At 36.3% G+C, this 72,089-nt stretch overlaps 3 protein-coding genes across 6 annotated transcripts; 1 reads left to right on the plus strand and 2 right to left on the minus strand.

Annotated features, from left to right (window-relative positions):
* The first annotated feature begins 28,248 nt into the window (after window positions 1-28,248).
* On the plus strand, window positions 28,249-31,419 carry LOC136202588 (eukaryotic translation initiation factor 5A). The gene is made up of 5 exons (XM_065993303.1): window positions 28,249-28,439; window positions 29,191-29,313; window positions 29,408-29,464; window positions 30,767-30,841; window positions 30,976-31,419. The coding sequence occupies exons 1-5, from the start codon at window positions 28,317-28,319 to the stop codon at window positions 31,078-31,080; spliced, it is 483 nt and encodes a 160-aa protein (XP_065849375.1). The 5' UTR covers window positions 28,249-28,316; the 3' UTR covers window positions 31,081-31,419.
* Window positions 31,420-32,716: 1,297 nt separating this feature from the next.
* LOC136202007 (probable purine permease 5) lies at window positions 32,717-35,213 on the minus strand. 3 transcript variants are annotated; one of them, XM_065992418.1, is made up of 3 exons: window positions 35,075-35,174; window positions 34,793-34,886; window positions 32,717-33,927 (listed from the first exon to the last, which is right to left on the minus strand). In XM_065992418.1, exon 3 carries the CDS (start codon window positions 33,872-33,874, stop codon window positions 32,810-32,812), a length of 1,065 nt encoding a protein of 354 aa, XP_065848490.1. In that variant the 5' UTR covers window positions 33,875-33,927; window positions 34,793-34,886; window positions 35,075-35,174; the 3' UTR covers window positions 32,717-32,809. The 3 variants fall into 3 exon arrangements, with proteins under 3 accessions (XP_065848490.1, XP_065848491.1, XP_065848489.1); XM_065992419.1 differs by lacking the exon at window positions 34,793-34,886 and having other exon boundaries at window positions 32,717-33,882; window positions 35,075-35,213; XM_065992417.1 differs by lacking the exon at window positions 34,793-34,886 and having other exon boundaries at window positions 35,075-35,210.
* A 30,537-nt stretch (window positions 35,214-65,750) lies between these two features.
* LOC136203330 (probable purine permease 5) lies at window positions 65,751-67,963 on the minus strand. Of its 2 annotated transcripts, XM_065994452.1 has the most exons (3): window positions 67,794-67,963; window positions 66,757-66,969; window positions 65,751-66,678 (listed from the first exon to the last, which is right to left on the minus strand). In XM_065994452.1, exons 2-3 carry the CDS (start codon window positions 66,956-66,958, stop codon window positions 65,816-65,818), a joined length of 1,065 nt encoding a protein of 354 aa, XP_065850524.1. In that variant the 5' UTR covers window positions 66,959-66,969; window positions 67,794-67,963; the 3' UTR covers window positions 65,751-65,815. The 2 variants fall into 2 exon arrangements, with proteins under 2 accessions (XP_065850524.1, XP_065850525.1); XM_065994453.1 differs by having other exon boundaries at window positions 65,751-66,537; window positions 66,757-67,963.
* Between the last annotated feature and the right edge of the window lie 4,126 nt (window positions 67,964-72,089).

Here is a 72,089-nt window from a genome sequence, read left to right on the forward strand (position 1 = left end):
AATGGCCAAGTCGGTAAAGTGGCAAGTCGTGAAGTTCCGGGATTGTTAACCCAAGGCGAGGGAAGAGCTAATCTAAGTGTTCTTGAGTTCACTATGAAGTGGGTTGACAAGTGTCGCCGGGATATTCCGTTTGATGTGGGCCATGGGCAAGTTAAGGTTGAGCATGATAGCCGAGTTAGTTGAGTGAGTGAAAGCGAAGGTCGGGCATATTCAATTCAAAGTCATGTTTGGGTTGTGAATAGTACTCACAGGATCGCTCCAATTTGGGTTGATATATGCCGCTGGTACATGCCATTAAAGGTCGGCTATGAGCGAGTGGAGGTTGAGTCTAGCATTCGGGTTGATGGCGTGAGGTATATTGAGGTCCGGGCATATTTGACTCAAGGTCATGTTGGGGTTTTGAAGAGTATTTGTGGGATTGATCCTAATTGGGTTGATACGTATCGTCGGGACATTCCATTCGAGGTAGGCCATGAGCGAAAGAAAATTGTGTTGATTCCTCAAGTTCGTGATGGGGAGATCAAGAGGATCCAAGGGTGGCACGTTCAATGAAGTGAGGGGCGTTGGAAGACCATCCAAGCATTTGTTGGGAAGTGGTTTGACAAGCTTCGCCAAGACATACCATTCGATGTTGGTAGAGATTGGAAGATGAGTACCACGGAAGATGCAAGCCGGGGTGAGGCACTAGTTGAGATATGGGGAAAAGCTCATGAGGAGAATAAGAATCTGGCAATATGTGGAGTGGGCTTCTTGAATTCATTTCGAACAACACCTTGGTTCGATTTGAGAGCTTGGGTCCGCTCAAAACAAACACGTCTCATCAATATGTAGCAAGTAACTTGGGGTCAAGTTCTTTTTAAGAGAGAGTGTATGATGTGAGGCATCTCCTTGGAGGATCGAGTCCGGACGAGGGAAGTCGGAGGAAGAATCAAGCACGAACAACAAGCGAGTAAAGAGGCCAAAATAGTGCCACACGGCAAGTCAGCAGCTAAGGCACGCTCCGTATGAAGGAAGGTTTGATCCGGAGAAAGACCAGCGGCCAATCCACGCTCCGCTTGGAATTAAAGCATGCTCCGCTTGGAAAATCCACGCTCCGTATGGATTCATTTTAAAGAACTTGCTCCTTACTCTAGCTTCCTCCTTATTTATAAATCTGCCACTCCCTATTTATAACCTATGCCACTCCCTATTTACAACCATGCCACCCCTTTACCTTTACCCCCAAATTACCCATATCTTTATCATTTTTAATTAATTATGTAATTGTCATTTATTGTAATTTGTCATAGGTTTTGAGGTGATATAAATTCATCTCTTTCTCTTTGTAATACTTAACTTTTTATCAATAAAAAATATATCTTCTTCTTCATTGAAACTTGTTAAGGTTTTTTACCTTCAACAATGGGGAATTCTTATTTCCTATGGATTTAGTTCATAAAATCGGGATTAACTCCTTCTAGTTTAACTAGAGAAGAAATATCTTTGTTAGTTTACGATTAAAACTAACACGTCCCGAAACCGATCTGTATCAGATCCCACCTATGCGCTCGAAATTGAGAATCCGCCCCGATTTTCTCGGATTAATCCATCTAGACATTTTTTTTATCCCTAGGCAATTTTTAGCCGCTTGGGCTCCCCCTAGGCCGTCTAGACGCCGTCTAAGTGATGATGAACAAAAGCATTATGTATTATTATTTTTTTTGGCTTTATTACAATTCACTTTTGAACATTGTAACATAGTTATTCATGAATTGTGTTTATTATTTTAAGATTTTTTGATTTAATTGTGTTATCTACTTATTTTTATGATATGATTAAGAATGTAAGAATATTGTTTTATAGCTTTTGGTGAATTTATATTACTTGTGAGCATTATATTTTATTTGTTTGAGTTATTTCAATGATATTATTGTTGAAATGATGTTTGCATATTTTTTTAATATGTAAGTTACAAATATGCGTGTTTATATATATTAAATAATTTATTATTATTATTTTTAGATAGTTATAATACATATTTCAATTCAATTTATATAGGAATTCATTTATTAACAAATAAAAAATATAAAAATACAAATCAGATTGATTAATCCTCGATTAATCATTGAGAGTTCTATCCGCCCGACTAGAACTTAACATTTTTTATAATCTTGTTGCCATTACTCTCAATTGTTTAGTTTTCTGAATTTTATACTTTCAAAATTTAGGCATTAAAATGAGGTGCCCGATCAACAACTCCTACTTTGATATTGATCATGTTTGGTAAAAAGAGGTTTGAGGCAAAATTAGATGTTTTGATCATTTTTAGAGGTTTTTACTAGTCAAACCTTTAAGGGAGTGTTTAGTTAGACTAATTTAGACTATGGAATGAGAATATGAATGAATTATTCCATTTACTAGTGTTTGGTTAAACAAATTTAACTTGAGAATGGGAATCTCAGTGCCCCAGTTATGGGAATCATTGTTTCCAATGTTATCAGAACCGGACCGGACATCAAACCGAATTGATCACTGGATCACGGGTCACTTGGTCAGACCGGATGGCTCGGATTGGTCAAACTGGATGACGTAATAAATAAATAAATAAATAATATTTATATATATTAAATATATATAATTAATTTAAAAATATTTTTATACATTATATATATCCAAAATAAATTATAAACAACTTTTGGTTTGTTATTTTTTGTTAATTTGAGTCTTAAATATATAACGAATAAATTAAATTCAGAATAAATTGAAATATATCAACGTATTCTATGCCATAAGATCTTTTTTAAAATATATTATAAACTCAAAACGGACAAATGATGAATGAGAAATTGATGCTCAAAGTGAACCACTTGAAATGGTTTGGAAGAATATAAAATGAAATTAAACACTTACATCCCACATAGAAAAGAAATGGGAAACTTAACTAGTTTATAAGCAAATATGTTTTACAAACCTTTAACCAATTACTAGGGAAAAGGCTCTCTCATACGCAGGGGGTGCAATCGATTGACCACTGGGTTAGGGGCGCACCCGCACGACGTGGGCGACGCGAATGCCGCACCAAAATAGGTTCCAAAATAGGTCTTAAAATTTCCAGTTCCAGCCCGCCCATTGTCTTATTTCCACCCCAAAATTCAAATTTCAGCCCGCCTTCAAATTTTTTCCTTTCATAGACCCGGGGTCACACGAGTTCCCGGGCCAACCGTCGGGTCCCGGTCCTACCCCGGGTCACTCCGGTTATTTCACCATTGAAATAACCGGACAGACTCGGACCAGCTTCATCGCCGGTTCCCGATCGGACCGGCCGGTCCAGTCCGAGCCTGATAACATTGATTATTTCCCCTTCTTTCCCACATTAATCAAATTCGATTCCTATTCCTATTCATTTATAAAAGAAGAAGAAATTCCGCTTGGTTTTCACATCAACCCACCCACGACTAACCATTCAAATTATGGTTATTATATATAAAAATGTTTTTTCCTCATTTTATCGTACAATTTTGGTTTTACACCCATTTAGGTCTTCAAATTAAAGCTTCAAAATCAATTAGGACTTTAAACTATCAAAATAGCAATCAGGTCCTTAAACTAAGTAAAAATCATCAATTGAGTCATCATCTTATCCTAAAATCAGAAAATGTGATTATTTGATATGGAGTGTAATAATCTCTATGTTGGTTTAAAATGAGTTTGGAGAAGAAGGTTGGAAACTGTTCAACCGAATGATTTTCGATGAGGCCTCAATTGATGATTTTTGTTTAGAATGAAGACTCAATTGATGATTTTTGGTTAGTTCAGGGACCTAATTGCTCATTTTGATAGTTTCAGGTCTTAATTGACTTTGAAGCTTTAATTTAGGGATCCAAATGGCTATTATGCCTACATTTTTTTTACAATAATAATAAAAAATTATCAATATGAAACCATAACATTTAATTTTAGAATAGTTTGAATTTTTAGTTATAATTATTATTTATAAATTGTTTTTAATAAATATTGTATTCATCCTGATTCCGATGATTAAAGAACCAAACGCTTCAAAGAGAATCAGATTCCGATTCCAAATTGAACCAAACATAATAAATAAATAGTCATTCTGATTCTGATTCCGCCACATTCTGATTCCGTTTCCGAAGTTTAAACCAAACATCCCCTAATAGTGGTTGTTGGCGGTATTTTTGAAATATCTCAATTTTCAACCTTGATACATTAGTGGATTAAAAATTGTAAAAATAAAATACAGGGCGTGTTAGAGAAGTTAATTCTCGAATGATAAAATGGTAATTTTAGAAATAAAAAAAAGATTTGCGCCTAAACTTGATTTCTAAACAAAAAGCGATTTGACGAGGGCTATAAGGATTAAAATAAAAACATCCCTCTTGGTTCCTAGTTTCGCTTGACAGGTGAAGCGGATAAACCTTTTTCTTACTAAAGGTTAATAAAATAAATTCAACAAGACAAATATGTTTTTTTTAATTTTTTTAATTTTTATTGATTTTTTTTTGTAATTCTTTTCAATTGTTTTTGGTTTACAAAGGTGGAAAAATAAAGCAGAAAATTACAACTTCGAAATGTAATTAAACGAATAAATTGTAAAAATAAAGCAATATGTACGAAGAAATTAATTGCGATAAATATGCAAAAATAAATTAATATTAATGAACTTGACGTCGTGGCCGAGAATTGATCGTTGTCATCGTTGGAGAGCATGTGAACGAAGACTTGAAGGTAGTTGGACTTTCTAATGATTATAGACGTAATAGGAGTGTAAGAGATAGTTGGGAGACTAAGGCATATATTTGCCCATTAATGGGAGTAAATCAGGGGCGGAGCCAGCCCGGAGGGGCCGAAGCCCCCACGGCCACCGGTTTCGCCCTTAAGTATTGTTAGTTTTATCTCGTGTAGCCCCCCTAATATTGATATATATTTAACCTATATAGTATTATTTCAATAGTTTAAAGTAGTTAAGTTGATTAAGAGTTTTGTTTTAAGGTGAAAGATTATGGGTTCAAACGATACCAAGCTCATTTTTTTGTTTTATTTGAACTTTATTTTTTCAATTAGACTCTTTATTGTTTTATTTGAACTTATTTTTATTATATCTATTTTTTAAGAATTTATTATCTATAAAAAAAATCAACTTCTTACTTTTGAGACTCAATTAACTTAATTTCTAAATTAAATTTTATGAAAAATATAAAAAAAATTATAGCTAAAAATAAAAAAAAATATGAAAATATTATAATTTTTAGTCAACGTACCAAAACGATAAAGTTTCAGTGTGCTGGAAGCCTAAAAAAATTGTCCAGCCCTAACGGGCTGGACTTCGAAAAATTACTCCCAATAGTCAAACTAAAATTAGCCCCTCCAACTGTCAATTCATGGCTCCGCCACTGGAGTAAATCAGTAGTTATGCTGAAAGAAAATGGAGTGCTAAGTAGGGACTTTCATATTCGATTTCAGAGGCTATAAAGGGTCGTTTTGAGTGAAAGGAAAGTAGTAATCTCAAAATTATATAGGAAGGACGAGATTAAAATTGAGTTTGAGGAAAATGGTTTATCATGGAGGTCATAATAAATTCGAGAAAAGAGTTGTTCACACTTGTTGGATGAGATTAAATTTGACCGAGATCAAATAAATACCAAAAGCTTGGTTCTGAGAGAATTAAATATTTAGAATTAATGAATAGCTTCTAAAGATGATATAGGAATGGTTTGTAATCAGAGAATGACTCAAAATTGGAGTTTGAAGGATCTCGGGTTTATCGAAAAAAGCTTGAAGCTATAACAGTGGTGGAAATTGATTTGGACTAAATTGGCTTAAATTGAGGGTTGAATAATGTTTATCTAAGCTAAATAAGACTTTGTAAATAATCGGATTAGAATTTGGTGAAACGGATGCAAGAATTGGACTAGCTGGAATCATTTTAAAAGTTGAATGATTGTAACAAAATTTCATCAGTAATGATTAAACTTACAATAACAACTCTTTTGTAGCAGGAAAAACAAGTGAAAATGGAAAATTTCAAGTGTGAAAATGAAGGATATAGAAGGTCGTTTGGAACAAAATAAGTATTGAGAGTCATAGTTTGGATATCAATGAAGAGATTGAAATTGATTTCATGAGGAACGGTGGCTCGTTGCGGCCGGAATAAATTTTAGAAAAGGGCTAATCAGAACAGTTGTTTGATGGAAAATATGATTTTGAGATCAATAATTGCCAAAAGCTTGATTCTGTGTGTTTTGATCAATTGGAATCAATGAATATATTGCAAATAGGATTTGGAAAAGGTTTGCAAACAGAAAACGTCACTAAAATGAGGTTTTGAGTGTTTCAATTTGTGAGTTGGAGATTAAAGCTAAGGAAGAAGATGACAATGACAGATTCTTGAATGAACATAATTAATCTAAAATTATGATTGAGATACATATATTAAGCTTAAACTAATAGACTTGAATGATTGGATAACAATTATATCAACTAGAATTGGAGACATAATTATTGGAATGTGTGAACTTAACTGAGCTTTTAAGCTGAATTTGAGAATTGGAATTGAATAATATGAACTTGAACCTAAAATTGAAGGTTGTAAGCACGAATTGGATGAGATAACCAATGATTTTGCTGGATTTATCTATTGATGGATTAATTATTTGATTGATTGATTTTTTTATTTGGTTGATGGTGATTTGAAAAGGAAGAAACTAGTCTTATTTATAGCCAAATTGAACACCCATTAGCCTTATTTGTCTCATGTTTTCCTCACCTTTAAGCAGATTTGGGATAAAAAACGAGAGCTTTGTTGAAAAGAATGGGTGTTCTAGAATCAACCGTAAATAATTTCCCAGTCACACACAAATCCTCACAAGAAAACACGATTTCAAGCAGAAGGAGGAGAAGGAGAAGAAGAAGGAGAAGGAGGAGAAGTTGTTTACTGAGGAAGATCATATTGTCTTCCTGTGGCTTCTTTTGAGTCAGTGGATATTCGAGCCAATGGGTTGTTCCCCGACGGCGGAAGTTCTTGAAATCGCTAAAGCTTTAGTGACGGGGCAGAAATTAGGATTAAGGACAAAGCTATTAGCAAACACATATCATCGCTTGCCGATCATAGTGAAGGAAAAACCATTCTCCAAGCCTAAAGGACGCTTATGGCTTCTTAAATTGTGGTTATTTGCTTACTTCCCTCACTTGGCAACCGAAGGACCACCTTTGGAGTCGGGTTTGATCGGGATCTATATGTGATACCAGTCTTCAATAATGAGTTTGAAGGAAGTGTTGACAAACTTCTGGATGATGGTTCCGACTTTTTTGCACAACTTCTTCATCTTCTTAGCTAAGGATGACTCGTGCTTGTCGAAGTGTGCTTGAACCTTTTTCCATCCTACTAGCAGGGAGGAACATTGATGGTGGAAAGCTTTTTTCTTGACTTGAAAGTTGCATCATAGGACTTCGAAAGCGTATGAGCTCAAGTGCGCTGACAGTTGGTTTTGTTTTATATGTTCTGTGCTTATGGGCTCGGTGACTCGGCTTATTTCAAGCCATTCTCGGACCTCTTCAATTTCCTACCATCAGGGAGCAACATGGAGCTGGTGAGGATGCTATCTCGGATGGTCTTATTGAAGCTAAGCATGGATTGGCAAATTTCCACGGCATCGTCTTCCTCGATCTAGATCAACCGAGTTTCAACGAGATAAGCAATGATTTTGTTGGATTTATCTATTGATAGATTGATTTTTTGGTTTATGATTTGGTTAATGGTGATTTGAAAAGGAAGAACCCAACTCTATTTATAGCCAAATCGAACACCCATTAGCCTCCTTTGTCTCTTAGTTTCACTCATCCTCAATCCCATTACCTCAATTGACTTCCCTTGGCAAATTTGGCATACAAAATGTGAGATTGTTGAAGAAAATGTCATAAAACTAGCCATAAAAATAGCAGCCACGAGTTTGCTGATGTGTTTTCTACTCAAACTTCAAAATTTCATATCTTCTTTAATACTCGTCTGTTTGGCTTAGTAAGTAGTCCCTAAACTTGTCCATCTCTCTAGTTTCAGAATTCCTTGAAATCATGCCACAATTTCGTCATTTGATACCCCAAAAAAATCGTCAAAGTTGGCTGCTCGGGTTTCCTTGAAAATAGCTTATTCTTTCCCACTTTTGTATTCTTTTTTTCTTTTACTCTCTTTTCTCTCTTTTCTCTTTTATTATTTTTTATTTCATCTCCATTTTATCAACTATAAAATAAAATTATAATATATGCTATTTATTTGCATAAAATGAAAAATAAAAATTACGCTCTACCAGTGGTGTTTGGTGAAAAGATGTTTCAAATAGTTTTCTGGGCTCAAACCTCTAATTGTGAAAAAAAGCTAATTTTATGAGCTTTTCCAATTAGCTTATTGCTATATCTATTTTTACCTCTAATTTTTACCCTTATCCAAACAAATGTTGTTTTGTTCCTTTTATATATATAAAAAAAAGGTAGCAACATGATAAACAGTTAGCCTAGCTACATTTTGTAGTAAATGTCAATTAATATATATAATTTTATTATTATATTTTTGGAAATTATTTATCTATCAAATAGTATATGGATTAAAATTAACAATTAAATTAATGAATATTATTAGAAACTTTGAAAAGAATTTAAAAATATTAAGTTTTTATTTTAATAAAATATTAAATTATAAATTAATTGGTATATATTAAAAAAATATATTATATAATATCTAAGCTGGAATCTACACATTGATTTTTTATTTTATTTCCGTGATTTCTTGGTGAGCCGTATGCATCAAAACGTGCATCTACGGTTTCTAAAGGATAGAATTTTATCCCAATCAACCACTACAAGAAAACAGCTTGTTAGCTACCGCAGCTTTGGTAGCTGATGCGGTAGCTAAAGACCTTTACCGACTGAATTTAGCTGGATACCGACCAAATTCAATCAGTCGGTAAAGGCGTAGTCGGTAGACAAATGCCGACCATTTTCTGAAAATAGTCGCAGAAAATAGCGACAAAATTTTTGGTCGCTAAGCAGTCGCAATAGTACCGACTACAATTTGCGACCAATTATAGTCGCTAATGAACAAAATGGACACGTAAGCAGTTTTTTTTACTGACGAATTTCTGACAGAATTCTATCGGTAATGGGCAAAATGGAAACCTAAACTGCTTGGTTTACCGACGAATATCTGACAGAGATTTTGTCGGTAATTTATTTATTTGTAATAAAATCTTTTATATATAATTGTAATTACAATTATAAATATATTTTAACCTCATAATTGATTAACCACAATCACAATATTCATGAAAACTAAAAGTATATATAGAAATAATTAATATTTGAAGTTTAAATATGTCAAAATACATATCATAGGTCACAAAATATCATAATCTAGGTTAACCTAATATGTTAGGTCAAAAATCTATATGATAAACTAAAAAGGTTAACCTGTAAAGTTGTGTCAAAATATATCTAAGAGTTAAATTAACCTAAGTTAGAGCTACGCTCTAACCTCTCTACAGTCACCTGAAGATGATTGATAGTATTTTGGAGTTTGCTAATAGATGGGACTATTTGTATCTTCAACTCCGTCAATCGCTCCTGAAGTCGTATCAGATCAGTTGAATTAGCACGTATGTGTATACCTTCTATCAATTGCTCTTGTCTTTCACTTACTTGTTGTAGACATGCTAATAAATTGGTTCTGTCTGCATTGAAGCCATCAAGATGTTCCTGTACGGTCTCAAGTGTGTTTCTTATCCCATGAATTTCAGTTGTACTAACACTTACATTAGATGGACCAGCAGAACTTGAAGATGATGCTCTTGAATTTCTGGGATACCGATCATCATAATATTGTGAAGCAGCTGAACCCAATCCATAAATTCCCCCATCCCTATTAATACCTCCAGCAACCTCATAGAATGCTTCAAGTTCATTAATGGTATTTTGAACTTGCTCGGCAGCTTGTTCAACTTCCTCAGCAGTATTCCGTTCAACTTGGGTAAGACTTTCATATTTATCCTATACAAGACATTTAAAGAAACAAATCACATAAACAATATATAGAGTTAAATATTATCATTATGAATACATTATTACTCTTACTTGGATTTCTTTACACCGATCATTCACGAATGTAATTCCATCATGTTCCATTATGTGGGAATGCAAAAAGAACTGATCTGGATTCAAGGGCTTACCGTACTTTTTAGCCTACATTACCAATCAACATAAGTAGTATGATATAGATCATTTAGATACATCTAAGTTGCATAAAACATACAAGTTAAAACATACAAAACTAGCAAATTAATCCAAATTAAAACATACAAAACTAGCAAAACATACAAGTATATGTAGTATAATTAGCTGCTTGTATATGGCAACTTCAATTAAGAGATGCATAAATAACAACTTTAGGTTTGGACACCAAAAAATGCTTTATAAGTTAGAAAATACACTGCTGCCCCAAATTCCATAGTTGTGAATTTATGTTTCAAGAGATAAAAGGGCTTGACCAACATCAAAACAATAGCATTCACTGCTGCCCCAAACAACATTAACTTTAAAATAGCACTTTTAATGTAATTCATCGCTGCTGCCCCAAATAGATAAACTAGCAAATGAGAAGAACTTGCAAATAGATACACTAGCAAATGGATAAACAATATACCAAACAGCAGCATTCACTGCTGCCCCAAACAGCAGCAAACAGATTTCATTAATTTAGTAAAGTGATATTTCAAACAGAGATCATACTTCAAACGTTCATGTAAGTAGCTACTTCAAACATTCATGTAAGCAACTAAAATACATTAGAATACTTACAAGTTTTTCCGCAGTTCTGTAATGAGATACTGAACCTCCCGTGTGAGTACCTGTCGCTTTTCCAGATTTTCCAGCCCTTGCCTTTTTTTATCTTTCACTTTTTTCCTTAAAGGCCATTGAATTCCAGACCCGCCACCAAGCCTCCAATGCCTGTTTAGTGCACCAGTCTGACATTTTTTTGCTTTTTCGGAGTTTGTGCATCGCATCCTTATATCTTTCTTGGAACTTATGAAGGAATGCTTGCTTCATTACATCATCAGAATACACCGAAGAGTCCCATACACAATCCTTCTGCATATATTCCATAATTTTTATGTTCAATGTGAAAATCAAATAAATAATAAAATGAGTATGTTGTTAATTTGATACTTATAATACCTTAACCTCCTCCCAAAATCTATCTCGAGTAGATTCTGGAAACATTTTGTACTCATTTGCTACCTCCTGTGGATATTGTTCGAAGATAGATGTAATTAATGATGAAAGGTGGGCATCAACAATCCTGCATCACATTAAACAAAATTGTCAAGTTAGAAATAAACTTATCTTAATGAACTAACATAATATCCAACAAAATAATATGTGGTTTTTTATCTACTTGTTCCGAGGTGAAAGAACCACAATGAATTTGTTGTTAGCATCTCTAGGAGCATCAGAAGTTGTTTTCCTTCGTGGTCCGGGGGGTCGACGTGATGTAGTTGAACTCGGAGTGGAACCTTCGCTAGTGGCAGAGCTCTCTGGGACAGCAGTTGATAATTATAAACAAAATATAAACTTTAGTTTACACATATTAAAATACAAATATATATATATATATATATATATATATAAGAAAAAGGCTAAAGATACATGATCCCGATGTAGAGGTACACGAATCCAACGGTCTTGACCGTGATGAACCGATAGGCGGAGGAGGTGGAATGGACGAATGTGAAGGAACAACAATATGAATTGTAGACAGATTTAGTGTCTGCGGCTGTGATGGATCGGATGGGAGTGTAATTGGGCCACGTAATGATGTTGGTGGAGTAGAAGGTTCTCGTGTAGAGGAAGATGTCTCTTGTCTAGTCGAAGGATCTGTCGACTCCGAAACAAGCGACTACAAGTAAAGAGGTATGCTGCTGCGGGAAAACCTCTTATTGGTTTTCGATATCCCTTTCCCTTTATCAATATGTCCATTACGACCTCTAGGTGAAACCATCCTGGCATGTACACTACAAAAAATTCCTAATATTGTGACTAATTTTATTGTGACGAAATTTATTTTGTCACAATAAATATGGTTATTGCGACGAAATAAAATATTTGTCACAATAGTACATTAAAAACAAAAGATTGTGATGAAATACTTATTATGACAAAATTTTGTCACAACATGTAGATATATATTGAGACGAAATAGATTTTTTACCATTGTTCGTAGCTATATATATACCAGAAACTTTTGGAGCAAAATTGCAAACATATGGAGACAAATATTTTGTCTCAAAAAAAAAAGTTTTCTTATGACCAATAGTTTTGTCAAAATAGCATAGTTCAACAAATTTTTGGTTTGTCACAATATTTGTAACTATGGAAGCAAATGGTGTTTGGTCATAATAGATATCAAAATTACAATTATGACGACAGTTTGTAATTACAAAAATTTTATTGTGACAAAATTTTATTTTGTTGTCATTTCTCATATTATAATTTGAAGGAACATTTTGATGCTAATACAAAGTTTAGGAGTTAATTTTTTTTTGAAGAAAGGAGTTAAATTTTTTGATAGCCATGTGTAAAATATTTATACACTCAAATGATTTATAGTAAATAATATATATTAATTAATATATGTTAGCCTTTGTTAATTTAAAAAAATCAAAAGAATAATTAAATTAATTATCAATTTATATAAATAATAATTTTTTATCTAATGAATACAGAGAATTTTTTTTTTTTAACTTTCCCCATATTCATTGTAGGTACAAAAAATTATTTCCATATTATAAAAAAAAATATTTCCGTAAATTAGTAATTAATTAAACTATTTTTCAATTTTTTAAAATTAGCATATTATTCTTAACTAAACTATTTCAGATCCGGTATATGAAATAATCCTAACTAAACCAAATAACCCTCACTCAACATCTAGGTTATTTCTACCACGTCTCTCTTTCACACCTCTTCGTTTTCCTGTTTCTGTTTTGTTAATTGCCTCTTCTCCAAATTCATGCTTTTGCCCTTCCATGTTCCATTTATTTGGCTTTGCTGTTTTTATTTTGTGAAACAGAGGATAAGATTAATTTGGACGATTTGCAGTCTCTAGTGGTATCTTGTGGTTGGCAACAAGGGTTGAATAGAGTTCCGAGCAGTAAGGTCGCGGTCGAACCTCCGACTTCAAGCACCACCGCCTCTTTTTCTGATTCAGAAAAGTCTCCAACATAGATCTCTCCAAATTTCTGATGCAGTATTCTCTTTCTATGGTTATTGCTCATGTATCTTCGGTTTTTTTGTAGAGATAAGTTCATATTGGGGTTTCTTTTTTCCTATTATTGAAGGGTTGTTTTTCCACATAATTAAACCCATGATTTTTTTTGTTTGTTTTAGATTTGCATATTTGGCTAACCTCTATTCAAGATCCTTGCTAGGGTCTGTCTAAAATGGCTTCCCTCTTCGAGGTAACCGATTCAGTTTTAAAAGGTAAATGATTTGGGAAAGTATCAATTTAGGCTCCACGTCCCAAATAGCACCAATATATGCTTAATGTTTAAAAAAGATATCAATTTAGGTCTCGAGAACGGATTGGACACGTCACTTAATGGAGTAATATCAATGATGTGTCTCGTTTCGTTATCGAGGCCTAAATTGATACTTTTTTTTATACGTTAAGCCTATATTGATACTATTTTGTACGTAGAGTCTAAATTAATACTGTCCCGAAAACTATAAGCCTATTTTCGTATCTTATCCCTTTTCCCTTTTTAACTTATTTGTAAGTTTAACTTTTTTTTGAAAGAGTTTTGTTTCCATCGGTATAATTCAATAAGTTGTATTTTTGTTTCTATAGGAGATTTTCTGAGATTTCAGTATAGAAATAAGTAAATTACAGAAGTCTAGTACTTCGAACGTTTATTCATCTTCTTAAATTTGCAATATGTAATTCCATAGTTAGTGAAGTGTGAAAGAAATTGCAAATTTCTCTAGTTAATTTGATTTCAAACACCTTGTATTCTATTTCTACATTCAAATGTTCTTGTTCATTTGTTCTGTCATAAGTTTGGCAATGGTACTGTATTCTTAAAGTGTTATGTTGCTTGGTTTACCTATTATATATCGCATATGGGTTGCTGACAACTAGTTAGAGAAGACCAAAACACTTTTTCTTGTGTCTTTTTAGTGTGGTTGTACTAAGAAATTCTTCTTGCTTACTTGGCAGATAAATTCTAATTTTCTGTTGATGTTTAGTTTGTGATGAGGCCAAACTTCTTCATCTCCTTTTTTGAAGATTTAAGGTAATTATCACTTTAATATTATTGTGTTGTGTAGAATTTAGTGTTTATTTTTTTATACTAATTTTTTCTTTTAATTTTTTAAATGCAGATAAGCTTTTTTTTCTTGTATGGATTTGGAGTTTGTTTTACAGTCTCGAAGTAGAAGATTCTTTTTAGATTTAATGTTGTTTGTAAATTCCTTGTGTTCTTTAATGTGATTAGATTAACAATTTAATTTTTACCACTCTTAGAATAATTTGCATTTTAGTGTGGATTGATGGAATATTAGACTGACATAATAATATTAGTTAATGATTTTTTTTTATCTTTATTCTTTCGGCACAATTAAGTTTTGATTCATGACAAATAGAATGCAACAATTCGTGTTGTCACAATTAAAAGCAATTTGTGATTAAACCAATTAATTTGTCGTGATTAATATAACCATTAGCAATGATATTCAATGGATTTATGACGATTTATTAGTCACAATAAATTAAATATATAGTGACGAATCAAGTTTGTCATAATATTATTTCACATTAAATTGATTGCAACAAATATTATTTGTCACATTAACTAATTCGTCACAACAAGTACTAATGTTTTGTCAAAATAACTTACATATCGAGACTAATATAAACTTGTAGCCACCAAATGTAATACATATTCCAACAAACTATTAGTCACAACATATATCTCAAAGGCGACTAATGAAATTTTGTCACAACATCATCTTAATAATGGAGACAAACCATAATTTCGTCACAATAAACTTATTGAGACGAGCTTATTGCAACGAAATTTATGACCAATTCTTTTGTCACTACATATATATTATGACGAAATATGAACATATTGTGACGAATTTTTTTGTAACAATAAAGTCTTTTTTTTGTAGTGGTAGAACACAATATACAGTAATCTTAGTAAGGCAAAATTGAAATTCAACAAACACCAAATATAGCAATGCATTTCATAAAAAGAATTAGATTATAAATCCTATTGAGGTAAATCATTAATCATAGTATGCAACAAATGATGGGAAAACATCTTCCTAGCTAGATAAAATTCAACAAATCTCAGCCACTAGTTAGATAAAATTACATATGAAATCAACAATAAAAACTTTAATTTGATTGAAAACTAATCACTATCATTGCCACTAAAATTGTTTTCATCACTAAGTTCAGCCTCAGTATCCGTTTCAAATGTAGCTTCTTCTTCTCCTTCCTCTTCACTTAGTCCTGTTGGAAACTCAAAATAAGGATCAGATTCATCGTTCAAAAGAATATCATCATCATTTGAAACTTCAACTTCAATTAATTGAGCTTCTTCTTCTTGAAATGCGTCATTGCTAGAGGCGACCTTATTCTCCGGGATGTCAAAGACCCCTTTAGCTTTAACACTACAAACGACAACCCAATCAGCCTTATCACGCTTCAAAGAAGGATACGGAGTGAAATATACTTGTGTAGCTTGGAATGACAAAATGAACGGCTCATATTTTTTAAAGTATCGCTTCGTATTTACTTCAACAATGTTGTACCGATCATGAACTCGAAAACCGACATTCGGTGTAGGATCATACCATTTGCATTTGAACAATACAGTTTTTTGAACCGACAAACCAAGGTAAGAAACTTGTATTATCTCATCTATGACTCCATAATATTCAAGACCATCTCCAAAGACACAAACTCCATTGTTAGAAGTTGTTCGATCACCACTATACGTTGTTGTGTGAAATCTATAACCATTCACAAAATAAATATTGAAGGACATCGTCATTCGGGACGGTTTAAAAGCCAAATTGGCAACACACTTGTTCTCAACGACATTACTTTGACACTGCCAAAACGAATGAAAATTGATATCAATAATAAGAACTTATTGAAGTATATACGAAAAAGGGGCAAGTTAACTTACACTTACAAATTCTGAAAACCAATTGGCAAATTTTTTTTCAATATCTGATTCAATGGTTGCATTATTTGCACCGGGGTGTAGACGTTGCAAATGATCCTTATATAACCTAGTATTATATTTAGCAATTGAAGGCATATATATGAATATTTACCAACAATGTTGAATTGTAACTTAAAAATGTAAGAAACTCAATCCACATATGGTCTAACTTCTGCAGAATTCAACAAGACATAAGAGTGAATTGCATCGTGCTCCTTTTCATCCAACCATCTTGTTTTATCAGGTCCAATGCAACGACCATTATAAGAGAATATCATCAAATTCGACTTATCAACAACACCATCATCGCCTCCATCATCATTGCGAGGGACTTTGCGATGGCGTGTGTAGACTTGTGGCTCAAAGTAGTACGAACAGAAGTTGGATGAGTCTTCTACTAGACAGAGGTTGGACAGGCAAAGGTTTGTTTCTCCTTATTATTCCTGTTTAAAGTTGTTCATCTTACTCTTAATGCATGCTACCTAGTGGACTTTCTGATCTGTCTATTTTCAGGCATTTACTGCAAATGAAAAAAGTGAGAGTTATATGGATATTAAATATCCATTGTTAAAGCTAAAGTGAGTGAGAATCTTTTAACGACTATGTGACGTCAATACTCAAATCTTTTAACAACTTTCACTTATTTTGGAATCAACTTCAAGACCTCTTACTAAACTGCAAATGCGATCAAGACCAACTTATCAAATTATTCTCATGCTAATATACTAAAGGCATAACACTCATTTTAGCCCCTAAACTGAAACTTCAAAATCAATTAGGACTTTCAACTATCAAAATCATCAATTAAGTCCCTGAACTAAACAAAAATCAACAATTGAATCCTTATGCTATCCTAAAATCAAGATGCATTCTTCCTATGGAAACATAAAAAATGCCAATTTAATTCTTGATGTAGAAGAAACAGAGTTGATGAAGGTAGAAATACATCAAATCGTTGAGCAGGGCTAATGTACTTGTGCGGGCAGTAATGAGTATGTGAATTGTTGGTGTGCCCTAGTTCATAGGCATTGGTTCTTATAAAATGTATTTGTGTCACATTAATAAAGGCATTAATCTAGTTCATTTATATCTTGTGCTATAATATGAATAGAGAATCCATTGATTGATAATCGTAAAACCATATCCCAAGTCTATTCTATCATGGGAATGATTAGCACCACAGACTTGTATATTCGATGACTGTATGGTAGTAATTGATACTAGCCATAGCACTTGATAAGTCAGTTGTGAATATGGGTACATGTTGTATACATGTGACTGGATCGATCCGCTCGAGAAAACTACATGGTGGTTGTGTCATTAGTTTTCTTAAGTAGGTCTCTAACTGTCTTCAGACTAGATTTCATTATAATATCAATGTGGGATCCGGTTCACTTTGAAATACGCCTAACAGGTCTGTAACAGGATGCCAAATATGAGTATGATTGGGTGAACAGGCGAACACATTAGTATTGATAGTGAAGTGATGGAATTACCACTCACATAACAGTGAGATGATATCACAGGCCGCTTGATAAGTGAGATTGATAAGTGTGTGGCCATACCCTGATAAGTAGTTTACTTATCTGATTCATTAATCTACTTAAGATCAAGAAATATCATAAACATCAGAGAGGATGACAGCCGCCATGCCTCTAGTTTATAATATCGATATCAAATGGTAAAAGACATTAAGAGATAACTACAGGGTCTCTACATCTTTAGACTGCTGAAACTCTGTCTTAATTAGGGGCAGTAATGGTTTTCTAGAACCCACTTACTGTCTGTGAGCCATAAGCCCACTGCTAGCTAAGGACAGACCCATAGGATCGTGCACATCGAACATCTGAGTTAGAACTTATAGAACGGTACATTGGAGAGATAGAATTTATTAATTGATTGACAATAAAATGTCAAGGTAATTAATTAGTGGTTGATTAATTGATTAATTGATACTTTGTATCAATGTAATTAATTAATGGTTTTAGGAGTTGAGTATTTAATTGATTAATTAATTTGCGGAATGTAATTAATTAATTTGTAAATTAATAATATTGCATTCGGTGAATAATTAATTAAACTAATACGTTAATTTATTAATTAGTGTTGTTTGTTTAATTGGGGTAATTAAATTTAATCTAATCATAATTAATTGCATAGAATAAATATTATAGGTATTTATTTATGTAATTAGATTAGGATTGGATTAGTTTTATAATTAACCAATTAACCCTAAACCAATTAGGTTTAAGAATACACTATATATATAAATTAAAACACTCTAAACCTAATTAGCCCTAATATACTAATTCGGCCACCACCAAGATTGAGAAAGAAAATCAAATTGATTTTCGGCAGCACCACTATGATTCATATAGTGGGATTTTGGTAAAATTACACAATCTCTCCAGTTGTTCTTCCGTTCTTCGGCTAGCACCGGTTCTGGCTCGATAGCTGTTCGTGCACCTGACTACGGAGATCTTACTACTTTATGGATTCTTCAGCCGTCTCTAGAAGAGACAATCCGGATAAGTTTTTACCCTTAAACGGATTCAAAAGGTTTTATTCAATCAATGGTTAACGGACAAAGATCAAACTCAAAGGGATTAGAAATAAATTTTAAACCGCAATTCTGCTGCACTACAGTTGATTAACTGGCTATAATTCCTAACAGTGGTATCAGAGCCAGGTTTAGTCCGTTTTGATTGATTGAAAAATAATAAGATTTGGTTTTGATTATTTTTCCAAATCAAGTTTTGAAATTTCCTATTAATTCCTCGTATAGAATTGTTCTAGGAAGTTTTTTAATTTTATTTCTGTCTGTATTTTTATTTTGTTATGAGATTATTATTTTTAAATAATAAATTAATTAAAATACAGCAGCCATTTTAAAAAAAACAGAAAAAATAGTCCGGGTTCGCGAAACGGTAATCACGGGACTGCTGTCCGCGGACAGCAGCCCCGCGGCTGCTGTCTGGCAGACAGCGGCTGCTATCTGGCAGACAGCGGCACTGCTGCTGTCCACGGACAGCAGCCCCGACTGCCGTCCGTGAACGCGAAATCATCGAATTTAGTTTTAAATTTGGTGTTTGGGACATATTTAATCTTTTAAATTTTTCTCGGGTAATTTTAATTAAATCTGGGCCCTAATACCGTTTAATTTATTAAACGTGCTTTGAATAAAAATTAATTGGTATTAAAATGTTTTTGATTGGCATGCATATTTAATTTTTAATCGAATTGATTATTTGTATAAAATTGAATATGGTTAATTTGTGAAATTGGCCCAATAGACCGTGACACCGGTTTAAATTGGGAGGGCTAAATTTTAGATATGTGACGACCCTAAAAATTAAGTGGGAGCGAAATTGTAATTTTGCATACAAATGGATGTTAACCGTTTGGGCCTTTATGGGCCTTAGTCACATATGGTAAAATTGGCGATTTCACCCTAAGTAACCCGGCTTAACTTTATTAGATGATTTTGGAATGCCATGATCATACATTATATTTATATGTCTTACCGTGTAGCAATGTGTTATAGAGTTCTATGGGCCCTAAATTAAAGTCGGTTTGTAATTTAATTTATTTTGGGAAATATGGCATGCGTGCCATTCTTTCATTAATGTAATTTTAGAATAGGTTCTATTCATAAAATTGTAATTGGTCGTGAAGAGGCCCAGATGGTCCAAGCCCATGGTGGGAGCCCAAGGAGACTTGAAGCAAGCCCATGAAGATTAGATAGTTTATCTAGTTTCACTAGGATGTATTATAAGGCCCATGGAGTCTCTATGTTTATTTTATTATACAATTGCTTAGTATAACATGAAATATAAGTAGCAACGATCACCAGATCATCACCCGTGATAATTATATGTTAAAGTCGTATCACTTAATTAATCTGGATAATGAAATATTGAGTCGCTTAAAAGTGCTTTCCAGATTCACACCTCTTCCTCCCAGGTAGTGCTACAGTGTATGATGTGCCCTAGCAGGTATGCTGTAGTAATTAGTGGGCCGTCGAGGGTTAGGATACTTCGGTATGGCTAACACGTGTATGGTGGTTGGACTCAACGTGGGTAGCATTAGCTCAGAGCGGGCCCTAAGCACAGATGGGCTAAGTGTCACAAAGCCCATCAAACCAAGAGTCCTTGCGGAGGATTGGATAGTTTATCCTACCAAATCGTCAATGGTCGACGGCAGAGCCCTAGCTCGGTCGATTATTGATGGATTGTGGATCTTGGTCAAGACAGCCAAATAAATATCACCAATAACGAATTAAAATGGATTATTAATTTGATCTTTGGCTTAAGCCCTTTATTCTAACTCTAATGTAATTTTTCCACGTAGATTAAACTCCACATTAGAATTACGTGAAAAGAAAATTAAATGGCTGCAACAAGCAACAACTCACTTAGACCACTCCTGGAAAAGGAAAAGCTTCCAGGGACTAATTTCCTTGACTGGTCCAGGAACTTGCAAATAGTTCTTAGACACGAGTCGAAGGAATATGTGCTGACTGCTGCCTTACCAGCAGCTCGTCCTAGAGGTCGGGGCGTAACCGCTGATCAAATGGCGGAGTACGACCGACATGTTAAGGATGACAGAGATGTGTGCATTATGCTGGGTACCATGGTTCCTGATCTTCAGAAACTGTTCATGGAGCAGCACGCCTTTGAGATCATGGATCAACTCAAAAGGATGTTCCAAGATCAAGCTTGTCAGGAAATATACTTGACAACAAAGGCGCTATGAAGCACTACGATGCAAGCCGGGACTTCTGTTAGCACACATGTGCTAAAGTTGAAGGGTTTTATTGACACATTGTCAAGGCTTGGCTCACCAGTGCCTGCACAACTAGCAGCCGACATCATTCTTGGATCACTTCCGGCATCCTACAATCAGTTTATCATGCACTACCATATGCAGGGCGTTGATAAGTCTGTAGTAGAATTGCATGGCATGTTGAAACTTGCTGAGCAATCCTGCAAGAGGACTCTAGAAGTGTCGCTGGTTAACAAAGGGAACGTACCTAAGGGAAAGGCCAAGTCCAAGTCCAAAGCGAAGGCCCAAAAGGCCAAGCCCAAGGCTAGGAAGGCAGCATCTTCTAAAGGTATGTTGGCCTCAGCAGATGATATCTGCCATGAGTGTAATGAGAAGGGACACTGGAAAAATGCGTGTCCAAAGCTATTGGAGAAACAGAAGGACGAAGCTTCTGGTTCAGGTATTTATGTTGTTGAATTTAATCTGGCTATTTCTACATCTTGGGTTGTAAACACTAGATGTGGTACTCACATTTGCCCAAATGTGTAGGGACAAACAAATAGGAGATTGTTGGCATCTGGTGAAGTGGATCTTCGAGTCGACAATGGCGCTCATCTAGAGGCCTTAAAGATCGAAGATTATTCTTAGAGATACCTAGTGGATTAGTTTTAGAAATTAGAAATTGATATATTGTACCTGCAATGCACAGGAATATTATTTCAGTTTCTATGTTGGATATTTATGGTTTTAATTTTTAATATTGGACGTGGTATGATTTCTATACAATCGTGGCAATATTGTTTATAGAACCGCATTTCTAGAAAATGGTTTGTATATCCTTGATCTAAAACGTAGTGAATCAATCTATAACATAAAAGCTAAAAGGATTAAGACTAATCCTACATATATCTGGCAATGTCGTCTTAGCCACATAAATGAGAAACGCATAACTAGGCTTCACTCTAGTGGAGCACTAGGGTCATTTGACATGCAGTCTTATGACACGTGTGAATCTTGTTTAAGTGGGAAGATGACAAAGGCGCCTTTCACCAAAACTGGTGTAAGGGCCACGGAGCTGTTGGAGCTGATACACTCAGATGTATGCGGTCCAATGAGCACCAGTGCTAGATCTGGTTTTCTGTACTTTGTTACCTTCACAGATGACTATAGCCGGTATGGGTATGTGTATCTGATGAAGCATAAATCTGAAACTCTTCTGAGATTCAAAGATTTCAAATGAAGTAGAAAATCAACTCGGCAAGAAAGTAAAAGCGCTCCGGTCTGATAGAGGGGGCGAATACTTGAGCCAAGAGTTTGTCTCATTCTTGAGAGAGTGTGGGATCATTTCCCAACTCACTCCTCTTGGTACACCCCAATGGAATGGAGTGTCAAAAGGAGGAATATGACCCTGCTCGACATGGTCCGCTCAATGATGAGTCAAGCTTCTCTCCCTATCTCTTTTTGGGGATTTGCTTTGGAAACTGCTACTCATATAATTAACAATACATCGAGCAAGACAGTTGAAGGAACACCATATGAATTATGGACGGGCCGAAAGCCTAACGTTTCCTTCATGAAGATTTGGGGCTTTGATGCACATGTCAAGAAATTGATAAGTGGCAAACTAGAGTCCAGATCTGTTAAATACCAGTTCGTGGGTTACCCTAAGGAAACTAAGGGTTATTATTTCTACAACCCAGCTGAGAATAAAACATTCGTGGCTAGGTTTGCGCTCTTTTTGGAAAAGGAATTCCTTTCGAAAGTAGACAGTGGGAGTGATATTGATCTCGTCGAGATTCAAGACTCACAAACTCCTGCAGCTTATGCTGAGGATGCTTTTGGAACCGATGTAGATCCTCAAAACATTGAGGAGGCTAAACCGGTTATACAGGTGGTGCTTCAAGTAGATTCGTACAGAATTCTGATGAACCCTGTGTGTATATGAAATTCAGTGGGAGCATATCCACTTTCCTAATATTGTATGTCGATGACATACTGCTCATTGGAGGCAATATATTAACACTGCAAGATCAAGCAGTGGTTGAGTAAATGCTTCACAATGAAAGACTTAGGAGAAGCCGATCAAGATCTACAAGGATAGATCCAACCGACTTCTAGGCTTGAGTCAGGCATCGTACATAGACAAGAATCCATCATGTACTCTATGTTATGTACAAGGCCAGATGTTGTGTGTTGCATGAAAACATGACTAGTCGGTGCCAGTCAGATCCCGATAAGGAACACTAGAAGATAGTCAAGGTAATCCTGAAGTACCTCAACCGTACCAAGGATGTTTTTCTTAGTATTTGATGGGTAGGAGGAATGGCAATATGGGGTTACACTGACCGATGTTTTAAGGATGATAACCAGTCACATACTGGGTATGGATTTCTCCTGAATGGCGATGCCATTAGTTGGAGATCCTTAAAGTAGCCAACCATTGCCAATTCTATGACGGAAGCTAAGTACATCGTTGCATGCGATGATGCAGAGGAAGAAGTTTGGATTAAGAAGTTCATAACTTATTTAGGAGTAGGTCAAACTCTCCTAAGATCGGTTGATGTTTTCTGTGACAATAATGGGGTCATAGCACAAGCACTGGATCCCATGTCACACAAGAGATCCAAACGCGTACTTAGATAGTAACACCTTACCCGGTGACATTACATTATAGAGGGTTGACACTGAGAACAATGTCGCTGATCAGTTTACCAAGGCAATTGGTAGTACTAGATCTATAGTGTTTAGGGCAATACCCGCTTGGAACTAGTTCAAGTGGGAGACTGTTGGTGTGCCCTAGTTCATAGGCATTGGTTCTTATAAAATGTATTTGTGTCACATTAATAAAGGCGTTAATCTAGTTCATTTATATTTTGTGTTATAATATGAATAGAGAATCCATTGATTGATAATCGTAAAACCATATCCCAAGTCTATTCTATCATGGGAATGATTAGCACCACAGACTTGTATATTCGACGACTGTATGGTAGTAATTGATACTAGCCATAGCACTTGATAAGTCAGTTGTGAATATGGGTACATGTTGTATACATGTGACTGGATCGATCCGCTCGAGAAAACTACATGGTGGTTGTGTCATTAGTTTTCTTAAGTAGGTCTCTAACTGTCTTCAGACTAGATTTCATTATAATATCAATGTGGGATCCGGTTCACTTTGACATACGCCTAACAGGTCTGTAACAGGATGCCAAATATGGGTATGATTGGGTGAACAGATGAACACATTAGTATTGATAGTGAAGTGATGGAATTGCCACTCACATAACAGTGCGATGATATCACAGGCCACTTGATAAGTGAGATTGATAAGTGTGTGGCCACACCCTGATAAGTAGTTTACTTATCTGATTCATTAATCTACTTAAGATCAAGAAATATCATAAACATCAGAGAGGATGATAGCCGCCATGCCTCTAGTTTATAATATCGATATCAAATGGTAAAAGACGTTAAGAGATAACTACAGGGTCTCTGCATCTTTAGACTGCTGAAACTCTGTCTTAGTTAGGGGCAGTAATGGTTTGCTAGAACCCACTTACTGTCTGTGAGCCATAAGCCCACTGCTAGCTAAGGACAGACCCATAGGATCGTGCACATCGAACATCTGAGTTAGAACTTATAGAACGGTACATTGGAGAGATAGAATTTATTAATTGATTGACAATAAAATGTCAATGTAATTAATTAGTGGTTGATTAATTGATTAATTGATACTTTGTATCAATGTAATTAATTAATGGTTTTAGGAGTTGAGTATTTAATTGATTAATTAATTTGCGGAATGTAATTAATTAATTTGTAAATTAATAATATTGCATTCGGTGAATAATTAATTAAACTAATACGTTAATTTATTAATTAGTGTTGTTTGTTTAATTGGGGTAATTAAATTTAATCTAATCATAATTAATTGCATAGAATAAATATTATAGGTATTTATTTATGTAATTAGATTAGGATTGGATTAGTTTTGTAATTAACCAATTAACCCTAAACCAATGTTTAAGAATACAATATATATATAAATTAAAACACTCTAAACCTAATTAGCCCTAATATACTAATTCGGCCACCACCAAGATTGAGAAAGAAAATCAAATTGATTTTCGGCAGCACCACTATGATTCATATAGTGGGATTTTGGTAAAATTACACAATCTCTCCAGTTGTTCTTCCGTTCTTCGGCTAGCACCGATTCTGGCTCGATAGCTGTTCGTGCACCTGACTACGGAGATCTTACTACTTTGTGGATTCTTCAGCCGTCTCTAGAAGAGACAATCCGGGTAAGTTTTTACCCTTAAACGGATCCAAAAGGTTTTATTCAATCAATGGTTAACGGACAAAGATCAAACTCAAAGGGATTGAAAATAAATTTTAAACCGCAATTCCGCTGCGCTACAGTTGATTAACTGGCTATAATTCCTAACAGTGGTATCAGAGCTAGGTTTAGTCCGTTTTGATTGATTGAAAATTAATAAGATTTGGTTTTGATTATTTTTCCAAATCAAGTTTTGAAATTTCCTATTAATTCCTCGTATAGAATTGTTCTAGGAAGTTTTTTAATTTTATTTATGTCTGTATTTTTGTTTCGTTATGAGATTATCAAAAATATCAGCAAAACCTAGGGACCAGCCCCCAAAACACAAGTGCAAACACAGAAATTAATTTACTAAACAAGAGCAAACACATAAATTATAAAAACTACACATCCTACAGTTCACATATAAACACTTATCTGTCAAATTATTTACTGAGGATGAAAAATACCTTAAGAGAGTGAGCTTACCTCCAACTATTCCTTGCAAAACAACCTTACATTCCTTGCCTTGTGTTCTCAAGTTTCAAGTCTTCTATTTCCCTTCATCCAAGTAGAGATATCTCCAAGAAAATAAAAATAAATTAGTATTTAATATGATTCATTGCAAAAGCTTAAGCCAGAAAGAACAATTACAAACCTTCAACAAGTTATCGCAGAAGGAGAAAATAGCAAAAAGAGGATGAGCTAAGCAATCCAGTCCTCCATCTGCTTGCTGAAAGACGATTGGAGAATGAAGCTTAGTGAAAGACGATTTTATGCCCAGTTGAGGTAGGCCGACGAAGACGAAAACGAAAACGCAGAGAGAAGAGAGAGGTTTAGGGTTTTTGTTCTTTTTTTAATTTCTAATCGCACAGAGAAAGAGAGAAGAGAGAGGTTTAGGGTTTTGTTTGCTTTTAATTTAATATAATTTCTATTTTCTTTTAATTTTTTTTTTATATCAAGCGACTAAGGTAGTAGCTGAACAATACGTACAGTCGGTACAATGGGCGCCAATTTTGCCGCCCACTGTACCGACTAGGAAAAACAATTGGTGACTAATGTAGTCGCTGTTTTAGCGACCACTTTTGGTGTGGTCGCTAAAAACAGTAGCTAACAAGGAATTTTCTTGTAGTGAACAGAGTTTATTGAGAAATATTTTTTTTAGTTCAAGGTATTAGTAAAAAAACCTAAGAACAAATTTATTGTTTAAATATATTTTTATATATTATAAAAACCTAAGTTATAACGCATGTATATGATTTTTTTAGAAAGTGATTAAGAATATAAATTATTAAAAAAAAGAAAATAGTAGCTATAAAATATCAATGTTTTTGTTTATTATTTTATATAAACAACTAATTTTGATCAAACATAATTATACAAACTGCTAATCAAATCAATTAATAAAAAATAATAATTTAATATAATTAACTAATAACTAAACTCTATTTGTTAAAAGGCTGTTTGTCTGAAGAGCCAGAATCTCATCAAAGCTATTTTGAGGCTTCGTCCTGCCTTTGAGTATCTTAATTTCTCCCATATTTTTAGGGAGCAAAACCGCGTGGCGGATCGCTTAGCAGCTGCTGGGCATGGGAGAATGTTAGGTGTTTCTACCCTATCTGTTCCTCCTTCTTTTCTTTTGTCTTCTCTCCTAGAGAATAGGATTGGAGTCAGCCTTCCTAGACTGATCCCGGTGTAGGTTTTTTGTTGGTTTTGTTTTTTCCTTTCCTTTCTTACCAAAAAAAAAACTCTATTTGTTAAACATAATCATTATTTTGTCTTTGGGCATCAAAGTTTGTGGAACCACTACTCTACACATTTAATTGTATCATACACATATTAGAAAACTACAACCGTTCTCTGCGCTCTGTCAACAAAATTTCTCAAACTGCTCATTTTCCTTCTCTTCAATTTTCATTAATTCTTTACTAATTTCATCAATTAATCTTGCTATTGATTGGATTTTTCTTCTTTTTCGAGTTGCAGTATTCTATTTGAAGAGGAAAAAGAAAGACTGTCTTCCTTTTTCCTCCTTGCACCATTGCGTTGTTTTATTTTTCTTCTTCTTTGTTCAATAAATTATAGTTGGATTGCATATATTTCACCAAATCTCTTGTTCCGTTTGAATTGCATCTGTTGTTTATTATCTTTTTATTTTTAACTTTTTCTATTTTAGCAAGAGCAGAAATGGTAGATCTTATACGTATATTACTTCATCTATGTGATTGCAAAAGAAATGATTCAGATCCGAAGATTCAGAAGAGTTTAAATGCTGAAGATGAAATTACAGGTGTTTCTCTGCAAATTTGGAGTTTGAAAAAATATATATTTCATCTATTGCTTATTTTATCTTTACCTTTAATGGGTCCTTTTTTTACCTTTATGAATTTTATATCATGCATAGTTTTTACTTATGTAAAAAGTTTTTTTTTTTCCGAAAAGTACTTATGTAAAATTTTATTCTTTACTTTTTTGTTGTATTTGATGTTTTCTTATATATACACTTAAAAAAAATATATATCATATACATTAAAAGCCAAATTGGGCTTTTTATGTCTATTGTTTATCCATATTGTTTTGATTTATCATTTCACTTCAAAGAGATATTTATTGAAGTCAAATATATTATTTTAATTATCAAAAGTTCTACGAATATTTTAATTCCAGAATTTTGTAAACTTTTCTTTGTTTTTTGATTCTTAATGAATTTTATTTTATTGAAAAAAGCCTCTTGTTTTTGTGGTTATATATATATTATATTATATTATATAGAGTAAGAATATTCTAAGACTGTAGATAAGAAATTGAACGGCCAGGATGGAAAATATGATTAACCAGAGTTAAAAGAGGATAATTCTCTGCCCTTCTGATTTTTTCAATAAAGAGGAGTGAGCATCTCTTAGCTTAGCAACCCTGCTCCTTTTCTTAGAAGAGAAAGGAAACCCCAAAAAATGTCAGACGAGGAACATCACTTTGAATCCAAGGCCGATGCTGGAGCTTCTAAGACCTATCCTCAACAAGCTGGTACTATCCGCAAAAATGGCTATATAGTTATCAAGAATCGTCCCTGCAAGGTTCTTTTCCTTCTTCTTATATTTTATTTCTGATTCTCTGGATTTGCAGATAAGTTTTTCTTAGTTTCGTCAGATCTGTCATGCGTTTATTCCGATCTCTCTTTTTGTTCAATTTACTTTTCCAGTCTTTTGATCCCTTTTATAGAATCGTTATCTTTTTTGGTGTATGTCTGAGAGAAGCTTTGTAGTTGAAATTGATGATATATGCGCCTCCGATTATTGCTCTGTTATGAGAATATATCAATCGGGAGGTTTAGGCCATGCTTGTTATCGAGTCTATTTGTGATTTAGGGTTTCTGTAAACAGAAAAAAAAACATCAAAGTATGAGTAAAATTAAATGACTTCTGGTGGATTTTTGCTAGTTATGAAACATATTTCTGTTTTAAGTTCATTAAATAACCAATCTAGATGCAATAAATTATTGAAAATAAAAACTCACAGAGACCATACTAACTGGGTGTCCCTAGTATCTTCCGCTTTTTGGGTCTTTTCTAAAAGGTAAAACTTTTTGATCTCGTATTTTATACGAACATTTATTGTAGTTATAGATCTGAATGTAAAACGTATGAATCTTACCTGAAAGCATATAGTTAAAAGTTTTAAGCTTTTTCATAGCATGGAATGTGGCAGGTTATAGAAGGCTTCTTATTTGTTTGCTGTGATGCTGTAGCAGTCAGTATTCAATCTTAAATTAGTGTTTGCAAATCATAGCCCACTTATTTGCGTTTATTTTCCTTTCCTTGCAAACAGGTTGTAGAGGTTTCAACCTCAAAGACAGGGAAACATGGACATGCTAAGTGCCACTTTGTGGCAATTGATATATTCAATGGGAAAAAACTTGAAGATATTGTTCCTTCATCCCACAACTGTGATGTAATGCTATTCCCTTTTGATTTAGTCTCTCCTGGTATATATGTTCCCCCGATAAATTAATTGGCCTTCCATTAACTCACTTTCATTTTTGCAGGTTCCTCATGTTAATCGTACTGATTATCAACTGATCGACATCTCTGAGGATGGCTTTGTAAGTTTGTTTAACTGCATAGTTTCTAATGCCTATTTGGGTGAATGTTTTATGTGTTTTCAAAGGTGCCCCTCAGGGGTTAGCACCTCTTTGTGTGTGAGCAGGGCGATGGGCTTGTGCCTTTGTGTGCCCTGGCTAGCCTTGAGTGGGGCATGCCTAGGCACAATTGTAGGGGTTTTTGGCTTCTACTTACAGCCATAGGAATTCTTTAATGATGAAGAGCTCAAATTAAATTAGAAAAGGAAAAGAAAGGAAAGAGATGAGCTGCGATTCTGAAGGACAGAAAACACAAAAGACTAAAGAGTTTAGTCTTGCTTGAGGAAAAGTAGTGCTTATTAGACTATAAGTTATTAACTCAGTCTTTAGTTGAAGTTGAACTTTGGTCTTTAGATTTAAATTTTATTATGAATTATAGTCATGTCTTAGAGGGTGAGCCTTGGTGCAACGGTAAAACGTTGTTGCCGTGTGACCAGAGGTCACGGGTTCGAGTCTTAGGAGCGGCCTCTTGCCAATTTAATTGGCAAAGGAAGGCTTGCCCCCAATACACCCTTGTGGTGGGACCCCTCCCCGGACCCTCGCTCAGCGGGGACGCGTAATGCGACCGGGCCGCCCTTTTTTTTTTTTTTTTTATAGTCATGTCTTAGTAGTTAATTAGAATTTATTATCTCATGCATTTTATGATTAAGATTGTTGTTATTTGACTATTTGTGTCATTTTAGAAATGTCAAAGTGTTGTTATTGATAATTTTCTATGTTATTTTGGTTTGGTGCACCTTTGTGCCTTGTGTTGCTGAGGCGCGCACGTGCCTTGTGCCTAGGCTCTAGGACCCCCTTGTGCCTAGGCTACACAACCCCCTTGCGCCTTAGTGCATGGCAAGATGATTAATTAAATTCATTAACACTGCATATATACCCATGTCATTTTCATTGCTTTCCTACTATTTGTTTCTCCCCAAAGAGTTCCTTTTCAACCATCTGAATCTTTGTTGGAGTGCTTTTTACAATTAAAACTCTCTTATGATAAGTTATGCTCCTTGAATGAAAAGCAGGGGCTTAAAATTTGAAGAGATGAGGAGTTTGTACTAAAGTTTCTGTCTGTCTTGCTAATTTATCAGAAGCTGGAAAGTTAAATAGTTAAGCAGTAGAACTCTTATTCCCATTAGGAAAGGGGTCTATCTTAATGTTCGAAAGAGTTCACCCAAAGCGTGTTTGATAAAATCTTTTAGTTTTAAGTTTAGTAGTTGCTGTTTTCAGCCTTGCTCTTATAAAATGGTTAACCAAATGTGATATAATATTTTGAAGGTGAGTCTTTTGACTGAAAATGGAAACACCAAGGATGATCTGAGGCTTCCCACCGATGACAGTCTGCTCAGCCAGGTAGAACAAGCGTTTTACATATACTTGCTTAGTCGTGCGTGTGTTCACATGATTTTTTTTTTCTCAAATTCCATATGAATCAGATGCGTTTTTGTTATCGAAAAACTGAACTTTTTGTTACCATGTTTGGTTAGATTAAAGATGGGTTTGGTGAAGGGAAGGACCTTGTGGTGACTGTGATGTCCTCCATGGGAGAGGAACAGATCTGTGCCCTCAAGGATATTGGCCCTAAGAACTAAAAAGGAAGCTATAATATTTAGCTATAGCTGATGGGCAAGATATGCTAACAAGGAAGGAAGGAAGGTTATAAAAAATACAAAGCAGCATATGTACAACAAAACTTCTACTTAAGATGTGTTTGTTATTTTTGTGGCTATGTAATTGTGACCCATAAAGCAGCTTGTAATGCAACAGGTTGGAAGGGGGACAGGTCCTCATCTTATTATGTTTTATGTTTTGGTAGGATGGATTTTTTATATAAATGTTCCTATCTTTTCTGCTACTTTGAGAGGAATAACCTTACTCAGAAATATGTTTTTCTCCTATTTCTGGTGAAAAAAAGCATGATCTTCAACTTTTATTGATTAAGCTCTTATTCTTTTAATTCTACACACTTTGAGCTTGAAATCAATTATAATTGCCCACCTGAGTGTTACTCGTTTTTTGTCTTATAGTGCCAGTCAGTTTATCCAGTTTTGTTATTAACGTATAAACTACATGATAAAGAGTTGTTTTCGAACTTTTTAATCGAGTTTTATGTTTATAAATAACTTTTATTGTGATCAAGGTTTAATGTCTTATAAATTATAAGAATTTAACTAATAAAAATATATATTTTTATTATTGTACTGAGTTGAATTCGGATATCTGTAAGAGATTAATATAAGATCTATAATTGAGTTTTAACTATTAGTTTGAGCTGTTGGTTAAAACGGTTTCATGAGCTGTTCCTGACAATTTCACTAATTGGTGAGATTAAAAACATATGGCAGGATGAGTCTGGTTTGTGCATGCTCCACGTTTAAGAGGGCATTTGTGTATGAGGTGTGTTAGAGTTTAATATAATATATATGATTAGTTTTTAACTATCAGTTTGCCCTGTTGGTTTTTTTTTTTTTTAACGAAAAAAATCAATAATTTTATTGAAATAAAACAAAGTTTAATAATTTTGTTGAAATGGACCTTGATTTTAGTGATCAGCGCTATAATTTGCCCTATTAGTAATGGCATGAGTGGTTCTATATAGCCCTATTAGTAATGGCATGAGTGGTTCTATATTAATTAATGCTCATCGGGTAAGAGCTAATGACTTCAATTTGAGTTTATGTTTTTCTTAACTTGTTTTTTTGTATTAATTAACAGTTTTGATATATGCAGCATTAAAGGCTGCATATAAATATTAAATATATAGAATAGGCATTTAAAATTTGATGTTTCAATGCATATTGTTTTTATAATATTTGTCATTTTTGTTGTTTTCACTAGGATTAAGTAGCAATTAATTTGTTTTAAATTTGGAATTCAAAATTATTTAATGTATAAACTTAAATCTCATTGATTCTATACAATGAATTTAATATATTTTCTAAATTTCAAGACACTTTTACAATCCTAAGTTTGAAAAAAAAATATTGAAAGTCTAAAAACCATAAATAATGGAATTTAGATTATGGTTAAAAGTGTCTGATATTATTGACGAATGGAGTAACATGTTGCTATTAATTCCATGTTTACACATCAGAGTACTCTTTCATTTACAAAATATAAAAGCAGGCAGACGCATATTTGAACACAATTTACAATCACTAATTTTAATTTTGATAGCAACAATTTGAGTTTACGAAGGTTGATTCTTAAGTATATGGAATTCAGTAATAATTAAAACAAAACCACTTATATATCTTTAAATTACATGTATATAATTATCATCTTTTTGTTATAAAACAAAATCTAGACAAGAGGAAATGGCTATGGTGAGGAATTTTTAGTAGAAGAATAACTTCCATAAATGTAAGAACAAAATCCCCAAAATGTTATGACTAAAGATAGAATCTTAAAACCACTCATGGGATCATGCAACAATATAACTGCAGCAATTCCAGTTAACGGCACTCTCACTGCATTTAGCACACCAGCCATTACAGTAGATGCCAGAAAAAGTATTGCAGTTCCTCCTAAAATCCCCAACTGAAACGTAATTCCCGCCCACAGGAGCACTTGTATATAAGAATCCGGTCCGCCTTTGAATGTTTTAGCTTCTGTTTTCATTCCTTGAAAGTCATTATTCACAATGAGACCAATGCTGGTCATTACAAAAGCAAACAATGATACCATAACCTGCTGCTCCAACACTACATGGAACGACCTTTTCCCCAATAACTTGATGAAAACCAGCTCCGAGAGAGCGAATATCAGCCCGTGAAGAGCTGATCCCAGGATATCCATAGCAAAACCCATGATATATTGACCATTAGTGACATTGCTGTATCTATCAGAATCTGAATCTAATGCAAGTATGGTCACTGCAGTAGTAATGATCACTATACCATTTATCATTGCAACATTAATCTTGTTGTTTACGATGAAATAGCCGCACAGGCTGGAGAAAATGAGCGACGACGAAGCTAGAAGAGCTGAAGTTGATGCTGGAAGGTACGCGTAGGCATATGCGTACATCAGGTTGTCAGCGGCAGATAAGAAACCGAGTACCATATAAGAAAGAATGAGTTTTAGAGTAAGAGGAGTGGGAAAAGTGTGCAAAGAGAAGTAAGTTGGAACTAGAATTATAGCAGTTAGAGGCCATCCAGCCACTGCTACCCAAGAAATAATCCATTTGCTTGTACCACCATTTGCGTAATATAGGCGCGACAGAAGACTCGAAGCGGGGAATGCCACGAGCATTGCTGCAGTGCTAACAAGTAGAAGAATCCAATAGGAAAATGGCTTTCTTTTGTATGCTTCAACCATCTGAGACTTCGTGTTAGACATTTTTTCCCATAATGAAATTGAAGGTTTTGCTGATTCCTCATCCATTTTGTCCTCTGATAGTTTATCAGATCAGATTAAAAAGTTACATTCATCACATTCTGCAGAAATATTAGGAGTTAATAGATATAAATTGACCAAAATTTAAGCTGTAATGCTTTGTGGATTCACAAATAAGCCTTCAAAGGTAGTAAAACAATATCTTCTTGGTGAAATTCAACTGAATTGCTTCAATTCATTCATTCCAAAAGCATGGAAGATGAACAAACGAAGTCCATACATTGAATTTGGGTGGAAATTTAAGACAGATTAGATATAGATCTAAATAAGGTTGATGAACAAAGATGATAATACAATAAGGAAAGTTCAATGGCAAAAAGTTCAAGTTTACTCTGACATACGAAATGATACAATTTTAGGATAATATTACCAAACAAGATCAAGTTTGAAAATATGAACCTACTAATTTGACAGTTATTCGACTACCACATTGGATCTTTCAAACAAGCTTATCAATAACTAAAATAGTTTCGTGTATTTTGGTAGGTTGTATATAACTGTTTTAATAACATATAGTAATAATTTTGACAATTTTTCATGAGTAACTTATATCTAGCAGACTTAAATATAGTGATTTTGGCAAGTGGTTTATATCTATATTATAGTAACATAATAACTATTTTACACATAATTAATGTTTCAAAAATCAGATGTGACAATTTAATAAAAGTATTCTAGTCTGTTTAAATTTTCTATTAGAAGGGAGTAAAATTGATATGGTTTGAGGTTACACATAAAATAACACCGTTCAGTACATTAGAGATTAGATATGTATTTCTCCAAAAACGACCTTGAATACCATGTAGATTTTGTCCATTTTGAACTGAGACTCATTCCTTAGGACATATAACTTTAAAAAGCTAGCACATGTATTGAAAATACACTCTACCAATATAACCCACTCACTGGAGTCCGTTCATTTCTACCCGATTGTCATCTTATATTATAGAGCCACCCCTTAATCTTCCACCCAGGTGTCTGAGTTGTTAGAGTCACAATTCTTAATATTTGCAGTCAAAACACAAATATAAAAGCCAGGTCAGTTCATAATCGTAAAATTTCATAAAATAGAGAGAAACAACAAACATTGAACATATACCATAACTGGAAAAGAAAAGAAATTAGTTGTAGAAAGAGCCAGCCAGATCAATTTTAGTACTGAAAAAAGGGGTAAAAGAGAGCATATACCTTTTTGCAGAGACAGAGGTAGGTGAGGGTATGGAGTTGCCCCTAAAATAAAGCAGAAATGACGTTCATGCCTTTCATAAGCTCACTAACTTAACTTTCAGTTGTGGCCAACCAAAGCGTTTATGTGGAGCTTTTGTACTCTCTCTCTCTGCCATATGTTGATTTTCTTATTAAAATAACAACCAAATTTTAATTTTATCCGAAAAGTCAACATTGTTTTTCATATCGGACATCACCGTTGTAGCACTTTTCAAAACGGATCCATCATATTATTATTTACAACATTGACTCAAATAGTGTTTTTCTCTACAACTATTTCATTCTCATTCACCAAGAATCCACGGAGACCATTTTAGCCCGTCCGCTTTATAAAGTTTAGGAGGATTTTTTCTAAACTGGATCCGCAAAGTCTTTTTAGCCTTTAGCATGTTAAAATTTCATCATTTATATGCCACAAGCTAAAAAATTTAAAAAGTACATAGTGATATCATTCGAATAATTTAGGATACACGTATCCTCATTTTAGGCCGCCTGGAACACCTAGAATAAGGAAGACAGTCAGATCAAACTAAACATGAATAAGTACTTCTCAACTCACATCAGACACTCTAAATTCTCTTCGGATCAGAACTCCCGATTCACGTATAGAATTAAGGCATCCCAATTTGGGTATATTACCACCTTCCTAAAATATGTCCATCGTTCAGGAGGTGACATCTGTCCTCTTAAGGATCTAAGGCACAAACCTTATGTCGACTACCAGATTTGCCCCTCACATCCTATACATAGAACACGACTTCATAGTCAAGGTACATATACACATATATATTAATATTTACTCTTAATTGTTTAGTGCCTCATCTTATACTCTAGTAACGTAGACATCAAAGTAGGATCACCGGTCAACGGCCTCATCTTATACTCTAGTAACGTAGACATCAAAGTAGGATCACCGGTCAACGGCCTCACCTTGATCCTTTTTCTATCTTGCTTCAGACATCGAATAAGTTCTCACTGATGTCGGAGTATCATCACACAGATTCTATTGTATCTAATTGGTGCAGTGAGCGTGCACTGAAACAAATAAGTGATCATGGATCATCAAGAAAAATTAGCCAACTTATCGTTCTCACAACATGTCCAAGAGCCCAAAACACTAGTCGATGCTAGTGAAAATCCATTGGGTCTCCTCCAAACCTTCCTTGACCTCGATAAATGCATCAAAGATTTCTTGAGCCCTCGAGCCTTCTAGCAGTGAATTGATGGACCATATAAACAAACAACTTCTTTAGAACGTCAACATTGTGAAACAAGCCACTAATGAGAATGCAACATCAATAGCCGAATTACAAAAAAAATTGGACAATGCTGAAAAAACTATTAAATTGGCCAAAAGATAAGACTCTATCAGCTATTCTACTCGGTAGCACACTGTCTGTAGATGTCCCCGAATGAGGAACATGTCCTTATAATACTAGCGGGAAGATATGTAGAGGAGGGCTACAGGAAGGCAGTGAACCCCTCGTAGAGGCTGGAACGATCGCTCTCCTGATCGCTCTCTTCCTCATACAATGAAAGTAGTTGGAAAGATTCATACAAGGAAGATCACTCCCCCAATGCATCATATGGAAAGGTGCTGCTAGGTCTAACTCCCCCATATACCAAAGGAGACAGGGAAAAAAGTCTGACTCAGACCATCACAATACAAATAAACGTGTGGATGTGCCAAAATCCCTAACATGCACGGATAAAACCTGAAGGTATCTAAATGGATAAGAGTCCCCACATGGCAAGAATAAAGACCTAAAGAGCTTTGCAGAATCCAAATCCCAAAAAAGCCATTAGCAGGGAAGAAAAGAAAATGTACCAAGATCTCATAAAGATTGATGGACGAAATACCAAGGCACATTCTTTATATCGAAGATGACTATAAGCCAGAGAAGAAGGGATCAAAGGTGGAGCTTATCCGTAGGCAGCTGAGAACTACGATGGCAAACATAGGCATAGACACTCGAATTCCAAAGGTGACGGATACTAGATCCCTACTTTGTGCACGCATCTTGCGGGATCCAATGCTCAAAGGTTTAAATATCGCTTCTTGGAGAAATATAGCGGAGATGGAGATCCAACACCCATGTCAATAACTTCAGAAGGTAACTGGAGACTACTACCACCATCGATGTTGTTATGTGCTGTCTTTTTCCAACCACTTTGAAGGAAGTAATATCCTACTAGTGTAAGCAGCTTCCTATCGAATCCATACAGACCTTCAATCAGATAGCGGCTTAACACTTTATATCACCTTCATCCCTGAAAGCAAAACCATAACAAAATCTCAAATACGTGGTCTAAGAGCCTGGAGAAACCCTTCGAGATTGGGTGGAGCTGTTCAAAACGTCACAATTCAAATTGGAAACCTCAACATCAATATTGTTGTCTACGCTACAACAATGAATTTTCTAAGCCAAGCTCTGTCCCAAATATTAACCACACGACAGCCCGAAATATTCCCAGACATAATGCAACAAGCTAGAGATTTCATTATTAGGATAGCCACAAACTTAACCCCTTTCTAAAAAGCACAAGTGCAAAGAACCATCTGGATCCGGATAACAATTCAAAGAAGCACCGTAGGGGAAATAGAGAAATAGATCACAAGAGGCAAAAGTAGCAACCAGAGTAGAATTTTCATGCCTCTCAATTCCCCTAAGAAGGAGTCTTATGCTGGATAGAAAAGAACAAGCAACACATTGACTACCCCCAAACCCGAAGAAATTAGGCGTTGTAGCAATGAGGCTTATCGCGACTTCCACAAAAGTGAGGGTCATGATACCAAAGATTCCAAACAATTGGTAACCATTCTAGATAAAATGGCTGGGAGGGGAATATTAGATGCTTCTTAAAGAAATCGTCAAAAGCACTGACTACAAAATGAAAGAAATCACCAGCTATAGAGCATTCCCCCTAATGAGCCATTAATGTTATTATAGGAGGACCACCGGGAGATCTTATAGAAAATAGGAAAAGGGCCTATGAAGATAGCCAGCGGCTTCATGATTTGAACTGTAAGTTTTTGTTTAGTAGTTTGGAAAACACGCCCAAATAAGCTCATGTGGATGCCCTAGTGGTTGATATGATCATCGAGAACTCCACCATCCAAAGGTATTCAGTGATACGAGAAGCTCCATAAGTATTATCACTTAGAAGGTGCACGAAGCTCAAACGAAGAACTCAGATATAATGGTTCCAACCATATCTCCTCTAGTTGGAATAAGTGGCCACACAGTCCCCTTGCTAGGCAACATGAGGTTGAAGGTAGAAATTGGCGATGGACACCTAAAGTGGAGAGCTAAGGTAGAGTTCCTTATAGTCGATATCGTATTGTCATACAACGCCATCATGGAGGCCTCTACTATCGGAGTTAGCAAGAGCCCTATCTATTTACCACTTGGCATGGCAGATACGTACATAGGGAGTGAGCAGAACCCGTAGGAAAAATTTAAATAGTTTGGTTGGACGAAGGAAAACAAGCCAAAGTCACAATAGATCTCCCATCGACACTAAAGGAAAAAGTGGTAGAACCCCTAAAGAGGAACATTTCAACTTTTGCATTGTGCCCAAAGGATGACACAAGAATATCACTGGAGATCATAACACATACTCTAGATGTGTATCCCGATATAGAATAAGTAAGACAAAAAAGAAATGATGGACCCAAAATGAAAAAGGCCAGTAAAGTGGAGGTTGATAAGCTAATCAAATGTGGTCATAATGAAGTAGTACACTACATCTCGTGTCTATCAAACTTGGCATTGGATAAAAATTCCAATGAGAAAAGACGATTATGTGTTGACTTCACTAAGCTTAATAAGGCTTGCCCAAAGGATTCCTATCGATTACCTTGCATTGACATGTGCGGTAGATTCTATGGCCAGTTATCTATTTATTGCATGTTACATGCATCGGTCGGATACCATCAGATCCCGATGACCAAGGTGGATAAGGAAAATACTAGCTTTATCACTCATGAAAGAACATGTGGTTATAAGGTCACACCCTTTGATCTAAAGAATGTAGGTGCAACTTACCAACAACATGTAAACAAGATACTAAAGGATCTCACTAGGGACAAAATGGAAATCTATGTAAATGGCATGATTAGTAAAATCATTGAAGAGCATGCATCAAACTTGAAAACGGTCTTCCATATGTTAAAAGAATATGAGTTCAACTTCAATCATGAAAAGTGTGCCTTTGGTGTGAGCTCCGGAAAGTTCATAGGGTTCATGATCATGTAGAGGGGGATAAGGGCAATCCACTAAACATTTAGGTATTATAGACATGGCTTTACCTAAAAGGATAAACGATGTACAAAAGCTCAATGGTAAAAGCAATGCTCTAGATCGCTTTATCTTTTGCTAAGCCAAGCAGTGTATGCCCTTCTACAAAAGTTTGAAAGGAGCCAAAGACTTAAACTAGATGGTCGAGTGTTAAACGTTCTTCGAAGGCTGAAAGAGTTCTTAACTTCACCTCCACAGTTGTGTCGGCCACTTCTGAGGGAAACAATCTATCATACGAATAATATCAGGATACACGTGTCCTCATCTTGAACCAGTAGGGACGCCCAAAACAAGGAAGATCGTTAGATCAAACTAAATATGAATAAATATCTCTTAGGACACACAGACCAATAGGATACACTCCGAATCCTTTTTAGATCATGACCATTAATTCACGCGTTAAGGAATCCAAATTTAGGTATATTACCACCTGCCTAAATACGTCCACCATTCAGGAGCTAGCATTTGTACTCCTAAGGATCTAAAGAAAAAACCTTATGTCGACTACCATATTTGCCCATGAAATTTATAAATAGAACACGACTTTATAGTTAAGGTACATATACACATCATTGAAATTCACTATTAATTATTTAGTGCTCTCATCCTATACTCTACTAACTTAAGTATTAGAGTGAGATCGCCAGTCAACGACTTTATTTTGATCATTTTTCTGTCTTACTTCAAGCATCGAAGAGATTCTCACTGACACTATCATATATCGTATCACCTAGCCTAAAATGAGTAGACATCCTTAATTTTTGATAAGTTTATAGCTAATTTCTTAAAAATTATATATACATATATTTTATCTTTTTATTTTGGGTAATTAATTTATTAGTCCCTATATTTTGACGAAATACATTGTTTAGTCCCTATATTTTCAAAAACACATGATAAAGTCCCTAACTTTTTTCTCGATGAACTGTTTAGTCCCTAACGTTTTTCTCAGTGAACTGTTTCGTCCCTGCCGTTAGACTCTCATGAAGATTTTGTTAGTCAATTTGGAGTTGTGTTATTCTTTTCCTTTATTTTCCCTTCCTTTAAACTCTAATGTATCTGAAATCAACTTTGAATGTTCTTCTTCTTGATTTTCTTCTTAATCGTTCAAATTCGTAAGCATTTGATGTGTTCTTTTTCTTGTTCTCCATACAAATGGCTTCTTTTTCTAAATTGGATTTCCTCTTCTAAAGTTTGAAGGTAAATAGTAAAGAATAATTTAGTCATTTCCGAAGTCATAAACGTTAAAAAAATCTAACAAACAGACGTAAGGACTAAACAGTTCACTGAGAAAAAAGGTTAGGGACCTTACCATGTGTTTTTGAAAATACAGGGACTAAACAGTGTGTTTTGTCAAAATATAGGGACTAATAAATTAATTACCCTTTTATTTTTAGTTATAAACTTCTTATAATACTCATAAATTAAAATTTAATTAAATAATTAAGTTTTTTAGTCTCAAAATTTAAAAATTGTTTTAGAAGAAAACTGAGTTCAAAATGGTTAATAAGATAAAAAAAAGTCAACGATTGATGTTATTGGTAGATATATATTGAGTTGGTTTATTGGTTGAATATTCATCGGTTCTGCAATTGATGTCATTATGACATGTCTATTTTTGTTGCATGGATTTTACTTCATTTCTCATAACCAATATCCTTAAACTATTATAGGACTACCTTATTGATATTCTCTAGTTGTGACATGTATTCATTGGATTCTTGGAATATATATGCTTTGGATGCTAGGTAAAAGCTAATGTGTAACATAATGCAAACTTGATTTTAGTGTTACATAATAGTTTCACATGTAAAACTCAATTGAAACTTGTCAAACCTAATGTGAAACTTTATATAAACTTGGTTTAAATCTTATAAAAATAGTTTTACATCAGTTTCACATTAGGTTCGGAAAAAATAGAGTTGTATGAAACTCGTGTGAAACTTAATTTTAACCTATTAAAACTAATGCAAAACTTGATGCACACTTGGTTTTAATGTTGTAGAATAGTTTCACATGATGAAAACTTATTTTATTGTTGGAATATGTTGAGTCTTAAGTAACAAATTGATGAAAACTTTATGATATAAAATCTAACTATCATTTATTGTTAATTTTACTTGTTTGATTGTTGTTATGTTTCTCAATTATGTCTTTTGGAACATATGTAATGCACGATTATAATCTATTAAAATGTTGTTTCTTACCTTTAGTTGGAAGTAAACTTTAACATTCATGTCATTGTTTATTGATATTGGCGGTTGTTCTTCATGCACTCATAATTACTTTTTTTTTTTATCTATTTGTATAATATCTTTGATTTTTGATGAGAGGTAGTCAAATATATATCTTCTTGGAATAATGATTTGCTTATTTTTAGATGATGAATATGTTATCTTGACTGCATGTATCTTTGTTATATATGTATTATAGTTGCAATTTCTTCCATAGATACGTTTTACTTCTTTATTGATTAATGCTTATTTTGTGATGGTTGCATTTTGTTTGAAGTTGAAGTTTCTAAAATAGTGTTGAAAATTCTTGATTTTGTTTGAACTAGATGGAGTATTACAGATTTGAGATCAGATTATAGATACCAATTGTGAATTATTATCGTTTGTTGTATATAGTGGCGTAAAAATGGTAGTTGCAATTATACGGGAGCATATTTTGAGAGTTGGCAGCGAGAAATAATTCTTGTATGGAAGGGATTTGATTATGATTTGCTTCTGTAATGCATTATATAGTATTTGATATAAAATGTGTGTTTATCATCATTTTATAAATAAGATACTACTTTTTCAGTAGGAAGGTAAAGTTGCATAACTTAAAGCAGCAAACACGAAAACTGGAGGCATATGAACAATACATGCAGGCTGCGCGGCCGGCCTCAACCTTTCTTCCTCTTTCCCCTCTCTTCTCCTCACCTTTTTCTTTCTTTTTTGTCTCATTCGATCTGTCGTCTCTTCCCTAACTTAGATCTAATCCATTTTCACTGACACCATAACCCTCAGTCCTCTATCTTCCTCGATTGTGATTGCTTTGATTTTCCTTCCTCGATAACATCAAACTTCGGTTTGTTGCTATCTACTTTGAAGTTGTCTTACTTCTTCATTCTCCCACGGATTTGGTTTGCTTATTTTCTTCTTTGTTTATTAATTTTATTTTAGAAGGAGTTCATATATTTTACCATATTTTTTTTTGTTTACATGGAAGGCACTAGGCCCAGAGAGAAAAAGGGGAGGGGAAGAAAGCAGAAAAATAAAACTTAGCAATGAACAGTTCTACTAATAGCCGAACTCTGGCAATTTGCATAGAGTGTTTCCTGGAGGCCTGCAAGGGGTAAATGAAACTCTTGAAAACCCATGTCACAAGAACCTACGAAGTTCGCCAACCAGTCAGCTGCACAGTTACTTTCCCTGTATATATGCTTGAGCGTTAATGTCCAGTTTCTATCTCTAAATTCTCCACATCGCTCAATTATCCATGAATAAGGGTTTTGACGATCCGCCACTTCCGTTAACAGCTTCAAAACCATATTCGAATCAACTTCTACAATGACTTTCTGAAACCCTTTATCCCAAGCTAGTCTAAACCCATTGAAAAGACCCCATAGTTCAGCCAGTGTGACAATACACCATCTAATTTTAACCCCAAATCCCCCAATCCATGCTCCATTCGAACAACGAAGTAACCCCCCAGCAAAAGCTAACCCCGGGTTTCCTTTAGAGGCTCCGTCCGTATTCACTTTGACCCATACTTCCTCAGGTGACTACCATGGAACCCAAATACGATGAGTACTGATCATATTTGACCTCGCCATCATCTGTTGCACACGAAAAATTCTTTACATAGACCAAGAACTAGCGCAATATCAATACCTTGGCCACCATCCCTGCCAAAAACCCACTCATTTCTGCGTTTCCAATGTATCCAAAGCGCATACGAAAAGACAATTGACCATGGTATATGATGAAACAGCCGTTCACAATTAATATTGCAAAAAATCCAATCATTCAAATTACCTCTGAAGAAGACCGTTCTCAAGTTCCATGGTATAATTTGTTAGTCCCTTATAACGTAACAAGTTAGTTCCAAGGGGGGGGGGGATAGGAACTATTTAAAATTTTGTACGTTGAGGCTGACTTCTTTTTCTTTGAAAAAGGTTTACACAGCGTGCTGAGTGAACTTAAGACACCAGCTTAGTCAACTGGTGACTAAGTTAGCTTCTTTCCTTGAGTCAGGAGATAGCACTTGAGTCTATTCCTGAACTCAGATACTCAATGCACACAACTCAGCGTGACCTCTTTACTTAGTCAGTTTTTAAGCAAGCAATATATATATCTGTTGGCCCAAAATAAATAAATTTTATTTTCATGTATATAGAAAGCTTATATTTGATTTTAGGGTATAGTTTCCATTTTTCTAGAAAAAAATAAAATAAATATATATATGTAAACTCACCTCCAGCCAATGAGGGCGTCAATCAAACACGCGGGGCGTGTATTCCTATACGCGGGCCGTATACCACCCATTCGGAGAAGTTCCACTTCAGAGGCTCAAGTACGCGGGGTGTAAAGCTAAACACGTCATGCGTAAAGCGCATCAACAAGGCGTTCCAAGTTCAGGAGCACAAACACGCGGGGCGTCCTTCTCTTACGCAGCGCGTACTTTCCTACGCGGGACGTAACACCAGAGGCGCCACGCGCAGATACCATCAACGAAACGCACAAGCTTCAGGACCTCCAATACGCAGGGCGTAACCAAGGATACGCGGGGCGTATCGTCTCTTCCGGCAACAGTTGGAAGCAGTCAATGGAAGTTGATGGTAGTTAGTGGAAGTTGAGGTAGTGGGGTGATGTGGCATGGAGGTAGTTGAGTTAGTTGGTGAATAATTACCAAAATGCCACTTAATAATTACCAAAATGCCACTTCAAAATACTATAAATAGACCCCCTCCCCTTCATAAAAAAACACTCAACTTAACACAACAAAACCCCTTCCTAAGGTCCCTTCCAATGCTCTCTAGTTTCTAGTTTTAAGTTCTTAGTTCTTCAAAGTTCTACTTTTCGTTCTTCGTTTTTCTTAGCTTCGATCCCTTTTTTAGCTCTCTTTAGCTCCAATTCAAGTTCCAATAGCCTCTTTCCAAGTTTTTCTAATTCAATTTAGCATTCCAAGCCTTTAATTTGCTCAATTCCTAGCTAAAACTCTGTTTTCAAATTAATTTTCCAGATTCGTCCAACTACTTTCAAAGCCCGATTTCGTACGTTTAAAGTCATTTTTTGCTTTCAATCCCTTCAACAAAGTTGTTACTGACGTTCTGAATTTCAATCTAGTGTATTTATTTGCCCAATTCCGTGCCCAGAAACCGTAGTTACAAGCCGATATTTACAGCCCAAATTCTTTTAGACATTCTGTTTCCAGAATTTTCCAGATTCGTCCAGTTATTTTCAACTTCCAATTTCGTCTACTTAGCATCCGTTTTAGCCTTCGATCCCTTATAGAAGTTTGTTCCTGACATTCCGAAATTAAATTTAGCCTATTTACTCGTCCAATTCCGTGTTCTTAAACGCCCAAACGAGCCTCCCAAAGTTGAAGATTAAATCTGTCCCATTTGCCTACCAACGTTTAGTCATTGCACAAAGCACATACCGTACGGGCCCGGACGATTGCAGCTCTCCAAGGACCTCGCACCTACACCAAAATTCAACTTCAATCCGAGATAGCTATTGTGTCTCCGAGTTTGTTGTTGAATTCCAATTTATTTTAATTGCATTTCAATTCTTTGTATTGATTTGTCTCTTCCCAATTCAATTGATTATCTATATGTTTAGTATAGACATATTTCAATTGTAATTCATTTTCAATTTCATGCTTGTTGAACATATTCATATCAATAAAACACCAATTTTTCCAAAATCTCGTGTCAATGTCGCACTTTAATTTCCTTTATTTTTCTGTCTTCAATTTATACGCTTAGCTTAAATAAAAACAATTTATCTCGCAAAGTTTCTATACGGCGTGAGAGACCCAAGAGGGACTTTTTCAATCCTTGCGTCCCTCCCAAATCGCTTCGATTAGATTTCAAGTTTTGGCGCGCATTTCCATAAACTTAACCATTTTAATTGAGAAGTAATCTTCGCTGGCACGCCCGCACCCTAACCACACGTGACAAGGTTGAAATTAGCATATTTCGAAAATATCGCTAATAATTTTTGGCACGCCCAGTGGGACCTTTTGTTTTTTTAGGCTACCAAAAATTGCATATAGAACCTAAAACTTTCTTTTTTTTTACACAATTTATTATCTTTTGGACCTCGTATTGCACTTTTCTCGCCCCACTTTACCATACCAAAATTTATTAGCTAACGCTAACAATTTTTGGCACGCCCAGTGGGACCTTTGCTTTTTTTTAGCTTAGCCAAAAATTTTAAAAGCCTGTTTCTTTTCGTACCACGTATATATTTTTATTCAGTTCTTAAACCAATTGTTTTTTATGCTATGTTATTATTCCATTAATAAGTATTCATTTATTTTCTTGTCATTTCTTGTTTAAACTCGATCATTAACTTAATTTCATCATTTTCACCCATAAATACTCATGGAGAATGCCTCCAAGGAAGAACACCGGGAAGGATCCAATTCCATCCGACCCAGAAGAAAGTCAGAATCAGACCCGAGATCAGAACAATGAGCCCGGCATGCCTGAAGGCTTTGTAGCCGAGACCGTGAGCAATAGCGGAAGTGCAAACCAACAACCACCTCAAGGCCCACCCATATTCGACATAACACCACTGTTAGCGAGTATGGAGAAGCAAATCAGCCAATTCCTACATGGATTTTCACAAACCATGAAAGAGAATCATGAGGTTATATGCAACGCAATGCAAGCAATCAATGAGACCCTGTTCAAAACTAGCAATGAGGCGGTAAACAATTCCAACAAGGTTCCGGCTCTCGAGGAGAGGATTGTCGATTTAACCGGAGAAATCGACAAAATCCCGGAAAAATGTGTCGAGCTGTTCTCACAAAAGTCAACATCTCAAAGACCAGCGGACAATGGAAAGGGAACACCGATCTCAGGTGCCGGCGAAAGGTACATCCCGCCACTAGCCCGAGAAGAGAGTCTCAGGTTCAATGAGCGCGGCGATAGGATTAGCCCAGAACCCGTTCAGGTCCCACCACCTCAACAACATTTTAGGTCTCATATCGGGCCTAGTAACCATGCCGAATACTATGAGGAAAACCATACTCGTAATATGGGGGGCAATGGGAGAGGAACCAGCTTTCACCCACAACAGACGATGCACACACGCATGGAGCGCGCCAACAACTTGGGAGAGGCCCAACGCATAAGAAACATCGTCCAAGAGATTTATGGGCCAGCCGTAAGAGAGGTGTACCGACCCGAGTTCCAAAACCGTATCCATGGCAGTACGATCAACTATATCCCTTACCTCACAACTTTAGAGTCCCTGATTTCACCTTGTTTTCAGGAGAGGAAGGGCAATCCACCATAGAGCATGTGGCACGCTTCACCTTTCAATGCAGTGGTTTGAGCATGGCTATGAACTTCGACATGTTGCGCTTACGCTTATTCCCAGGATCATTAACAGGACCAGCATTCTCTTGGTACACCACTTTACCATCTGGGTCCATTCATGGATGGGAACAAATGGAAAGGCTTTTCCATAACCAATTCTATCAAACGGAGTCCAAGGTCTGTGTGGCAGAACTTTCCCATGTAGTGCAGCGACATGGGGAACCGGTCGAAAATTTCATTAATAGATTTAAGAAGATGCGACATCGATGTCAAATCAACATTCCCGAAGTCGAATTTGTAAAAATTGCTCAACGAGGCTTGGAATTCGAAAACCGAAAGAAATTCCAAGGGATCGACTTCCATGATTATTATGAGTTGGTAGCTAAAGTATCTGAGTACGAAGAGTTGATGAAGGAGGATCATTGGCGAAAAAAAGGCACTATGGGGAGTTATCAAGAAAATATGCAAACACATGAGGTAGCCATTGCCGATTTAGCAAACACCGGATCTCGGATGTGCCCCAGTTTGTTAAAGAACCCTAAGACACCAGACGTAGTCAAAAGGAGTCCAACCACTCAGTACACTTTCGACGTCTCAAAGACGGAAGAAATCTTCGATTATTTGTTGAAGGAAAAGTTCATCACACTACCACCTAGACATGTGATTCCAGCTAAAGAAGAAATACGTGGACGAGACTATTGCAAGTATCACGACAACTGGAGCCATAATACTCAAACTTGTTTTAGTTTTAGAAATGCCGTGCAGGATAGGATAAACCGCGGGATACTCCAATTCCCGGAAAAGAAGGAAAGCATGTTGATCGATGATGATCCATTCCCGGTGGCCAACATGATCAATGCCACTTCACTAGTGTGGGGGGGGGGCAAGGGAAAAGAGTGTTCCAACCCAAGGACCCGGCGAGTTTTGGTACCAAAGGCGATATCATCAACATCTAAGTCGAAGGAGAGTTCGAAGGGCCCAAAGAAGAAGGATACACAACAACGACGACCACGTTTTGTGAAGCCTCCAAAGACATCACCCATCGACCAATGGCAGGTAATCAACCATAAGGAGTTCCCAAGACCTCTCTCAAAAAATGCGAAAAGAAAATTAAGAAAAAAAGAGGCAAAGAAAAGAAATAGTCAAAGGGAATCATCCAGCATTAGCCCTAGTGACGCAAAAGAAAAAAGCAAAAACCAAGAAAAGAGCATCCAAATCCGTGTGGGGGATTTCATCATCCAGACAGATTGTGCAACCACCTCTTTGATCTTACCTCCAAATTTTAGAAGTGAAGGCACTAAGAAGGAAGCCTCTAAGCGCGAGCACAAAAAGCAAGAAGATCTAGCGCCGAAGGCGTCCGTCGAAGACGCCATGAGGAGGGTTTACTTTGACAAGCCCACTCCAAGGATGACTCGCCACAATAAACCTTTATACGTTAAGGCTCATATAGATGCCAAGACAATATCCAGAGTGCTCATCGACAATGGATCAGCTGTTAACATCATGCCAATGAAGACGGTCTTGGCCCTAGGCAAATCGGAGGAAGACATAATCTCATCAGAGGCATCAGTTTCAGCCTTCACGGGAGAAATCACGAAGACATACGGTGTCCTACCTTTGGAGCTCACCATTGGCTCTCACACCACCATGGTTGCTTTCTTTGTAGTAAATTCAACTGCAAGCTATCAAGCGCTTTTAGGAAGGGATTGGATTCACTCCAACTCATGCATCCCATCATCTCTGCACCAACTCCTTCTATTTTGGAAAGGAGAGGACGTGGAAGTTGTCCGGGCAAACGAGAAACCATTCAAAACCTACTCAAACGGAGTCGAAGCCTCCAGGAGATTGATGCAATTGGTATAACAAAAATAAAACAGAATTCTTCCAAAAAAAAAAAGAGAAAAGAAAAGAAAGAAAAAATCCTAAATACATTCCTTTGTGTACAAATTTTCAATCCTAGTCAATTTATACACAAAAGAGGGGGGCAATTGTTGGCCCAAAATAAATAAATTTTATTTTCATGTATATAGAAAGCTTATATTTGATTTTAGGGTATAGTTTCCATTTTTCTAGAAAAAAATAAAATAAATATATATATGTAAACTCACCTCCAGCCAATGAGGGCGTCAATCAAACACGCGGGGCGTGTATTCCTATACGCGGGCCGTATACCACCCATTCGGAGAAGTTCCACTTCAGAGGCTCAAGTACGCGGGGCGTAAAGCTAGACACGTCACGCGTAAAGCGCATCAACAAGGCGTTCCAAGTTCAGGAGCACAAACACGCGGGGCGTCCTTCTCTTACGCAGCGCGTACTTTCCTACGCGGGACGTAACACCAGAGGCGCCACGCGCAGATACCATCAATGAAATGCACAAGCTTCAGGACCTCCAATACGCAGGGCGTAACCAAGGATACGCGGGGCATATCGTCTCTTCCGGCAACAGTTGGAAGCAGTCAATGGAAGTTGATGGTAGTTAGTGGAAGTTGAGGTAGTGGGGTGATGTGGCATGGAGGTAGTTGAGTTAGTTGGTGAATAATTACCAAAATGCCACTTAATAATTACCAAAATGCCACTCCAAAATACTATAAATAGACCTCATCCCCTTCATAAAAAAACACTCAACTCAACACAACAAAACCCCTTCCTAAGGTCCCTTCCAATGCTCTCTAGTTTCTAGTTTTAAGTTCTTAGTTCTTCAAAGTTCTTCTTTTCGTTCTTCATTTTTCTTAGCTTCGATCCCTTTTTTAGCTCTCTTTAGCTCCAATTCAAGTTCCAATAGCCTTTCCAAGTTTTTCTAATTCAATTTAGCATTCCAAGCCTTTAATTTGCTCAATTCCTAGCTAAAACTCTGTTTTCAAATTAATTTTCCAGATTCGTCCAACTACTTTCAAAGCCCGATTTCGTCCGTTTAAACTCATTTTTTGCTTTCAATCCCTTCAACAAAGTTGTTACTGACGTTCTGAATTTCAATCTAGTGTATTTATTTGCCCAATTCCGTGCCCAGAAACTGTAGTTACAAGCCGATCTTTACAGCCCAAATTCTTTTAGACATTCTGTTTCCAGAATTTGCCAGATTCGTCCAGTTATTTTCAACTCCCAATTTCGTCTACTTAGCATCAGTTTTAGCCTTCGATCCCTTATAGAAATTTGTTCCTGACATTCCGAAATTAAATTTAGCCTATTTACTCATCCAATTCCGTGTTCTTAAACGCCCAAACGAGCCTCCCAAAGTTGAAGATTAAATCTGTCCCATTTGCCTACCAACGTTTAGTCATTGCACAAAGCACATACCGTACGGGCCCGACCGGTTGCAGCTCTCCGAGGACCTCGTACCTACACCAAAATTCAACTTCAATCCGAGATAGCTATTGTAGCTCCGAGTTTTTTGTTGAATTCCAATTTATTTTAATTGCATTTCAATTCTTTGTATTGATTTGTCTCTTCCCAATTCAATTGATTATCTATATGTTTAGTATAGACATATTTCAATTGTAATTCATTTTCAATTTCATGCTTGTTGAACATATTCATCTCAATAAAACACCAATTTTTCCAAAATCTCGTGTCAATTTCGCACTTTAATTTCCTTTATTTTTCTGTCTTCAATTTATACGCTTAGCTTAAATAAAAACAATTTATCTCGCAAAGTTTCTATACGGCGCGAGAGACCCAAGAGGGACTTTTTCAATCCTTGCGTCCCTCCCATATCGCTTCGATTAGATTTCAAGTTTTGGCGCGCATTTCCATAAACTTAACCATTTTAATTGAGAAGTAATCTTCTTTGGCACGCCCGCACCCTAACCACACGTGACAAGGTTGAAATTAGCATATTTCGAAAATATCGCTAACAATATCAAAGGAGTTTAAGGTTAGAAAGATGTTACTCAGCAGATTTATCCAGGTTCGGCCTCTATGCCTACGTCCTGTTCCCGGAACACGTTCCAAGCTTTCGAATTCTCTACTGAGCTCTTTAAAGGTAGAGCACCAAACCTTTTATAACTAGAAGCTGAGTATAACAAGAGTACCTTCCTCTATACCTCTACTCACTCCTATATCTACCGCTGAGTACTATAACCGAGTACTCAGCCTCTCCTTTCTATTTCTAGAATTGATAATAAGATTGTCCTAAACAACAATTGCTAAGACACTTTAGATGATTGGAAATCACTCTAGACTTTTACACAATAATCTGGAAATTGGTGTAAGTATTTGCTTTGCTTTTTCTCACAGAACTTCAAGTGTGAATTTGGTCAGCGTAATGGCTAGTTGAAGATCTGCATCGAATGAAGCAACTGAAAGGCCTATTTATAGTGACACTTGAGGCATTCGGTGATTTCGAATTCGAAATAACCGTTGGAGGGAAATCATTGTCACTCAGTCTGCTTCAGTGCCATTGGCCAATCAAATTCTTGCATCTTCTATCTTCGGTCAGTGCAGAGCAGCTTTTGGTCAGTTCAGCAGACTGTCTCTCCTTTTACGAAAAAGTCAACCAGACAGCTTTTGTGTCTTCTGAACTTTACCCGAAGTGGAAATACTTTGTCTGGAAGTTGCTCTTGCTTAGCTGCTGTCTTGTACTCTTTGTCGTTCAACTCAGCAGCTTCGTTCCGAAGTAGTCAAGGAAGGTCTTCTCGATCCTTCTTATGCTGAGCTGCGTTTTATCACAACGACAGCGTTTTGCTTACACGGGCCGAGTGGTCTTGATTTGTTTTGACTTGGGCCTTTGACTTTCTTTTGGGCCTTTAGCCTTTTAATATTTGTGTCTTATAAACAAGTAACTTAACATTGAACAAACACATTAGTATAATAAATCAAAACATTTAAACTTAGTGTGTTTAGAATATTTTTAATCATATACTTAAATAATTTTGTCAAATCAAAATCATGTGGAAAGGTGTTTCAACAAACTCCCCCATTTTGATGTTGGCAAAACTATTCAGTGAAGAACTCAGTGTTGAGCTCCCCCATGATAGTTGACCTTTTATAACTTAATAAACTCCCCCGTAAGGGTTGAGCTACTGACTCAGTTTTACTTTAAACATTTTAAGGTTTAATTGAGTAAGTCCTAGGTCAGTTTTTCAGATAAAGGTCAGCTCATGGAACATATTCTATTAACTCAGTTTTAAGTGGAAGATTTAGCTATCAGAGAACGCTGAGTATATTGTTGTTCAATGAGTCTTATAAGACAATGTTTTATAGCATGCAAGACAGTGTTAACAGCATACAATCAACAAACATTATAAATGATAAACATGGTTGATGTATTTGAAGATGCACAACATAAAACATAATAACTCAGCATCACATAAGATTTTAATCAAGTTGAGAAATTAATGCAGGCATTGTATTAAGTTTAAAGTAGTCAGCATACATAAGCAAAATAAACATAGAAGATAAAACTAAGAAAGTTGAGCTAGCTAGTTCTATTTCTTTTTGCTCTTAGGCTTTTGCTGACTGCTTCCAATAGCATCCTCTTGCTGAGTTCTTCTAGCTTGTTCTTTCTCCCCCGTTTTGGCAGCATCGGGAGGAGGAGGAGGAGGCCTGAAGGAGCTTGTTTGGACAGCTTCAGTAATTTTAGCTGACATGTTTTTAAGCTTGAGGGTGCTTGCATTTATGCCATAAAAAATAATGGCGCCCTCTTCCAGTACATCTTTGTCAACCTCGATGTTGGATGAGCTGAGCATGCTCAGCACATATTCTTGTGATTTGCCTACCCAGGTTATAGTGTCCGTCAGCGCAGCAAATGCCTGATGAAACATTCTCAGTAATGTTGTGTCATAGTACTGACGTTGGACGTTGGAATGATGTATATGGGTGAAGGTACGTTGTGATTACTGGAGAATTTCGTTCTGCTTCAGTTGGTCAGTTTCCATCTCTTCCTTGTTTAGATTCAGCAAGCGAACAGCTTCACCGATCTGCTCTACTGAGCATTGAGAGTAGGAAGCCAGCTGATCGTTAGTCTTTGCTTGCTCAGTTTGCAGCTGATTGAATAGATGGTGGACTTCAGCTGAAGTGGTATACCCAGAATTCGCAGCTGACAAGGTTTGGAATTGTCCCTGAAGGGAGTCAAAATGTTGAACCATAGTCAGCTGGAGTTCAGCCAGCTTTGTTATTGACTCCTGCTTTGGTTGTTGAGCTTGGATACTGGTCATGACAATCAGCAGGCCTTTTAGACCGCGAACCTCGTTGAGAAGTTGAGTGACTTGTGAAAGCTGAGTAGACTCATTATCGGCAGACCCATCATCAGTTTCTGAGGTCTGATGAAGGTCTTGGATCAAGGCCTGCATCGAATTAATGATCCTTCTACCAGACTCAGTGGCAGTGAGATAGTTGTATGTGCTTTCATCAGTTTGACTAGTTGGTGGAGGCGTTAAGTTTAACTCGGCATTTGAAGTGCCAATGGGGTCAGTGACTGGTCTTGGTGTATCAATCTGCACTTGTTCTGTTGGTTTGGGAAGTGATTGAACAGCAACATTGATGATAGGTTCAGAGTCAGGCTGAAGCTGACTTGTTGGTGAAGGTGGGATAGGTTTAGTGCTGCCTGGAGCAGGAATTTCCGTAGTCAGCTGAGGACTAGGTTCAACATCAGCATCGAGAACTTGCTCGGTGTTGGTCGGATTTTCAGAAGCATTTAAGTCGGCTTGTTCCTGTGGAAGAGAAACAGAGGCTTTCTTTTTAGTTTGCTCTGGTAGAGAGGTGGAAGGTTTTCTGAAGAACTTGAGCTTGATACGTGAAGGATCAGGGGTCAGCTCAGGTTGGTTTTCAGTAAAGTCCAAAACTATAGTCTGTTGTGCCTTTACAAGTCTTCTTCTTTTTCCCTGAGTCCTTGGAGGAGTGGGATCAGCGGGAATTGAATGAGATGGAGAAAGTTCTCCCTGATCAGTATTGTGCTGTTCTGTGTGCTCAGCTTCTTCGTCTGCACCCAACTCAGTGTTAGTTGGCTCAGCATCTTCCTCTTCACTTTCTGACTCAGTGTCATCCTGACCACTTTCTTCATCAGATTGTCCTTGCTCATCATCCTGCTCTTCTTCCTCTAATTCTTCTTCTAGCTGGTGGGTAAATTTCACATGTGGTGTACAACCTTTGCCCTATTTCACACTTTGGTGTACAACCTTCAATTTGTCTCAGTAATATATACGAATTTAGGGGTGACCTCCCACTATGGTGTATAGCCGGTGAAAATGACTGGTCAACGCCAGTCAACGCGCCACCTCACCATTTTTCAATTTTAATTAAACTCACCCCATATGCAATTACCAAAATACCCTTTATCCCAAAAAAATAAAAAAAAAATAAAAAATACACTCTCTTCTTCGTTAAACTCTCTCTCTTCCCAGGATTCCTTTCTCTCTCTAACTCTTCTCCCTTTCTAACTCCTTTCTCTCTCTATCTTTCCCTTTTTCTATCTAACTTCTTTCTATCTCTATCTCTCCTTTTCATTATTCTCTCTTCTCATCACCCTCACCATCTCTCTAGTCAGGTCCAAAAGACAGTTCCACTAACTCGGAAATTAAACATTTGTAATGGCAATAAGCAAGCCGATGTCGAAATTGTTACTCCAAAGGATGAACTTGGACCATCCTTAAGCAGCCTGAAAGTTGTCGAAGAAAAATCGCAGGGAGATCTTGAAATTAGCAGTGCCAAAGAGAGACCTGTTATGAATATTTACAAGCGATGGTAGTTATGAATATTTATTGAAAAACCATTCATTTCCTATTCCTTCAAGTGTTTTCGTGGAGCTAGAGTATTAAAACTATCAGTGGATTTGAAATCAATTTGATTTTAATTTGAGCACTAACTCTGCCCTTAAATCCTACATACATTCACGTGAGCTACATTATAAAGAAATAACCTTTGAAAATATAGTTTGATTATACAGGACCAAAGAAATTAAAAATGAGGCATGAATCTCCATAAATGGATGGAATAAGTAGAAAACCGAAGCATTAAGAATGGTGTGCAGTAACTATTACTGCCTTTTCTTCTTTCTATAGCTGCTCGTATTGCTATTGGCATCTTCTTTCTTGTGTTCCATAACTGCCTTTTCATAAAATTTTCTTATTTATACTTTAATTAAAATAACACATTAATTTCTAAGTTTTCGTTTCTTTACCGCTGAATTTAACCCAAGTGAAGCTTCTGATTTGTCTAATCTAAGTAAGCCAAAGATTAAATGAAGAGATAAAAGGTAGAGAGGGGATTTAGAGAGAGAAAGAGAAAGAGAAAGAGAAAGGGAAAGGGAAAGGAGAAGGAGAAGGAGAAGGAGAAGGAGGAGGAAGAAGGAAGAGGAAGAAGAAAGAAGAGGGGTATAAAAGTAATTTTATACTAGATGGTCAAATTTTGACTTTTTGACCGGTCAAATTGCTGACGTGGAGCGTTGACCGGTCATTTTTACCTGCTGTACACCAAAGTGGGAGGTCACCTATAAGTTCGTACATATTAGTGAGACAAATTGAAGGTTGTACACCAAAGTGTGAAATAAGGAAAAGGTTGTACACCATTGATGAAATTTACCCTCTAGCTGGTCAATGAACTGATCATCCAGTTCAACTTCATCGTTCTGTTGCTCAGGGTCAACGCCTTGACTCTGGGCATAATGAGAGTTGATGGGTACGAAGAAGGTAGTAGGTAGAGCATCAATTGGACTTAACTCCGAAGAGTTCTTCTGTTTCTTACACAGTGATTCCTCATCAGCGTCTGCTCTTTCTTCTGCCTCAGGCACATCTTGCCTAGGTCTTTTCTCAGCAGACTTGGGCTCAGCTGGGGCTGAGCATCTTTTCCTTTGGATACAACCCTCAGTTTCTTTGGAGGAGGAACAGCTCCCTTAGAGGTGCTTTGCACAGCTTTCCTCTTCCTGTCAGTGGGAGCTTTGGTTCTTCTGCTCTGTTTAACCACTGTTCCCTCAGCGGTCTGATCAGCAGCACCTTTTGCTTTCTTAATTGGCTGATCAAATTTCAAAGCGAACAGAGCAGCAGCAGTTATCTCTGATCCTTTGGCTTTGGTTTCCTGCGATAGGTCCACTCGGTGGTCCAGGAGGATTTTGGTGATGAGTGAACCCAGCCTTAGAGTTCCAGTGCTCCTTTGAAAGCCTGCGATCAGGAATACTGGCATGTTGATGGGCTTGTAAGTCAGCATATGCCATATGAAGCATTGCTCAAAGTTTGTTGCTGAGCTGGTGCAATTTATCTTCGGGAAGATATAATTGGTCAGCAGGTAGTGTGCCATCTTTTGGTGTTGGCCCATTAAAGTACTGGAGATTTCTCCAGCATGGCCAGTAGGTTTGCAGAACGTAATGGAGTACCCAGTGTCGTCCTGATCTCCAGACTTCCTAAGAATGGCTCCTTCATTCTTAAGTTTTAGAAGGCTGGCTAAGTAGGTGGGATTGATGAAGATGGTTTTGTCCTTCACCTTGGTGACTAAGTGGTCCTGGTTGTCATCAGCGACACGCAGGTTGTGGTAGAATTCCTTTACAAATTCAGGGTAGGTATTGTATCTTATTGAGAATAGCTCGGTCCAGCCATTCTTTGAGATCCACTCACAGAATGGTTGCTCTCTTTCCACAAATTCTTTCGAGAACCACCTTGAGTAGTCAATCTTGTATTCCCTGACGTTCTCATAGACCCTGGTATATGTTTGTTGCTTAGGTTTCTTTCCCTTGGAGGAGGTACCTTGCTCAGTCTGGGTTTTCTTGCTCGGTGTGGTAGCTTTGGTTTGATCATGCTGGGTAGGAGGCTTAGGGTTTCCAGCAGATCGGTGACCGGCATCGGAGATGTTTACAGAAACGTTCGTCATTTTCGCAGAGAAGATTTGAAGGATTTGAATTTTTTGAGAGAGAAAGTATTAATGGCAGAGAATTCTGTACGCGTAAAGAAATAGAGGTGGGGATTTGCCCACAATTTATAGAGGTGAGAGATGGATCTTATCGAATCCATGTGTCAGTTTTGCCCTTGGGATATTCAACCGACAAGAATCCTGGCATTTATGACACATTCGGCGCATACGTCATCCTAGGTGGCTATACGCGTGCTTTTGCATTTAATGCAACGGATCAATTTACTCAGTGTGAGAATCCTAATCGTTCTATATACCGAGTAGTCAGTTTTATACAAACGGATGGTTTAAGTAATTGGTTGCTCAGTTTGAGATAACTACTCAGTGCGCATATTTGCTCAGCATGTGATATTCATTCATTTAGCATTAAACACTCATCATACATCTATTCACTCAGTAAGTAATAGAAAAAATCATTCAGCATGGTAATTCACTCAGCATAAATATATATTTAGAACTGGAATTTACTGAAGAGGATTAAACATACCAATGGCTTCTCTCAGTATGCTGAACTGCTCACGAGCTAGTGGCTTCGTGAAGATATCCGCAAGCTGCTCATCAGTTGGGACATCGGTCAGCTTGATCTCACCCTTGAGTACATGGTCTCTAATGAAGTGATGTCTAATGCTGACATGCTTCATCCTGCTGTGCTGAATTGGGTTCTTTGATAGATCAATTGCACTTTTGTTGTCACATTTGACCTCAATTGTCTTTGTTTGAACACCATAGTCTTCAAGCTGTTGCTTAATCCATAGGACTTGAGCAACACAGTTTCCAGCAGCAATGTACTCAGCTTCAGTGGTAGACAAGGCTACTGACGCCTGCTTCTTGCTGAACCAGGATACAAGGCAGCTCCCTAGGAAGTGGCATCCTCCTGAGGTGCTTTTTTGTTCAAGCTTGTCTTGTCCATAGTCAGCGTTAGTGTATCCAACGAGTGTGAAATCATGAGTGTTGGGATACCATAAACCTGCATTCACCGAGCTTTGCAAATATCTAAGGATTCTTTTTACAGCTATGTAATGAGATTCCTTAGGGTTAGATTGATATCTAGCACAGTAACATACTGAGAACTGAATGTCCGGTCTACTTGCTGTCAAGTAAAGTAGAGAGCCTATCATACCTCGATACAATTTGCTATCTACTGACTTACCATTCTCGTCAGCACATAGGACAGTGTCAGTGCCCATAGGAGTAGATATTGGCTTGCAGTTTTCAAGATCATATTTCTTCAATATCTCCTTGGCATATTTAGCTTGACTTATGAAGATGCCATTCTTTCCTTGTTTGATTTGAAGTCCAAGGAAGAAGTTGAGTTCTCCCATCATTGACATTTCAAACTCAGTCTGCATTTGCTTGCTAAATTCCTTGCACATTACTCGTTAGTGGCACCAAAAATGATATCATCCACATAAATCTGAGCCAACAGGGTATCTTTACCCTTCCTCTTAATGAATAAGGTTGTATCAGCTTTGCCTCTGACGTAATTTCTAGTCAGCAGGAAACTGGTCAGCCTCTCATACCAAGCACGTGGTGCTTGCTTGAGGCCGTACAGAGCCTTTTTGAGTTTATAAACGTGGTTTGGGAACTTGGGGTCCTCAAACCCTGGAGGTTGATTAACATAAACTTCCTCGTTTATAACTCCATTAAGAAATGCACTCTTAACATCCATTTGAAATAATTTAAAATTCATATAAGATGCATATGCACATAAAATTCTAATAGCCTCTAGCCTTGCCACTGGGGCAAAGGTCTCACCGTAGTCAATACCTTCTTGCTGACTGTAGCCCTGAGCTACAAGCCTTGCTTTGTTTCTGACCACGTTCCCTTGTTCATCCAGCTTGTTGCGGAAGACCCATCTTGTTCCTATGGTCTTCTGGCTTCTTGGTTTTGGCACTACATCCCATACTTCATTTCGTCTAAACTGATCAAGTTCTTCTTGCATTGCATTCATCCAGAATTCGTCATACTCAGCTTCAGCGAAATTCTTTGGTTCCTGGATTGAGACGAATGCTACGTTGCTGAGGTATCTCCTGAGTTGATTTCTAGTCATCAGGGTATTCTCAGCGGCATCAAGAATGGCACTTTCAGAGTGCCCTCTTGGTATCCTAATCTCCTTTGGTAGATTGATGTCTTGCGCTGGCTGTGTTTCAACAATCTCTGCAGGTGTAGTTTGGTTAGTGAAAGTAATTTGAGTTTCACTTTTACCTTTGGTCAGCCCTTGAGGAAATAACTCAGCGGTTGTTTCTTGGTCAGTGGATGCTGAGTGTGGATCGTCCTCGGTCAGTGGCTGGTACCTTCCTGCAGGGTTAGTTTCATCGAACTCAACATGTACTGACTCTTCTAAGACTTGAGTTCGTTTATTGAAAACTCTGTATGCTTTGCTGTTTGTTGAGTAGCCTAAAAAGATAGCTTCATCAGCCTTTGAGTCAAACTTAGCTAAGCTATCTTTTGTATTCAAAATAAAACATTTACAGCCAAAGGCACGAAAGTATCCAATATTGGGCTTTCGTCCTTTCCAAAGTTCGTAGGGATTTTTCTTTAGTATAGGTCTAACAAGAGCCCTATTAAGAATATAGCACGCTGTGTTGACAACTTCTCCCCAAAAGTGCTTTGGAAGCCTATGCTCACTCAGCATTGTCCTGGCTATTTCAACCAAGGTTCTGTTCTTCCTTTCAACAACCCCATTTTGTTGAGGCGTTCTAGGAGCAGAGAAATTATGGTCAATGCCGTTGGTTTCACAGAATTCAACAAACTGTTGGTTCTTGAATTCTCCACCATTATCACTTCGGATGTGAGCCAATTTTAGGTCTTTGTCATTTTCAAGTTTTCTTACCAAATTTGAAAATGTCTCAAAGGTCTCATCCTTGCTACTCAGCAAGATGATCCAAGTGTACCGAGAAAAGTCATCTACAATGACCAAGGAAAATCTTCTTCCACCCAAGCTCAGCGGCTGGACTGGACCGAAGAGATCCAAGTGTAGTAACTCTAATGGACGCTTAGTTGAGACAATGTTTTTACTATGAAAAGATTGTTTGGTTTGTTTTCCAGTTTGGCAGGCGTGGCATAATTGATCTTTTTCAAATTTAAGTTCTGGCAGTCCCTCAACCAATTGCTTTCTTGATAATTTGGCCAGGAGGTCCATGCTTACATGACCAAGTCTCTTGTGCCATAGCCAGGAATTTTCTTCCTTTGATACTAAGCATATAGTTTTTGAAAACTTTTTCTCTAAGTTCAGCATGAAGACATTATCAATACGAGGGGCAGTTAATATTAACTCATTTGTTTTACCCTCGAATATTTTACATCCAGTGTCATCAAATATAACTTTTCTCCCATTGTCACATAGCTGAGCTATGCTGAGTAAGTTATATTTGAGTCCGATGACTAGGGAGACAGACTCACTAGTAGGATTACCTCCAACGGTTCCTAACCCTACTATCTTACCCTTCTTGTTGTCTCCAAAACTTACGCTTCCTCCTCGTTTACGCTCAAATGTGATGAACTGAGTTTCATCACCAGTCATATGCCTCGAGCATGCGCTGTCAATATACCACATTTTTTACTTCTCAGCACACCTCAGTCTTACCTGCAATGTAACTAGTTACTTTTAGGTACCCAATTCTTTTTGGGTCCTGGCTTGTTAGGTTCAACAGGTAAAGCATCATATTTTATTTTATGGCGACATACTTGGATAGTATGGCCATTCTTTCCACAGAAGTCACAGCTGACCTTCCGTTTAGGATGTCTCACTGGCTGGTCAGCACCCCAGTGCTGAGCGTGCCAGCACACCTTTGTGGTGTGTCCTTTCTTCCCACAGAAGTCACACTGGACATTCCGCTGAGGATTCCATCTCTGCTGACCAGTACTTCGGTACTGAGTATTCAGAGGAATATTTCTTTTGTTTGGAACCTTTAGTTGGTTCTGAATAGATGTGACGTCCTTTCTCAGTTTCTTAGAATCTGATTGGACCTCAGAGACAAACTTTTGCATAATTCCAATGTTACTATGCAAATCTGAGTTGTCCTGAAAAAGATATCGAAGGTCACTTAGTTTGACCTCCTCAACCTCGTCACATCGCCTGCTGAGTGCTCTAACCTTTTTATTACACTTTTTGACAAGTGTGTAGAGGTCACTCAGGGCATTAACCATTTCATTTCTGAGCAAGGGTAGTGATATTACCTCAGTTGAATGTTCCTCATCATCAGATGCAATGGAGGGGTCAGCATGCTCAGAAACACATGGCTCAGCAAGTTCGTCAGCCATGAAACAAATCTTTGCTGACTCAGTGGCATCAGCTTCAGATGATGATGAATCATCACTATCACTCCAAGTTTCCACCATTGCCTTCTTGCCGTTCTTTCTTTCTTTCCTCAGTGAGGGACACCTTGACTTGATATGGCCAGTTTGATGAAATTCAAAGCATGTAATGGGCTTTGAGCTGTCCTTCTTGTACTTGTTATCGCTGGAGTCAGCTTTGTACTTATCAAACTTCTTATAAGGCTTCTTAGAATATTTGTCATTCTTTTTGAACAGCCTTTTCATCTTTCTGGTAAACATAGCCATCTCTTCATCGTCTGTTGAGCTCCCATCAGTGGAGTCAGCTTTCATGACAAGAGACTTTTGCTTCTTGTCTTCAGACTTTTCTTTCACCTCGAAATTCTTCATCGAGATCTCATGGGTCAGCAGTGAGCCAATGAGTTCATCATACTTATAGGTGGTTAAGTCTTGAGCTTCCTCAACAGCGGTCTTCTTTGCTTGCCAGCTTTTAGGAAGACTCCTAAGAATCTTCTTGACTTGTTCTTCCTCAGTGAAGATCTTACCAAGTCTCTTGAGCTCGTTGATGATGTTTGTGAATCTTGCATTCATGTCTGAGATCCCTTCATCATCGTTCATTTCGAACAGCTCGTACAATCTCATATGCTGGTTCACCTTGGATTCTTTCACCTTGGATTCTTTCACCTTGTTGGTTCCTTCGTAGGTGACCTCCAGCTTCTTCCAGATCTCCTGCGCTGACTCACAACCTGAAATCTTGTTGTATTCTGTAGCATCTAGCGCATAGTGAAGCATGTTTATAGCCGAAGCATGATTTTGTAGCTTCTTGAGATCATCCTCTGTCCATTTGGTCTCAGATTTGACAACCGTTTGGCCACCAACAGTTTCAACAGGAACAAATGGGTCTTGGACTATAGATAGCCATGCACTCATATTTGTAGCCTGAATGAAATTTTTCATCCTATTCTTCCAGAAGGTATAGTTAGACCCAAAGAATAGGGGAGGCCGAGTTATGGACAGACCCTCAGGTAGAATCTGAGTTGTCAGATTTCCTGGGAGAAATCGAGTGCTGTTTTCAGCCATAGTGGGGATCAGCTCAAGGTAGTTAAACCTTGCACAGCGAGCTTTTAGGCTTTGATACCACTTGTTAGTCCCTTATAATGTAACAAGTTAGTTCCAAGGGGGAGGGATAGGAACTATTTAAAATTGTGTACGTTGAGGCTGACTTCTTTTTCTTTGAAAAAGGTTTACACAGCGTGTTGAGTGAACTTAAGACACTAGCTTAGTCAACTGGTGACTAAGTCAGCTTCTTTCCTTGAGTCAGGAGATAGCACTTGAGTCTATTCCTGAACTCAGATACTCAATGCACACAACTCAGCGTGACCTCTTTACTTAGTCAGTTTTTAAGCAAGCAATATATATATCAAAGGAGTTTAAGGTTAGAAAGATGTTACTCAGCAGATTTATCCAGGTTGGGCCTCTATGCCTACATCCTGTCCTCGGAACACGTTCCGAGCTTTCGAATTCTCTACTGAGCTCTTTAAAGGTAGAGCACCAAACCTTTTACAACTAGAAGCTGAGTATAACAAGAGTACCTTCCTCTATACCTCTACTCACTCCTATATCTACCGCTGAGTACTATAACCGAGTACTCAGCCTCTCCTTTCTATTTCTAAAATTGATAATAAGATTGTCCTAAACAACAATTGCTAAGACACTTTAGATGATTGGAAATCACTCTAGACTTTTACACAATAATCTGGAAATTGGTGTAAGTATTTGCTTTGCTTTTTCTCACAGAACTTCAAGTGTGAATTTGGTCAGCGTAATGGCTAGTTGAAGATCTGCATCGAATGAAGCAACTGAAAGGCCTATTTATAGTGACACTTGAGGCATTCGGTGATTTCGAATTTCGAAATAATCATTGGAGGGAAATCGTTGTCACTCAGTCTGCTTCAGTGTCGTTGGCCAATCAGATTCTTGCATCTTCTGTCTTCGGTCAGTGCAGAGCAGCTTTTGGTCAGTTCAGCAGACTCTCTCCTTTTACGACAAAGTCAACCAGATAGCTTTCTGTGTCTTCTGAACTTTACCCGAAGTGGAAATACTTTGTCTGGAAGTTGCTCTTGCTCAGCTGCTGTCTTGTACTCTTTGTCGTTCAACTCAGCAGCTTTGTTCCGAAGTAGTCAAAGAAGGTCTTCTCGATCCTTCTTATGCTGAGCTGCGTTTTATCACAACGACAGCGTTTTGCTTACACGGGCCGAGTGGTCTTGATCTGTTTTGACTTGGGCCTTTGACTTTCTTTTGGGTCTTTAGCCTTTTAATATTTGTGTCTTATAAACAAGTAACTTAACATTGAACAAACACATTAGTATAATAAATCAAAGCATTTAAACTTAGTGTGTTTAGAATATTTTTAATCATATACTTAAATAATTTTGTCAAATCAAAATCATGTGGAAATGTGTTTCAACATAATTCTCGCCCAAAATCCACGAGCTATGTAACAGTACCGTAAAATGTGAATTTATGTCTTGCCCTGTCTACATTTGGCGCACTCCAGAGAATTCACGAAACCTCTCCGGACCCGATTCACATTACATAACACCCCACCCTGGAGAGCCGTCCATATAAATGCTTTGATTTTCTCAGGTACAACAAGTTTCCACACTTTGGTCCAGTTCCTATCACATGTGTTCGAAGTTGGTACCAAAAGCTCATATACAGAGCTGACCGAATATTTGCCGGATGGACTAAGTGGCCAATACTAGGGGTCTGGACTGCTGCTGGTCGAGCAGATCGCGTAAGCAGCTATGCACATTAGATCAGTTGCTGATAGTAAGGAATTCAGGCGTGACCAATCCCAGCAGTTGCGTGATTCATCCCAGTAATCCGAAACATATTTACTAGCTTCCCCCTCTTCCAAGTTTTCCGAGTCTCTCGCTACCAGAATTGAATTTCCGCACCAAATGTCCTTCCAAAACCATGTTTCTCGTCCATTGAAAATTAGTTTAGTTGCTCCCTATTTGTAGGACTGTTTTCCAGTCGAAATGCTTTTCTAGATAGCCGAGTGCGTCTGTTGTGCTTTTAGGACATCTAACCCTCGTCTATTCCCGCCATACTTTCCCTTTAACACTCTCACCCATAAGAAATCAGCATCAGTTAGCATGGCCCAGCTTAGTTGGCCGATCATAGCTGTGTTGAATTCTCGCATTCTTCGTATCCCTAGGCCACCCTCACTCTTCAGTTTTATGACTATGTTCCAATTTACTAAGTGAATTTTCCTTTCATTACCCACAGATCCCCAGAAGAAGCCATGTTGAACTTATCAAGCCGATCACAAATGCTTCGGGGGAGGATCATGGTTTGCATTGCATAGTTGGGCACCGTGGTCATTACCGGTTTAACAAGTGTCAGACGGCCTGCCAGGTTTAAGCTCTTTGATTTCCATCTCGCCAATTTTGACTGTACTCTATCAATTATCGAGCCATAAAGTTCTTTATTTACTCTTTGGTGAATAATCGGCATGCCTAGATACTTTCCCAAGTTTGTAGTTTTAGACATTCCTAACCTGTGACAGATCTCCTAGCTCGTGGCTTCAGACACATTATTAGAATAAAACAATCTGGATTTTGCATGGCTGACCTTCTGCCCCGAGCAATTACAGAAGTCATCCAGAATCTGACTGACAACCAGGGCTTGATTTTATCATATTTCTTAATCTGTTTGAACTACATCTGTTATCTATAATCTTTTCATTCCTACCCTTTTTGGATTTAGCAAGAGCGGAAATAGTAGACATTGTCCGTAGATATCTAGATCTACATAGTTGAAGAAAAAGACTCAGATCCGAATTTTCAGAACGATCTAAATGATGAATATGAGATTGCATCTACTTCTCTGCGGATTTGGATTTACGAAAAGTATATGTTTTATCTTTTGTTTATGTTTGTTGTACCATTTATGACTTTTTTTTTTTTTTGCTCTTTGTAATTTTTTTCTTTCATTTATGATCTTATGTTAAGGCTTTAGTCTGTATTTGTGTGAGGTTTTATTCCTTACTATTTTCATATTGTTTAATACTTTTTTATCTAATAAAATGATATAAGTATTTTGGATATGCATTTTAATTTTTATAAAAAGAAAAAAAAAATCGTCTAAGTTAAATAGCTAAGCACCATTTTGTTAATTATATATAAGTATAGTATTCATTATATAATAAGTAAATAAATGAGGGATTAAATCATAAAGTTAACAACAACTGTTAACTAATTGGTTAGTTAGTTAAAGGGAATAACCACATGATAGGATTATGGACTATTTAAACCGAGTAGCAAACAGTTCTACTTCACTTATTGAAAACTGTAACTCCATTTTTTTTGGTTTCGGATATTTTATGATCTTCATTCTGAGTCCATGTGTGATACATTTATGTAATCCCATGAATATAAATTTTTAACTCATTAGGTCCAATTTTATCTCAGAGAAAGTTTGGCCTAATGGCAAGGCCAATACTAACATATGTAGTCAAGTGAGAGATGCCAGTTCAACACTCGAAGGGCAAATTTTGATTAGCCATATAACTTCTATTTTTCTAAATTGTATATCTACTATATAATTTTAGAGATGTATAAACATGATGAATTTCATATAATCACATTAATCAATTTGACTAACTCTGACATTAGTTTTTACTTCATAAAATATCTACTGTCCAAAATTTCCAACACTTTCCATTCCTGATGAAATAGCTACAGGCTACCGAGGAGATGATGAATTGCCATAGATGTAACAAGCAAAACCCCATAATGTTAAGAGTAAAGACATCATCTTCAACCCACTCATTGGATCATTCAACACTACAACTGCAACAATACTTGTAATTGGGTTTCTGACTGCATTTACAATACCAGCCATAACACTTGAGCCTAAATAAACCACTCCAGTAGCACCTAATGACCCTAACTGAAACGTAATTGCAGCCCACACTATAACCTTAATATATGAATCCTCTCCACCAACAAACGTTTTAGCCTCTGATTTCATCCCTTCAAAATCTCCATTTACAATCACCCCAATGCTTACAAACACAAAAGCAAATAAAGAAACCATTGTCTGCTGCTCCACCACTACATGAAACGATCTTCTCCCCAAAAACTTCACAAAAACCAACTCAGAGAGAGCATAGATCAGCCCATGGAGAGCAGATGCCATTACGTCCCATATGAAACCCGAAATGTATTGACGATTGCTGACATTATCGTACCGATCAGTGTCCGAATCTAGGGAGATTATGGTGGTAGCAGCAATGATTATGACTGTGGAGTTTATGGCTGAAGCGTTGAGTTTGTTGTTGACAATGAAGTATCCAAAAAGACAGGAGAAAACGAGAGATGAAGAAGCTAGAAGTGTAGCAGATGATGCTGGGAGATAAGCATAAGCATATGCAAACATGAGATCATGAGCAGCAGTTAAGAAACCTAATCCAACATAAGAGAGAACAAGTTGGAGAGTAAGTGGAGTGGTGAAAGCTGGTGAAAATAAGTATATGGGAAGTAACATTAAAGCAGTTATAGGCCATCCTGCAACTGATGCCCATGAAATTATCCATTTGCTTTTACCTGTCGGATATTAATGTAAAAATTATTACTTAACTATCAGTTTAAACTTTTAGTTCAATACGTTGCTCTCGACAGTACCTCCGTTGGTATTGTAAACTCGAGATAGAAGACTCGAAGCAGGTAACGCTGTAAGCATTCCTCCAATGCTTAAAAGAAAGAGAATCCAGTAAGAGAATGGTTTTGTTTTGTATGTTTGCATAGCTTGATTTTTCCACTGGGACATTCTTTCCCATAATGAATTTGATGAATATTCTACTATTGATTCCTCATCAATATCCATTTTTCTTTCCCCTGATAAGTCCTCAGATGAAATAATTAGCTAGTAATATATACATACATACATGTTGACATAATTTTGAGCAAATGTATTTTGTTTTGTTTTGTCTACATGAAATTTTCAAATTGGCTCATTATTTTACATGCATTGAGGAGAAGTAAAAATGAATAATTAAATCCATCTAACACCTCTTGTCATGGAAAGACGGAATAAATCTAAAAGTACAGAAAAAGCTATAAACTAAATCTATCAATTGAACCAAGATAAGCTAATTAACACTAAGTAAAAATATGTATTAACCAACTCAACTATCTTAATATATTGTATTGTTTTGTCAAAAAAACAAAATCTTAATATATTGTAATAACACTCCAAATACACCAATATGAATTAAAATTAGGGGAATTTGTCAACTACCGCAGCCATACTACTAAAGGGTGGAGTCGGTGGCCGGGGGAGCTCTCCGCCCCTGAGTAACATTGTGCTCTCAGTTAAGCCATTTCGTACTTAATTAGCTTAATTTGCTTGGTAATATTAGACTCAATTAACTCATTTCGTATGTTAGAGGTAAAATTCAACTTTCCCATGATTAATTTTTTTACCCTTAATCTCTATAGCCCTTAATGAAAAGGAAAGCTCCATCAGTTAGCTATAGCAGGGGTTGTATATGCAGAGTTTTCCTTCAATTTCAATTGATCTATTTCCCAAACTTTCCATTTGAAGGGAAGATTCGTAATTAAAGTAAACATGATATTTAAAAAGGCAATCTTCAGTTCAATTAAAGCTAATAAAATTAAGTTTTAGCTGAAAAAATAAGATGAAGAAGAAGAAGACATACCTTTGGCTAAAAGACCTCAACTATGTTCCAGGATGCCTTTGGTTTATTAAATTAAAAACTGCTTTCAGTTGTTGAAACATCAGTCTTGCTAATTTTCTCAAACAATGTTTTATTTCTAACTTATCAACAAATTACTATTTCCAGTATAATTAAAAGCTGGAAAACTGAAATCCAACATGATGAAAATAATAATATAATAATTTTAAAACCTTTTCAGATAAAATATATATATATATATATATATATATATATATATATATATATATATATATATATATATCAAGCATAAGGATGGCTCAAAAGTCAGTGTTTTTTTTTTCTTGGATTTGTATTAAAAATTATAATACCATATGATTACGGTACCTGTGGAGGAAAATGATATGAATTTGTAAATTAAGCTTAAAAAAATAATGAGATGATGTGATTGCATTCTTGTATGATGTTTTGTTTTGTCAATAAGTGCGGTTTCAAAGAATTAATTAAGTGGAATCACTTTTCAATATGTAGAAAAAGAAAAGATTTATGAGAAGCTCTCTAGTCAATAACTCAATATTGCTTTTGACCCATAACAACACCATATATATATATAAAAGATCTGTGACACATTTCTTATGGTGTGACAATGACCAATTTTATAATTAACCAAAAGGAGGTGGCAAATTTGTAAATAAAAGGAAAGAGAAAATTGTTTTAATTTTTTTTTAAAATGCATTTTCCCAAATTTTCCAACCTTATTTTTCAAAAAAATTTATACCGTTTGACTCGTCTTAATTAGACGGTCATTTTAAGATCCCAGAAGCTTGGGTAAAAAAATTTCCGATGAATGGAATCCGGCGATCTGTTTTTCTGTGAGAAAACAATGTCCAGAAAATTCTCAAAAAATTTCAGAAAATGTAAAATATTATTCTGAAAAACTTTAATTCTCAAAATGAGATTCCTTACGGTTTAGTCCAAAATCAACGGAATTTGGCGGTTAGATTGACGTTTTCCGATAAAAAAACCCGAAAGTGCCAGAAAATTCTCAAACAATTCTAGAAAATGTAAAACATTAAAATGACCGTCTAATTTAGACGAATCTAATAGTATAAAAATTTTCGAAAAACGAGGTTAGAAATGTCGGAAAAATGTATTTTAAAGGAAAGAAATAAAATAATTTTCTGTTGGAACAATATAAGTATTATGTTGGAACAAATGGTACACTGATTTGGAATAATGTAAGTAGGATAAAAAACGTATCCAGAAAATTATGAAAAAATTCCAAAACATTTAAAACATCATTTTAAAAAACTTTAATTCTTGGCTCAAAGCGAGATTCCTTACAGTTTTGACCCAACAAATTGTTGAAGCATGTAAAGTGGATAAAATTAAGGAAAAAGTTTTATTAGGACTAAACCGTAAGAAATCCCTCTTCGACCCAAGAATTAAAGTTTTTTAGAATAATGTTTTACATTTTTTGGATTTTTTTGAGAATTTTCTAGGCACTTTTTTCTCGCCGGAAAACGTCCACCCGGATTCCGTTCACCGGAAATTTTTTACTTGAGCTTCAGGGATCTTAAAATGACCGTCTAATTTAGACGAGTCTAATAGTATAAAAATTTTCGAAAAACGATGTTAGAGATGTCGGAAAAATGTATTTTAAAGAAAAGAAATAAAACAATTTTCTATATCATCTCTTTCCTTTTATTTACAAATTTGTTACCTTGCCCTTTTCAATTATCATCAAAACTACGTAGTTTTGTTATGTCACACAATGACCCTATTTGGGAATTAGTTGTTAGCTGATTACATTAGCTGATTTGACTAGCTGTTTGTGTAGATCTGTTTGGTAAAAATTAGCTGATTGATAATAGCGGTTTTTGCAAAAAAACGAAAAATGACATTTCTTTTTTTAATTTTAGGACCTGTAAACTAAAAGTAGGGTTAAAGAAGTCCATTAATTTTAATATTGCAAAAAGCTAATTGAAAAAGCTCCTAAAATGAGATTTTTCAAAATTAGCGTTTTCATCCCAAAACTCTCTCCCAAACCTCTCTCCACCAAACACTCCAATAAGCGGTTTCAATGGTCAAACCGCTAAAATTGGTCAAAAACGCACTTTTTATCCCAAAACGCTCTTTACCAAACAGGACCAATAAGCTCCTTATCACACCATAACCCCTTGTCACACTGGATCTCACCCATATATATATATATATATAAAATATCAATTTATAATTTTAGAAACATTTATAACTCATTCATTTTCTTATTTGGCCTAATATTTGGAAAGACTTTTTTTTTTTTTGGATAAGATGGAAAAATGCCCTAAAACATTGCCAGCGAAAAACAATAATACCCTAATGTTAGAAATGGTATAATTAAGAATCTAAGATTGACAAATGAGTTCAATTTTAAATATCAATAACATATTTCTTCTACACTATTAAAATTCCTATTAGTCTATCTACCTGCATAATTTAATACAATTAAAATTAAAAAAAAATATCATTTTTATCCATCAGTAAAATCTAAATGTCCAAAACCCATCATTCATGTTAAAGTGAACGAGGTAATGAATTATTTTAGGATAATTCTTTTTTATTCTCATTAATTGAAAAAGGCCTAACATTTACATATTTATCTGCATGTTAGGTTTGTTCTCCAAATATACAGCTATACTAAGTAATTAAAGGACAAAAGGTGGGATGACACTTGGGATAATCTGGCTCCCTCATTCTAAGACTTACAATCAATGGTATTTGATTAGGTGTGATTTTGGTTGAGTGTATTGTGGTGCACCATTCCTCATGTGTTCTACTTCTAGAATATACCAAAATTGGTTTGGAAAAAAAATGCCCCAGGCTTCACGAAAAGATGAAAGTGTCCGTGGAAGTCCAAGGAGTTGTGCCGATAAGAAATAAAGGTTGAAGCTTTTCATTTGTACTTGTTTTAACTCTTCATCTGTCTTCACTTCTTCTCTCTTATTCTTCGATCTAGAGACTTCTCATTTCCAGAAAATACAAGCTCTTCCCTTTGAGCTTTCATGGTTGTCTGTTGATCTTATTACCCTTCTAAAAACTATGATTGGTAAATGTTTAGCAAGCCTAGTTTGCTGATTAAGAAACAGAGGTGAGGCGAATGTTGTGCTTTTGTGAAGAGATCAGCCAGTTGCATGGCTGAGGAGATCGGCATTAGACGGATCAAACCTGCCTGAACACGTTCTCTAATCACATGACAGTCTATGTCGATGTGCTTAGTTCTCTCGTGGAAGATCGGATTCTGGGCGATGTGCATAGCGGAGACGTCGTCGCAGAAGAGGAGAGTTGTTGCTTTGGTGGGGATGTCGAGATCTGCTAATAAGATGGTGAGCCAGTGCAATTCACAGGACATGGAAGCCATCACTCTATACTCAGCTTCGGAGGAGGACCTAGAAATTGTGTTCTGTTTCTTGGATCTCCAAGAAACGATGGACGAACCCAGAAAAGTGACATACCCAATGATGGATTTTCATATTTTCAGCCTGCAACATCACATCATGCCCACTTAGAAAAGTGGTATCCTTTTTATTACAACCCCATTTAGTTAATTGAGAAGAAATTAATAGAACACCAAGGTATCCCATAGGTAAAGTACCTTGAGGTTGTTGCGTTTAGATGCCTTGAGGTTTGAAGAATGAGTAGCTGCATCCATCTAAGCACAAAAACACTACGTCCATAACCTCTTCAGACGACAGTTAAAAACCATCATCCCGGTGAAAATAAAATTGTCATGGGACTCGCTGTCGTCTAATGATGCTTCAGATGACGGTTGCCTTTTGCATTTGAAATAATGTCACATATCAACATATTTGTTCTCTATCATCTTACACACATTACGATGACGGTAATTTATTACACGTCGTCAACTCGATGACCCTTGAATGACAACCTATTTAATAAATATGTCAAAAACTTTATTGGAAATTGGTTTCTTATTTATCGTAATGACAGTTTGCATATTTAAGTCTGTTGTTATAGCGAATTAAACATTAATTACATTACACTGTTTGACACACTTGCCCCTTTGAACCTGCTTTTTCACTTCCCATCAAACCAACTATAAATTGAGAATAGGTTTTACCATTTAATATTCTTAGAAAAATTTACTGAGAATAGATTTTACCTTTCACATCAAACCTAATGGCAATGGCACTCAACCGCATGGACTTACTGTTGAAACACCTTTCTACATGATTTTTATTTGACAAAACTATTTAAGTTAATCCCATGATTAAATAATTAAATTTAAGTGCTTTGATTTAATTATACTAATGAGTTTGT

Source organism: Euphorbia lathyris, chromosome 8, assembly GCF_963576675.1.
Source record: "Euphorbia lathyris chromosome 8, ddEupLath1.1, whole genome shotgun sequence".
Lineage (NCBI taxonomy): Eukaryota > Viridiplantae > Streptophyta > Magnoliopsida > Malpighiales > Euphorbiaceae > Euphorbia > Euphorbia lathyris.

Excerpts from the sequence above, each read along its gene's own strand:
- LOC136202588 (XM_065993303.1), top strand. The coding sequence starts at position 28,317 with ATGTCAGACGAGGAACATCACTTTGAATCCAAGGCCGATGCTGGAGCT. Across the intron at positions 29,314-29,407 it reads CTTCATCCCACAACTGTGAT|GTTCCTCATGTTAATCGTAC; the intron begins GTAATGCTATTC and ends TCATTTTTGCAG. Across the intron at positions 30,842-30,975 it reads ATGACAGTCTGCTCAGCCAG|ATTAAAGATGGGTTTGGTGA; the intron begins GTAGAACAAGCG and ends ATGTTTGGTTAG.
- LOC136202007 (XM_065992419.1), bottom strand. The coding sequence starts at position 33,874 with ATGGATGAGGAATCAGCAAAACCTTCAATTTCATTATGGGAAAAAATG.
- LOC136203330 (XM_065994452.1), bottom strand. The coding sequence starts at position 66,958 with ATGGATATTGATGAGGAATCAATAGTAGAATATTCATCAAATTCATTA. Across the intron at positions 66,679-66,756 it reads AGTTTACAATACCAACGGAG|GTAAAAGCAAATGGATAATT; the intron begins GTACTGTCGAGA and ends AATATCCGACAG.